General features: G+C 40.1%; 3 protein-coding genes and 1 long non-coding RNA gene across 17 annotated transcripts in view; all 4 read left to right on the forward strand.

Annotated features, from left to right (window-relative positions):
- The window catches only part of LOC110924013 (cyclin-K-like), a 798-nt gene extending 9 nt beyond the window's left edge, over positions 1-789 (forward strand). The window contains exon 1 of the mRNA XM_022168057.1: positions 1-789. This exon is cut by the window's left edge and continues 9 nt beyond it. Within this exon, the coding sequence (XP_022023749.1) occupies positions 1-789 (789 nt within the window).
- Positions 790-18,209: 17,420 nt separating this feature from the next.
- LOC110924014 lies at positions 18,210-18,686 on the forward strand. The gene has a single exon (XM_022168058.1). It carries the CDS (start codon positions 18,210-18,212, stop codon positions 18,684-18,686), a length of 477 nt encoding a protein of 158 aa, XP_022023750.1.
- Positions 18,687-29,114: 10,428 nt separating this feature from the next.
- Positions 29,115-32,577, forward strand: LOC110920797. Of its 14 annotated transcripts, none has more exons than XR_004886874.1 (8): positions 29,115-29,539; positions 29,615-29,708; positions 29,929-30,421; positions 30,803-30,901; positions 30,969-31,291; positions 31,374-31,481; positions 31,598-31,700; positions 32,152-32,577. It is a non-coding gene; the product is annotated as an uncharacterized LOC110920797 (long non-coding RNA). The 14 variants fall into 14 exon arrangements; XR_004886873.1 differs by having other exon boundaries at positions 31,118-31,291; XR_002581915.2 differs by having other exon boundaries at positions 29,929-30,901.
- Positions 32,578-35,302: 2,725 nt separating this feature from the next.
- Positions 35,303-47,082, forward strand: LOC118489244. The gene is made up of 2 exons (XM_035986960.1): positions 35,303-35,577; positions 46,424-47,082. Exon 2 carries the CDS (start codon positions 46,664-46,666, stop codon positions 47,003-47,005), a length of 342 nt encoding a protein of 113 aa, XP_035842853.1. The 5' UTR covers positions 35,303-35,577; positions 46,424-46,663; the 3' UTR covers positions 47,006-47,082.
- Positions 47,083-72,089: the final 25,007 nt, after the last annotated feature.

Here is a 72,089-nt window from a genome sequence, read left to right on the forward strand (position 1 = left end):
GACGACGACCCAGACCCGGAGATGCAGACTGGAACACCGGGCCACCCAATTAGTATCTCAAGCGGTTCCCCATTTCAGGGATCACCGTACCGTGGGCCCGATTCATTTCAAGAGAGGATGGCCACTTATGATTGGTGCTTTACTCCTTCGTACCATAGTTCTCCAGCTCAACTAACTTTGATTGAGCCCCAACTTCAAGCGGTTTCACCTCCACCACTTCCTGTTGAGGAGCCGCCTCAACAGCCACCTCAGCCACCTCACGAGCCTCCGAGGCGAAGGAGGAACGCACGTATATCCGTGCGAGGAGGACCTCGTTTTAGTTCTCCTCAAGATTCGAGTTCTTATCCTCCTATTCCCGAGGACCCCCAAGTGGGTGGACCCTCGAATGCGGTGTCAGAGAACGATCCTCCACCAGCTTCTTATGCACCACCACCACCGCCTATGGGTTTCGACAACCCGATCTTGACTTACCCAGGTTCTGCTGGTTACAATCCTTTTGAAAACCCATCGGGATATCCATCGGATTATGGAACTCATGACCCGTACCTTACAGCTGAACAATACCATCATCTTTACCCTTCTTCTTACCCTCCAGGTTATCCAACTGGATACCCAGTGCAGGGTTATCAATACCCGCCATACCATCAACCACCTCCTAACCAGCAGCAGCAAACTCAGGAAATCCTGGAAAGGTTAGATAGGGTTGAGCATGAGGCAAGCAAAACCAAGAAGCAACATAGTAGCTTTATGAAGGGCCTTGCAAACTTTATTAAAGGCAAGAAGAAGTAGGAAGTTGTTTAAAATTTTCTTGTATTGTTCCAATCAAGTCCTTGTGAGGACATTATTTTATTTCGGTACCAAGTCCCTGCGTGGACTTATTTCCTTTTTCTGTCGCCCCTGCGTGGGCAGTATGTTTTGTTAAGACCCGTTTAGGGCACTTGTACTAGTTGGATATTTTAATGAAATTTCTTTGGATTTATTTATGTACTTTATTACATCATCATGCTTACTCCTTTCAATTTATAATTGATCTGCCAAAGAAATTCTTAGAGGTATAACCTAGCCAAAATATTAACTGGCTATGATGGTACAACCTTTTTAAGACAATAAATCACTGTTAACATCTGAAAACTTGTTAACATTCCTAGCTGTGCGGTACGAGAAACCACACAAGCTTCCAAAAATGTACTTGGACGTTCCAAGTCACTTATGTATAGCCTGAATGATCAATGCGAATCATGGCTAATAAACATCAATATGATGTGTACACCAAAACATCCATTAGAGATGTATGCTTATCAGCAAAGGTGTGATAATGACAATGATGGTTTTATTTCACAAACTTCTTGTCAGAAAGGCGATGAACGTCGTTCGACCCTTAAAAGATCAATGATCCAAGAGATCGTTGGTTATGTTTTAATCGTCCTAGTGACAAGGGCTTTTGGTTCCATCTAAATGTCCTTCGAGACGAGCCTTGTGCTAAATAAAATGTCTTTTACGACATTGACAGTTGTGAATTATAATTCCCCTGTCTAATAAATATAAAGAATATTATATTCTATTGATTATTTAATTATTATTTAAAATGGTCTAAATAGTTTAATAATACCATGACCAACTAATCATCAATGCGATGATACATTATATAATTTAAATATCATCATTGTTTGATATAGAATTCAAAAATGGCTGGCTCGGATGAAGCAAACAGTCATCCTATAGAAGGCAACAATACCAGGATTAATATCACTGGTGCCGAACTGCAAGCAATGATCACCGCAGTAGTTACTCAAGCGGTAGATGCTAAGTTTAAAGAGCCGAGTGTTGTTCGGTCTCAAACTCATTCGAGATCCCATTCTCAACCTCATACTCATAAGAAAAGTGAGTCTCAGCATTCATCCAATCAGGGTAGTGAGCCCAAGAGGCAGATTGTCCTCGAGCCGACTCCGTACACCAAGGGTTGTACCTACAAGTACTTTGTCTCCTGTAAGCCGAGGGATTTTACATGAGAAAAGGGAGCGATTGATTGTATGAAATGGTTGGACGAGATGGAGACTGTGATAGACATCAGCGGATGTGCTAAGGAGGATATAGTGAAATTTGTGTCATAACCCTTTAAGGGCGATGCCCTCACTTGGTGGAAAGCATTAGTGCAAGCCACCGGGAAGGTTCCTTTGTACAATCTTTCGTGGAACAAATTTGTTGATTTGGTTAAGGACACCTATTGCCCTCAGCACGAAGTAGAGCGGATAGAGACTGATTTCCTCACCTTGGTAATGAAGGATCTGGATTGTAGATCCTATGTGACTAGCTTTAACTCGATGTCAAGGCTTGTACCATATCTAGTCACTCTTGAGCCCAAACGCATTGCGGGTTTCATTGGTGGTTTGGCCCCTGAAGTAAAAGGGAATGTTAAGGCCTCTAAGCCAGCCACTTGTAGATCTGCTGTGGATCTATCCTTATCCCTCACTTTGGATGTTGTGAGGAGTAGGGCAAAGAAGGTTACCGAGGATGGGAAGAGGAAAAGAGAGGATGACAAGTCTCCTCAGTCAAACAAAAAGGGCAAAGGGAACTCTGGTTCCAAAAAGGGGCAGTCCAATGATAGGCCTAGGTGCAAGACATGTCATAAGAGGCACTTTGGAAAGTGTAACCAGGACCCACAGGCCAAACCATGTGGGATTTGTAAAAAGAAAGGGCACAAGTCTGCTGAGTGCCGAAATATTAAGGATGCAACCTGCTATGGTTGCAATGAAAAGGGGCACATCAAAACCAATTGCCCCAAGAATGCAAAGAAGCCCGAGGAGGCGAAGAAAAACAATGCAAGAGTGTTCCAGATGAACGCAAGGGAAGCGGTGAATGACGAGAACGTCATAACAGGTACCTTCCTCATCAATAATAACTATGCTAGAGTCTTATTTGATTCCGGTGCTGATAAGTCTTTTGTAGACCATAAGTTCTGTAAGATATTGAATTTGCCTATTAAGACTCTAGACATAAAATATGAGGTAGAGCTTGCCGATGGTACCTTAGAAACAGCTTCCACTCTTCTTGATGGATGTTCTATATCCATTAAGAATCATTCTATCCTGCTATCCCTCTTGCCAATGAAATTGGATGGTTTGATATATTTTTAGGCATAGATTGGTTGTCGAATAACCAAGCCCAAATTGCCTGTGATAAAAAGCTAGTTATTATCAAATCCCCTTCTGGCGAATCAGTCACTATTCAGGGAGATACACAATATGGATTGCCCAGCAATGTGTCTATTCTCAAGGTATCGCAGTGTTTGAAGAGTGGATGTGTCATTTACATGGCACAAGTGACTGTGAATGATCCTAAGCCTAAGATCGAAGATATTCCAATTATCTCTGAATATCCTGATGTTTTTCCTGATAAATTACCTGGATTACCTCCTGAGAGGCAAGTAGAGTTCAGGATAGACATTCTACCAAGATCTGCACCTATTGCACGAGCCCCTTATCGTCTAGCGCCTACGAAAATGAAAGAGCTCAGAACTCAATTAGATGACTTACTGGAAAAAGGTTTCATCCAGCCCAGCTCTTCGCCAAAGAAGGACGGATCAATGCGCTTATGCATTGATTACCATGAATTAAATAAGGTAACGATCAAGAATCGTTATCCTTTACCCAGGATCGATGATTTATTTGATCAGCTCCAAGGGGCGAGCTATTTCTCAAAGATTGATTTAAGATCTGGGTATCATAAACTTAAAGTGAGAACTGAAGATGTGCCTAAGACAGCATTCAGGACAAGGTATGGACATTTTGAGTTTTTAGTGATGCCTGTTGGGCTCACTAATGCGCCAACAGCATTCATGGACCTCATGAATAGAGTCTGCAAGCCATACTTAGATAAGTTTATCATTGTCTTTATAGACGACATACTTATCTATTCTCGTAGCCAAGTGATCACGAGAAGCACCTTAGATGTATCTTAGGATTGCTTCAACAGGAGAAGTTGTATGCTAAGTTCTCCAAATGCGAGTTCTGGCTTCGCGAAGTCCAATTTCTTGGACATGTTGTTAGTGAACGTGGCATCCAAGTTGATCCCGCCAAGATAAAAGCCATTATGAATTGGGAAGCACCGAAGACGCCTACTGAAATTCATAGCTTTCTGGGTTTAGCTGGATATTATAGAAGATTCATTGAGAATTTCTCAAGAATAGCTGCACCGTTAACTTCTTTGACCCGTAAGAATGTGAAATTTGATTGGGGTCCAAAGCAACAAGAATCGTTTGAGATTCTTAAGCAAAATTTGAGCAATGCTCTGGTATTGGCCTTACCAGAAGGAATTGAAGAGTTCGTCGTATATTGTGATGCTTCACACACCGGCATGGGATGTGTACTTATGCAACGTGGCAAGGTGATTGCCTATGCATCATGACAACTGAAGGTGCATGAAAAGAATTACACCACCCATGATTTGGAATTGGGTGCCGTTGTATTCGCATTAAAGTTGTGGAGACATTATTTGTATGGAACTAAATGTGTGATCTATTCGGATCACAAAAGTCTCCAACACTTGTTCAATCAGAAAGAGCTCAATATGAGACAACGCCGTTGGATGGAAACTCTGAATGACTATGATTGCGAGATACGCTACCATCCAGGTAAAGCGAACGTGGTTGCTGATGCTCTATGCCGAAAGGAAAGAGTTAAACCAATCAGGATCAATGCCAAGAGCATTGAGTTGAAGAATAGTCTGAAAGAAAGACTATTAGCTGCACAGAAAGATGTTGTTTTGGAAGTTAATGTTCCAAACGAAAAGTTAGGTGTAACTGCTGAGCAGTTAGCACCTGGGAAGGATGGAACCCTCAGAATGAATGGAAGAATTTGGGTTCCTATTGATGGAGGACTTCGAGATGTAATCCTCCAGGAAGCCCACAACTCCAAGTATTCAGTTCACCCTGGAGGTGACAAAATGTATCAGGATTTGAAGACAAATTATTGGTGGATAGGTTTGAAGAAATCTATTGCCACACATGTAGCAAAGTGCCTGACATGTGCTCAGATTAAAGCTGAATATCAAAAGCCATCAGGTCTGCTTCAACAACCAGAACTCCCTACATGGAAGTGGGAGATGGTAACCATGGATTTCATAACCAAGTTACCTAAAACGAGGCATAGAAATGATACCATATGGGTTATTGTTGATAGACTGACTAAGTCAGCACACTTCTTGCCCACTGTAAAACCCGATAGGATCTCTCAATGATATCAAGAATAACTTGTGTAAGTGCGGAATCCAAACACAAGCGGATTCAAGAAAAACAATTAAGTATGTGAACAAGATAATCAAATCAAAATACTCTTGCATTCACCTTAAGTTGATGACGGATACAAGATTACAAGTTCTGAGATCTCGAGTGGCCTCCTTCACCTTCTACGCAAACATTAACCCCTAATCGTGACTAAGGTTAACTTATATACTAACCACAATGGACTGAAAACAGTCCAAGGCCCACTCGAGACCTCCCAACCCATTACAATGTTCGACCCAACTAAATTAGTTAAAACCTAACAAAATCAACCCTGTACTTTCATAATTCTCTATGAATAAACCTTAAGGTTCCAACAATCTCCCCCTAGGTTTATGCATAGAGAGTCTTGAGACATCAATCTTCACGAGCACCACCCAAACGATCTTTGAGTCCACCAAAACCTTTCGTACGAATATGAAGAGCTGAAGCAACAGCCGCAGTCCAGCCTTTAGCAATTTCTTCGTACTTCTCAGTAGCTCTAATTTGATTCTGAGCTAATACCTGCAGATCTTCATAAGCAACATTCAACAAATCAACTTGATCCACCAAGCGGAAATTCACATCATCATCACAAACGATCAACGCATGCCCCAGTCGTTCATCATATGCCCAAAAATGCAACGATTTCAAGGCGCCGTTTGGAATCTTTCTCACTAAGGGAATTACCTTCTCTTTGTCAGTAGCAGGCCATTAAACCGCCTTCATTCGCTTGTTAGTGTACGGATCTCGAACACCTTTAAGTGGTTTGACAAGAGATTCAGCAGTATGCATAGAGGGAAACCCACGAAGAACCTCCCTCTTCAACCTCTCGCAAAACAAATGACCACGACCACCAGGCTTGTCGTCCACATAAGGTGCATTAGCCAAGTTTGTCAGATCAATCTTGGTAAATGTCTGAAACTGAGCTGGAGCCTTGTACCATTCTACAGGACCAACTTTTCTCTTAATCCACCATCTCTTACGATCATGATCGAATCCCCAGCTAACAACACCAGATCTGTTTCCAACCTTGTCATGGAGAGTTTCACCAACATCCATTAAATGATGAGTTGCCTGAGCATCATCATCATCATCAGGATTAAGATTCTTGTTCTTCAGTATCATAAATTCCCTTTTCTTCTTAATTCTCTCAGCCTTTTCTTTCTCTGCAACAGGATCAATCACCCTCTCAAAATACTTCTCCATCGCAGCACTTCGCTCAGCATCATCTTTATCAAAGGCTTTTCTTCTATTCTGTACATCTGTTGGATCAGAAAATTCATTCCCAAACTTCTTTTCCAACTTTCCACATAAATCATAAACCATGTTGAACAACAACCTGACATCTCCTTGAAGCTGATCAATTTGTCGATTCTTTTGAACTAAAGTATCTTCAAGTTGGAGGATTTTCGCATCTTTATAAATTGAATCTTGCTCAACTACCATTAACCGTTTCTTCATCTCTCTCATACTAATGAACTCATCATCATCACTTGAATCATCAAGAGGCATTCTAAACGGTTCTTCAGGTTTCTTACCACTTGAACTGCTAGGTATATCAAGATCAATTCTAGGAGGACCAGCAGAATCAGAAACACCAGGTGGCATTGTATCAACAGCAGTATTAACATTTGAAACCTGAACATCTGCAGTGGCGGTCTCCAAAACATTTCCTTGAGAATCAGCGTTAAAATAAAAAATATCTTCAGTTGTAGTGGTGGTGTCAGTAACATTTTTCTCGAAATCGAAATCATACAAACCATCATCATCTTCAGCAGTACACACAGGTTGATCTTTGCTCTGCTCAACATACATACCGAGTCGAGGATCCCTCCTTTTTCGCTTTAAAGGTAACGAATCAGGATCCCTTGGGTTTTCTCTTGGCTCTTCATGAGATACTGTAAGATCGGAAGGAGGATTTCCCATCTTATCAGTCACTGGTTTCAATAACAAAGCCAGATTTTCAGCCGTAATTACCGAGGGAACAGTAGAAACAGCAACTTCAGCTTCATTTTCAGGAGGAAGTTCTTCATCATCTCCCGAATCACACATAATTTCTACGCCTTCATCGTCAGAGTTAATTGTCAAGATCTCTGTCTCAGGCTCATCAACTGCACCCTGAACATCATGCTCATCAGCTACCATTGCATTAACAGGTACAGGTTGTACTATCACTGGATCAGCAACTACATCCTCTGTCTCAGCAAATTGACCAAATTTCTCCAGAGGAATCAAAACCTCGAACTTCTTTTCAGTACCCTTTTTCGGAGTTAGAGCACCAAAGCAAGCAGGACCCATAGGTTTCAACTCCAGAGTATCTCCAGATCGCACTAAGTCCAGATAACGGGCATTAAAAATCATCTGCAAAAACCTCGGATACATCAGAAACTTGTCTTTTCGGACTCCCGTCACATTCCTCTTCATTCCTTCGAATATGTACTTCGAGTAGTTGAAAGGTGCGTTGGTTATCAAACAAGTAAAAGCAGCAGATTGAGTGATATTTAATTGATCAGTTCCCCCTCGATTTTCTGTCATACATAGAATGAACATGTGTACCAACAATCGCCAATAAGGGTGCACAAACTTCTTCACCAATGGAGGGTACTTTCCTTCATAGCTTAATCTAGGCAGAATTGCTTCCACTGTACCAGCTGGCAGCTCAATAGGATCTGTTTCCTGATCGTTGAACTGCAGTACCTCTCTGATCATCTGTTCAGTCACAGTAATTGGTTTCTTTTCAATTTCAGCAATTAGGGCTCCCTTTTCTTCAGCTTCAAGAGCGTCAAATCTAGCAGTCTTCCAAAAAGCTTGAACTAAATTCTCATAGACAACTGGATTCTCTCGTAATGCATGAATCAATCTGCAGCTATTTAATCCTTTAATCAGCGACGTATATAGTTCTCTATGCTTTGCTGGAGGAGCAGCCAGATAACCTGCTTGATTGTGTGTTGAAATAAATTTCAAGTCCATATCCTACACCAAACGGAAACATTTAGCACAAAAATATGAAAGTAAAATTTAGTCCACTTAACATAAAACAGATCACACTAAATTAGCAGTCAAAACATAGACTGTTGGCAACACACATGAGTCAACTCGAGACTTTAAGGTTTTGAGCCGAGACCATGAGGTTTCAAGTCGAGACCATGAGGTTTCGAGTCGAAACCTCAATCGAGACTAAGTTTAACTCAAATCAAGACCTCAGTCGAGACCCCCTACTTTGAGTCGAGACCCCAGTCGAGACCCTCTACTTTGAGTCGAGACCCCAGTCGAGACAAGCGAGGTTGCGACTCGCAACTATAAGTCTTGAGTCTTCACATGTGTTCAGTCGCAATCTCAGTCGAGGCCCCACAAACATCTCAAATTCACTGAGTTTTTGGATCAAACACCATAAACACCCCATGATTTTTATGAAGACCAACATATACTCAAAACTAGGGTTTAAGACAATCATCAAATCTTCATGAGATCATCAGACAATCTTCATATTTCCTGTAAAACATCAACCAAGTCATCATAATACCTTCAAATCCTTGTAAATCACGATTCAAAACACCGTTGGAGACACGAGTTATCGTCGGAAAAGAGAAAGCTCGCCGGAAACTAGAGAGTTTTGAAAGAAAAGCACAAACAGTCTCGAGTGAAATAAGATGTCTCGACTCGAGAACTATCTTATATATGACATTTCTTTCACGGACTGGGCCCTTGAATTTTGGGCCGAGACCAACACTTAGAGCCCAATCTGTCTTTTCATTAACTGTGAAAGGATCCTTTTTTAATTAACTTTGATTTAAAAACAAAAATCCTTTAGATATTAACCAGATATTCTTCAATCACCCGATTAACTTTCTGAGCATGTTTTTCGAAAGAAAAAACCTAAAACAAAAATAAAAAATAAATAATAAAGATATTATTTACAAAAAAATAAGCAGGAAATACTATAATTGCTCAGGGATCAAATCACAAGGTTTTGGGCTTGACCACACTCATCAACACTGATTTACCACTGAAAGATCTAGACGATTGCTAGTATATTTGTCCACCTAAACTCATCTCCCTATGCCTTCTCATGTAACTGTCTGTAATAAATTTATCATGTTTTGATTTGACGATTGCTAGTATATTTGTCCACCTAAACTCATCTCCCTATGCTTTCTCATGTAACTGTCTGTAATAAATTTATCATGTTTTGATTTCTTAACACTAAACACCCAGGCAAAATACTAATCAAGTCCCGGAAATATGTAAACAGCACACTCTATCATGCAAGTAGCTTCCCTACCACATATTTCACAAGTCCAATCTAGATCTCTGAAATTTTAACTGGGAATGGGTTGAGAAGAGAACAGAATAGATCTTTTGATGAGATGGTATAATATACAGATCAAATGAGTTTTTCTCAATTTGATATAGGTTTCTTGGGTTTCTTTTGGGCACTTGAGGGCCTCTTTCGGGTGTATTAGATCTAAAGCGCGACAACGTACAGCTAGGTCAGCATGTATCTGGATGCAGCAAAAGCTGTCGTTGCCTAGCACCTCCAGGTCAGCATGTATCTGGATGCAGCAGAGGAGGTACACGACTTTTTCAGAGAAAATTTCAGAGTCAGACCGAAATTGTGTGTATTGGGACAACATACAAGCATTCAAATAGAAATGAGCTAATCCCAAGTGATTTTCTTTCCTGGGGCCATGTACTAAATTAGTTCTGAACAGACCAGTCAATGTTTCCAGTCTTCAAGGATAGAGCCTACCAACACATCGTTCTAGAGTCAGACGGTTTCAATACTGGTCTTACATGGGTCAGCCCTTGACCATAATGTGAAAGTTCATTTCATCTCCCAGTCATGGCAAAGTTTCTTTTTGGATTTTCAATTTTTTATTGTTTTTGTATTTTTCAGGATTTTTTAATGTTTTTGTATTTTTCAAAATTTCTCCCCCTAAATTTGTGCATAAATAAAAACTACCTACCAGATCATTTTCAGAAAATCAACAAGCACTTTGAATTTTGAGCTGCTGACAGGTTTAGTAAACAGATCGGCAGCATTTACATCTGTGTCGATAAGACCTCTGTCAAAGCAGTCTCTAATGAAATGAACCTTTATGTCTATGTGCTTGGTTTTGGAGTGAAAAACAGGATTTCTAACAATTTGTATTGCAGCATCATTGTCGCAGTAAATTGTAGTATTAAGATAAGTCAAACCGTAATCCTGCAATTGATGTTGCATCCACACCACTTGAGAGCAAGAGGCAGAGGTGGCAACATACTCAGCTTCAGCTGTAGAAATCGCCACCGTTTGTTGTTTCTTGCATTGCCAAGAAATAAGCCTGTCACCCAGAAATTGGCATCCAGCTGATGTAGATTTCCTGTCACTATCAGTACCTCCAAAGTTGCTATCAGAAAAAGCAAACAAGTCAAAATTAGAATCCCTCGGATACCACAGACCAAACCGAGGTCGGCCTTTAAGGTACCGAAAGATTCTTTTAACAGCAATAAGATGAGAAGTTTTAGGATTAGCCTGATATCTTGCGTAGTTGCAGACAGCAAACATGATATCCGGACGGCTAGCTGTCAGATACATCAACGAACCGATCATAGACCTATACTGATGTTGATCAACAGGAGATCCTTCTTCATCTTCAGTCAATAACGGTCTCTCTGCCATTGGTGTTTCAGCTGGTTTTGCGTCCGAAAACTTGAATTTTGCTAACACATCATCCACATACTTCCCTTGATGAATAAGAATGCCTTGCGAATTCTGTTTGACTTGTAGACCCAAAAACAATGTCATCTCCCCGAGAGCACTCATTTCAAACTTCTTTTTCATAACTTTCTCAAACTCTCTGCACAGCTCCTCGCTTGTAGATCCGAAGATAATAGCATCGACATAAATTTGAACCAAGATCTGATCCTTGCCCACTCTCTTGATAAACAGAGTCTGGTCTATCGTGCCACGTGTGTACCCATGAGCCAAAAGATGTTCAGTTAGTGTGGCATACCAAGCTCGTGGTGCTTGGTGCAATCCATACAATGCCTTGTCTAGCTTGTAGGCATATTTTGGATGATCTGGATGCACAAAACCTGGTGGTTGCTCAACAAAGATTTCTTCCTTTACATCTCCATATAGAAACGCTGTCTTGACATCCATCTGATATACAGTGAACCCCATATATGACGCGTAAGCTAAGAAGATCCGGATAGCTTCAAGTCGAGCAACCAGAGCATATACTTCATCGTAATCCAGACCCTCTATTTGTCGAAAACCCTGAACCACCAGTCTTGCTTTATTTCGAACAATAACCCCTGCAGAATCTTTCTTGTTTCGAAACACCCATCTAGTTCCAAGTTTGCGCTTTCCCTTTGGCAACTTGACAAGTTTCCATACTCCAAGCTTCTCAAACTGGTTCAACTCTTCATGCATAGCATCTACCCATCCTGGTTCCTGCAAAGCTATATCAACAGTTTTAGGTTCTATTTGTGAAATGTAGCAAGAATATAAGCATGTATTGATGGTTCCTGATTGGCTCCTTGTTAAAACTCCTGCATTTACAGGACCAATCACATTCTCTATAGGGTGATTTCGTTGGACATTTGTAGGTATAGCCATGTCAGGTACGGTCTCGTCTTCAGGAGAAGCATCGTGATTATCAGAATTAGTGTTGCTAGACTCCCCCTCATTAGATGCTGCAGTATGATGAACGAATAGAGTGGTAACAGTGCAATCTTCAGGAATGGATTCAGGAAACGATGCAGATCCTGAACCATCAGAGACAGTACCACCTGATGAAGCACCTTCAGGGGATAAATGGGACGGATGCTGAGGCGTAGGATGTCGTGTAAAAACCATTCCCGGTGGGTCAATGGTATGATTTCTTGATCTTCCTTCAGCTTGTTCTTCTTCTTCAGTGTCACCGAATGACAATGGTTGTTTTGGAGTAGACACACCTGCAGCTGTAGGGACACTTGACAACATGCTAAATGATTTAAATAATGCAGCATAATCATATAACCAATCTGGTCCAACTCTAGCATCAGTAGTATTTTCTTCTAACCATTCAATGTTGCACGACTCTACGACCTTTTTAGTTACCTTGTTGTATACTCTATAGGCTGAACCTTTAGCGTATCCAACAAAGTAACAGTCGTCCCCTTTGACTTCAAACTTTCCATTGGTGTCCATGAGTAGTAACACACATGGGCAACCAAAGATACGAAAGTGTGAAACCGAAGGTTTATGTCCTTCCAGAATCTCATAAGGAGTTTTCATATGACGTTTATTAACTAAAGCGTGATTCTAGACATAGCAAGCCGTGCTAACAGCTTCAGCCCAGAAGAAACTAGGAAGCTTTGAGTCAGCCAGCATAGTACGCGCAACCTCTATAAGAGTACGATTTCGCCTTTCAGCCACTCCATTTTGTTGTGGAGTTCGTGGTGCACTGTACTGTTGATCAATTCCTTTTTCTGCACAGAATGTATCCATGGTAACATTTTTGAATTCCGTCCCATTGTCTGATCGAATAGCCTTCACTTTCGTACTAGCTTGATTTTCCACCAAAGTAATAAATTGTTTGATCAAACCCGCAGCCTCACTCTTGTGACTTAGAAAGTACACCCAGGTATAACGTGAGTAGTCATCGACTATCACGAGACATTACGCCTTCTTGCCAATACTTAACACATTCACTGGACCAAACAGATCCATATGAAGTAATTCAAGCACAGCTTTGGTTGAGGGTGTAGGCTTGGATTTATGAGGCTTTTGATGAGCTTTTCCTTTAGCACAAGCAACACATTTTTCTACCAACATAAAGTCTTTGATTGGCAGATCACGGACCAGTTGACCTTTGGCAAGACGATTCAAATTCTTCATATTCACATGTCCAAGACGACGATGCCACAATAAACCATCATGTTTCGATATCTTCGAAAAGAGACAAGTAATTTCTTCACACGGCTTCTTGTTCATATCAATGACATAAGCATTTCCCCGTCTCTCAGCTGTCATCAAAAACCAATCTTCAAGAATAACGATTCCTGGCTTCAGTACATAGCATCCCTTCTTGGTAAAATGAACTGAATTTCCTCGGTCACAAATTTGTGAAATATTCAGCAAATTGTGTTTCAGTTCTGGGACATAATTCACATTTTCGAAGCTTAAAACGCCGTTTTTCACTGTTCCCTTCAACGTGATTCTACCAAATTCTCCCCCCGCAAAAGAGGCATATCCACCGTCAAATTCTTTTACATTGACCAGTTGAGACAAGTCTCCCGTCATATGCCTGGAACAGCCACTATCCATGTACCAGAGGCGCACGGTAGTCCTCCACAGCTGTTCCTGCACGAATAGCGGGATCAGTTAGATTTAGGAACCCAGCCCATAGTGGATCTGGGTTTCCCTTGTGCATGAACGTAAGATACTCTCTGCCATACTAAATTATCTTTATTTAAAAATCTCGAAGGAGTTTTATCGACAGAATTTTGACGAAATGTATGAGGCGAATTGAAATGCATGGCCTTAGTTTTAGGTTTCCAATGCTTGCTCGACCATTTAGAGTTGTAATGACCAAACGCTTTAGATTGATTTTTTGAAAAATCCTTTTATTGATTTTGATTTCTGCATTTGGCCGCATTCCAATCTTGATCAGAAGGCCTAACCTTACGATAGTTATTCTTCATTGTCTTAGACCTTTTAGTCGTCACTGACTCTGAATAACGATATCGGTTTGGCTTAACTTTCTGATTTTGTGCACGTTTATGTTTAGACTGCACAGATGGGGGATGAACACAGGTTCTGGCGATGTGTCCAGCAATTCCACAATTGAAACAAGTTTGTCGTTTCAGAGTGGGAAAATTTTGATGCTTCACAGCAGATGCGGGTCTCTTGGGTCTGGAAGATTGAGCTTGCTTGTTCTGTTTTGTTTGACTGGCTTGTGCCTTTTCTGAGCTTTTAGATACCTGTTGATCAGAACTAGCACTGGCACAAGCATGAGATTTAGATGAATTAGATTTATTTTTGCTTATTACTTCATCAAAACCATTTTGAGAGAATGTTTCAGATTCTGTTTTAATTTTCTCTTCACAAAAGTTTTCTTGCAAATTATCATTTAAAACAACCTCTTTCTCCTTTTGAAAATCGTTATCAGTTTTAATCTCAGAAGATGTTGAGACTTCATCAACGCCTGAATCATCTGAGTTTAATAATGGTTCTTTTTCAACTTTAGCTTCTAATGGAGTCCCACTAGGTTCAACATTAGGGACATCCACTGAAATCGATTCTGAAGAAAAATCAGAACACTGTTGACTCTCTTGAAAAGTAGTTTCAGTGGCTTCACTGAATGCGTCCTGAGGGACCTCACCTGTCACACTATTTTCAACTGAAGAATTAGAAACATTAGGATTACAATTTTCAGCTACTGAAAAACATTCATCATCACACGCATTTTTAAAAGGTTCATCACAAGCATTCACAGTTTTGCCCAAAACATCAGGCCCAAAAGAAGACGAAACATAACTATGAAACGAGTTCAAAAACGCTTGTCCAAACACACAACCAGAATCAGTATTATCAGTATTATCAGAAGTAGTTTTAGAAGAATCAGAATCTAAAACTTGTTCATTCCCAAACAAGTCTCCCCATATCACTTCAGGTACTTTATCTGCACATAATGAAGAAACGTTAGGATCAAAAGTACCCTTTGATACAAAACAAGCTGTTGGTTTCACCTGTTTTTCAGCAGGTTTGACATTTACTGAAGGCTTGTTGTTTTTGGGGCCATATGTCATTTTGCTTTCATTCAACATCTCCTCCTCAGTCATAGGCAAGTAAGTATAATTGTCATTGTACGGAGGAGGAGCCTGATTGTAACCCAATCCCAACCCTTTCTTTTTATGGTATGCTAGTTGTTGATCACACAGATTTTTGACTAATTTGCTAGAGGAATCAAACCTTTTAATATTTAGCTCATTAATTTGATATTTATCCCTGATATCCTCCAGTTCTTTAGTCACTACGCATAGTTTTTCTTTAACCATAAAAAGTTGGGCTGTAGCTACACTAACATCATCCTTAAGTTGAATGATGTCCTTTCGCTGAGCTTCGATTTTCTCCTTAAAAAGTTTTTCGTTATTAGTTAAGGTGAAATTTTTCCTTTTAATTTCATTGTAATCTTCGATTAGCTCAGCGTTGTGTATTCTATAAGCTTTAACCTGTTCTCTACATTCAGGGGTACAGAAAACAGAAATTACCTCTTCTTTCGTGAGACCCTTGACAGGAGCTGAGAGAATCTGAGTCATGAAGGGAAGATTTTCAGCTGAAAGCTCCTCCTCGGGTGCTGCCGTCTCATTTGCATTTACTGGAACTTGGTCATCTGTGGCCATGAAAGCAATGTTGCTTGAATTGGCTTGATTTTCTGGAGCTGAGATGTTTAGTCGCTCAATTTCCGAACTCCAATCAAAGGGCGAATCAGGCTGAACCACCAAGGCTTGAGCTAATCCCAAAGGTTGAGGACTTCCACTGTTAGCAGCATTAGCAGACACGCTCGATGTGGTCACAAATGCTCTTTCTCGATTGGGTGTAGCTGGTGCAGCAGGTTGGACTGGAGTTTGTTCACTATTGACCTTAGGTTTGGTACAGTTTCTAGCCAAATGACCTTGTTCATGACAATTGTAGCAACGAAACTCAAATGGCATTTTTGTGGGTCCTGTAAAGGTAAGACCTTGCCATTTGTTTTTCCCGGTTTTCCTCACGAAGTTTTTGGCTCTAAATGTCGCCATAGCCATCTGCCAAGTTATATCCATTTCTTCTACATCTTCGGGATGAATTTGATCCAAGTCATCCATGGAAAACTTAGGAGGACCGAGTTTACCAGTAGCAAAAGCATTCAAGCAGTTTATGACAGAAGCGGCTATTTCAAGGTTTTCCTTTGTCTGTTGCGAGAAGAAAGCAATCATCTCGTTTGTAGCAGTGGGAGGTGACGATGCAGCAGCAGTAGGAGTAACATTAGCAGTAGCAGAAGGTGGTGTAGCAACAGCAGGAGCGGGAGTTCCAGAGTAGTACAGATTTGGTGAGGTATGAGCTGCTTTAGCAGAAGCAGAGTTGCTGAACATTTGAAACCCAGCATGAGATACAAAGGCAGTATTGTTGCTTGAATTTGGAGTTGTTGCGGTGAATCCTGCAGCCAACATGCTGTTCTTGTAATTTGTTTCTCTTTGTTTATCATCTAGCTCATAAGCCTTAATGTGAGAAATCATTTCAGATAAGCTGCATCTTGCCAGATCCTTGGTTTTCTTTATCATTGCGACGTGATGATCCCAGCTTTTTGGTAAAGCATTCAGAATCTGCCTATTTGTTGAAGCATTTGACGTCTGCATTTCCTCCATCTGCATTTGAGTAACCAACTTAACGAATCTCTGAATTTGATTATCAACAGTCTCTCCATATATATGGTTGAAGTTGTTGAAATTTTGACTCAATAGATTCCTGCGACTTTCTTTCATATCTTCATTTCCTTCGTAGACATCTATCAATGATTCCCACAGTTCCTTAGCAGACTTGCAAGTGCGAAAACCAATGGCAATGTCTGGTCCCAATGCCATGGTCAGGTACGAAAAAGCCATCTCATCTTCCTCAACAATCTTAAAATCTTCTTCAGTATACTTATCAACAGGTTTTTTCACTTTCACACCCTCATCAGTTGGACTGTCCATCATAATTTCTCTTGGGCCTCTTAAAATACTACGCCAGATTTTTGCATCTTTGACCTTAACATGTTTCTCAAAACGCCACTTCCACTCAAGGAATTCATTTCCATCCAACAACCGGGGAACACGAGTGGTAGTTCCAATGATGGAATCCAGTTCTTGATGTTTAGATATAGCTGCCAAGTCCACAGTTTGATTGTTCGAGGTCATGATTACTTAAGTCCTTAATTAAATTTCTGATTAATTAATTAATTAAGTTCAAAAGTCTAGATGTCCAAATTTAACGTTGCAAGTGACGTTGCGAGTCGAGACCGTATGTCGAAACAGCAGATGTAAGTCGAGACTGATGTCGAGACTGATGTCGAGACCACAGTTTCAATACTCGAGAACACAATCTTTTCGAGTCGAGACTGATGTCGAGAACAAACACTTCAATACTCGAGAACAAGGCTGTTGCGAGTCGAGACCGATGTCGAGAGCAAAAACTTCAATACTCGAGAACAAGGCTGTTTCGAGTCGAGACCGATGTCGAGAGCAAAAACTTCAATACTCGAGAACAAGGCTGTTGCGAGTCGAGACCGATGTCGAGAGCAAAAACTTCAATACTCGAGAACAATTCTGTTGCGAGACGAGATCTAGTTGCGAGTCGAGACCTGCAAAACAAATTGATGAGATAACAGCAACCGTGATTCCTGATTTTCAGCAGCTTCCCAAAATTCAAAGATATGATATCTTTGAATCTTTTATCCTCAACAACCTTCTGTAATTTCAGCAAACACCTTAACAATGAATCACAATCCAAAATCAGCAACTTTAAACAATATTTGCGAAGAACAATTGAGTCCGAACACAGTCACAAAGATCTAAAATCTGTAAAACACTTAGCAAACAAGATTAGTACCGATGAATGTTTTCTTGAATCCAATGATATCAAAACCGAACCAAGACTTGGTTTCTTTGCTCTGATACCAATTGTAAAACCCGATAGGATCTCTCAATGATATCAAGAATAACTTGTGTAAGTGCGGAATCCAAACACAAGCGGATTCAAGAAAAACAATTAAGTATGTGAACAAGATTAAGTCATAATAAAAGAGATACAGTCCAATGGAAGGATGGGAATCTGATGTTGGAGGTCTCTGCTTCGAATATGTGGCAAACGGTTCGATATACTGAAGCGGAAGTGGATTGGAGCAGGTTAGTTTGGTGTGCTAAATGTATTCCAAGGCATGCGTTTCTCATGTGGCTGATTATGAGGAAGAAATTGTTAACCCAAGACATTATTCTACAGTGGGATCTATCTCGCAGGAAGAATATGAATATGATGTGTTGCTTGCTTTGTTATGAAAATCATGATTCTCACAATCACTTATTTTTTGAGTGCAAGTACTCATCGAAAATATGGAGTACGGTTAGACAAAAAGTGGGTATGGAAGATGTTGATCCAAAGTGGGATGATGTGGTGGGATGGCTTATGATGCGTGTTAACTCTAAAGCGGCCGGTATGTATGTCAGCAGGATTTTAGTAGCGGCTACTGCTTATTTTATTTGGCAAGAAAGAAACACTAGATTATTCAAGAATCAGCTGAGACCTCCGGAGTACCTGTGTCAAGTAATATTGGATACGGTTCGGTATAAACTCATGGGAGTTCGGTTGAAGAGAACTGATAGAGTGGCAAGGCTGTTGCAGGAATGGGATATTCGTGATGATGGATACGAAGGTGGCTGATTAGAGACTCGAATTAGAGATTTCTAGTTCTTTAGACTAGTGGTTGTTTTTTGGTTATCTTGTATTTTGTTTGTTTTTGCTTGGTATACTTTCATGAGGCATGTCTCATGATTGAACTAGTGTAGGCTCTCTACACTACTTGTTTTATTTTGGTTGTGAATATATAAAATCACCGGGGTAACCCTTTACCCAAAAAAAAGATAATCAAATCAAAATACTCTTGCATTCACCTTAAGTTGATGACGGATACAAGATTACAAGTTCTGAGATCTCGAGTGGCCTCCTTCACCTTCTACGCAAACATTAACCCCTAGTCATGACTAAGGTTAACTTATATACTAACCACAATGGACTGAAAACAGTCCAAGGCCCACTTGAGACCTCCCAACCCATTACAATGTTCGACCCAACTAAATTAGTTAAAACCTAACAAAATCAACCCTGTACTTTCATAATTCTCTATGAATAAACCTTAAGGTTCCAACACCCACCAAGGAGACTCATAGCTCCGATAAGTTAGCCCAGCTGTACGTAGACAAGATTGTAGCTCTTCATGGAGTACCGGTGTCTATTATCTCTGATAGAGATACCAGATACACCTCTCACTTTTGGAAAAGTTTCTAACAATCCTTGGGCACGCGTTTGAATTTTAGTACTGCTTACCATCCTCAGACGGATGGACAAGGTGAACGTACCATTCAAACCTTGGAAGACATGCTTCGTGCATGTGTTATTGATTTAGGTGGTAGCTGGGATGACCACCTACCTTTGATCGAGTTCTCCTATAACAATAGCTACCATACAAGCATTCAGGTTGCGCCTTTTGAGGCATTATATGGTAGGAAATGCAGAACGTCTGTCTGTTGGGCAGAAGTAGGGGAAGCTCAATTATCAGGACCTGATATAGTCCTTGAAACAACGGACAAGATTGTTCAGATTCGCGATCGCCTGAAAGCTGCCAGGGATAGGCAGAAAAGTTATGCTGATAAGAGGCGAAAACCTCTAAAGTTTGAGGTTGGCGATAAAGTCTTACTGAAAGTATCACCCTGGAAAGGTGTGATGCGTTTTGGTAAAAAGGGCAAGTTAAGCCCTAGATATATTGGACCATTCGAGATTATTGAATGTGTCGGCAGTGTAGCTGATAAGCTAAACTTGCCTGAGGAGCTGAGTGGGATTCATAATGTGTTCCACATTTGTAATCTCAAGAAATGCCTAGCCGATGAATCGCTAGCTATGTCTAATAAAGACGTACAGATTGATGAAAGCTTGAGATTCGTTGAAAGACCTATATCGATCGAGGATCGACAGGTTAAAAAACTCCGAAGAAAACATGTGCCTATAGTAAAGGTCAAATGGGATGCTCGCAGAGGTCCCGAATATACGTGGTAAGTCGAGTCCACAATGAGACAGAAGTACCCTCACTTATTCCAATAAATCTCAGAGTCGAGATTTCTTTAAAGGGGGTGAGGATGTAATACCACGTAAAAACGTGTCCAATTATGTATAGACACGTGTCCTAAACTCTAAATATGTGAAAGATTGAGTTTGAAGGATTAAAGTTGACAAACAGTGAAACTATGTCTACAGAGGGACTAAAAGTGTCAACATGCCAAACCTAGGCCTCTGAATGACATTACGTGAAGAATATATTCTTAAATGAGAAATTGATTAGATATAAGAAGCCGTTTGTGAAAATAATCGGAAGATTATAAAACTACAAGGGTTAAACGTGTCAACATGTTAATTCTGACCTCTGAGTGACCTTTTAACGAAACTGAGGCTTCGAAATATTAAAAAATACTCTCAAGCATAAGTGAAAAATTTCACGTGGTTTCGAGATCGTTAAGCATGTTTTCAAGACTTGGGGCTATAAGTGTCAACTTGGCGAAACTTGCTTTTATAGTGATATTTAACGAACCCGAGCCTAACGAAGTTTGTTCATACATCCTTGAGCCTCAACAAACTGACTACAAGGGCCTTACATGTCAACAATAAGGTTAAAAAGGGTTTAAAACGATCAGGGACTGAATCTGCCATCTTAGAAACTTGTTTTGCCAGTTAAACAGGCCTACGCGGCCCACGTAAGCCCCCTCTATGGCTTACGCGGCCCGCCTGAGAATGCCCAACGCAGAAAAATCATGCCAGGTGCAGGTCAGCTTCTCCAAACCGACTTAACATGGATTATATCGACTCTATGGGCTATATGTTGGTTTATTTCATCAACTAGGACACCTGGGGTGATCCTAGGATGTCCCATAACAGGTGTGAATGATCTAAGTTCATGGAATTTAGTATATAAAGGAACTAGTTCTTGAGTTCATAAGCACACTTGCAACAATTTCCTATTCTACAACTTCTGGAGCTTGCTAAGGACAAGGAGAAGATTTTCAAGTGTAGAAAAGACAGCTAGGACTATTAGTAAGCCTCTAATTACTTGCTTAGTCGTTTTAATAAGCTTAATTACCTAAAAAGTCAAACTTATCGTAATTTAGATTTGACTTTCGTTTTAATTACATATGGACCAGCCACTGATCAAATTAAAAGTGGTTATGGAACCATATTAAGGTAGGTGATTAACCCCTAAAAGGCACCTCCTAATTAACTCGTTTGACTAGTCAATTGTCGGGTCAAAGTAGTTTGACAAAAAGTCAAACTGGACAGAATGTTTGAAAATGATTAAAATTAATAAAATAGAGGTTCTAAATTATATTTTAACATTCTAATGACTTGGTAATTAATATTAAAACATGTTTTATCAGTCCTAACCCGGCAATTAATAGTCTAAGGTCAGTTTATAACCGAAAGTCGCAAAAGCCTGACTTTTGCTTTGACTTTCAGTTCTGACCCGCTTAAGCTTGATTCTCCCATGTTTTAAGCTTCCTTTAGGACCACATTACTCAGTTGTATAACCCTCTGAAGTTATATTGCATGATGCCTAATGGTTTGAATTATATGCACTTGATCGTAACTATGCTTAAAAATGCCGTAAACACCCTTTTGACACACAACTGAGATTTTTAGCAATGTAAATGGACAAACACCTTTGCTACTGATATTTAGACTTGTCCCGAAAATTTGACATCAGTTTGAGGTCTAGATTAGGAGTTATGCTCAATAGCGTAATTAAGGAGCTTTTTATTATTTAAATGGCATAATTAGCATAAAGCCTATCTAAACCTGATTTTTGATAATAAACTTTTTACCTACTGATGTAAAATAATATTTTGGGATTTTTGAAGATTTTTATTTATTTTTAGGCTGAACATAACATAGGATTATAGCTTGATTTCAGTAATTGTCGATTTTACCCTTTTCATGCATAAAATGATTTTTACATAACATTTTAATGCCAAACCTTTTGCTACTGATTCTATATGATAAATAAATTATTTGAACTTTATACACTGATCAAAAACTCAGATTTCCTATTTTAACCCGAATATCCCTTAAAACCGGCTTTTTAAGCGCTTTAAGCACCTAGTATGGGTCAAAACTATTTTTGGCATATAAAACTTTTTACCTACTAATGTTTTAAGTTAATTTATATAATTAAACAGTAAGCTAAAGTTTTTAAACTCAGAAGTCTATTTTGACCTATAAAGCTTATGTGAAATTACCAAAATGCCCCTACGGGGCATAGTTTGGTTATATAAGGTAAATTCCACATATATAAAATATCTTACTATTATAACTTATAAAAAATATATATTTTTATTAATTAGATCAGACCTGAAACTCAGTTTAACATTTAAACTCTTTTATGAGCATTAAAATTACCAAAATGCCCTTATAGGATTTAATATGGTTTAAATTACTTTTTGGGCATATATGTTAACATCTTACTGATGTATTAACATACTTTGAGCATAATAACGATTAAGACCTGTATATAATTTATTTGGTTACCCGTTACGCGTTTATGCGTTCGGATTGGTTTACGTGACTAGTTTACGTAAAATAGCCGAAACGGGCTTAACCTTATCATCAAAATCTTACCCATATTATACAAGTATCCAAACTTGTCGGGTCTAAACCACATTCTATTCCGGTCTCCGCTTAGTCTAACGTTTAGAACCGTAAGGTTTCCTTATAAGCTAGCCGGTCTAAGTCCTTGACTTAATTAAAGACCCGTTAGCATCCTAATAGGTTAATAAACCTTCTATACAAATTAAATAGCTTCCGGTAGAAGGTGCCTTCAAAAAGCTTTAAGATTATACTGCTAGCATCAGGTAAATACTTTTAACTTATTTTCCCTTATATGGGTTTGGGATACGGTATTATAATAATACCACTTGGTCGGGTATGAAATCATTTAATCGGATTGTGATTAATAAATTGCATAACCCGTTTTAATCTGTCTTGTTTAATAACATAAACATTGGGGGTTAATCTGACCGTGTCCTGGATATCCTCGGCTCATTTCATTTGAAAAATGGCCACGACCTATGCACGGGGTGTAGGCATACACCTGACAGATGCAAATGCTTAATAATATATATAAACCCACCTGTTGAGGATAACTCCTTTGTGGGTTCTATAAGTGGTGAGTCGGTTAATCACGACCGGCTTCCAACCGGCCCCAATTGTATGACAAACATGTAAAGCTGTATACAAGATTATCTTTAAATAATTGTCCCAAGTTATAAATGATTTGTGCCATGTGCACTTAAATCAATTTCCATAAATGTTTTCAAAAAGAGTCAGTTAATTGTATTTACCAGTGTAAACTGACGTATTTTCTTAAAGACTGAATTGACAGGTACCTCTCGTAATAGGCTGGAGCTATAGGGTGTCTTAAGAGGATCTTGCAAATCCATAGATACCTGAAGTCTGTTGTTTTGTTTCTTTGTACAATTATGATCCGCCTGTGGATCTTATTACATTCCAGTCTGTATTATTCATATACTCGAACACTCAGACAGTATGGTTTGTAATAGTTTATTCACCAAGCCTTCTGCTGTGCTATTATATTGTGTGTATTGACAATGATGATATCAACTATGTCACGATACTCCCCGCCGAGCCCACCGGTAATATGTGGAAATATCGGGGTGTGACAGTACAAGTTGGCATGCTCATGAATGCTAAGGAAGTATGGCGTACTTTGAAGATTCGATTTCTTGGAATTGATCATGTACGAAACGAAGAGCATAAAAAAGCAGCTCAAGAAGCCGCTGAGAAAGAAACATTGAATGAGATCGTTGAGAAAGAAAGACCGGGATGTGATTGCTGAGAAAGAAAGATTGGATGCAATTGATCAAGAAGAACAAACACGTAAGAAGGAAGTTCAGGAAGCTACAAAGAAAGAAGAAACCTTGCAAGTTGTTTTGGAAAGTGAAGAAAAGGAAAGGAAAGATTGAATAAAGAAAAAAAAAGACTTGCTTTAGAAGAATAAGAAGAAGAGAATAGAGTGAATCTTCAGGTATGTTTTCTTGACTCAAACAACCATGAATATGAAGAAACTGTTAAGATTAGTTTGCAGCAGCGAAGCAAGAAACCTGCTACTGATCATGATGATACGAGAAAAGATCTTGTACCATATGAAAGAAAGGATGCAGCTAACAAATCTGCACGTTTAGAACCGTATGTGAAAGTCAACAGTCGAGCATCTGTTGAAGAAAAATTAGAACCGAATGAAAAGTTCAGAGGAATAGTCAGAAATAAAAGCACAATAGTGTTTGATAAAGAAAGAGAGGCTAACCCAACTGTGAGTTTTGGGTTAAAGTCAAATTTTCAAGAATGTTTGGATAAGCAAAGAAAGAAAAGAAAAAGAAAAGTGAGGAAAAAGAAATTGTCAATTGAACAAGTGATGCAACAAATATTTGAAGATAGAAAAGTTCAAGAAAAGAAAGTGATAAATGAATCTCAATCTAAGATGAATGTGGATGGTTTGAATGATTAACATGAAGAACCTGTAAAACAGGTGTTTTACAAACAACTGAAAAGAAAGAGTAAAGACGAACCAAGGATTGATATTAAGAGTTGAGAATGTTGTTAGGGATTCAAGACCTTGGCGGTACAAAGTCAAGAAAGTTCGAGTCGGGTTTTAGGATTAAGGGGGAATGTTGCAAGTTAATCCTAAAACCCATATGAGTTGAAAGTTGAAGGGCCAAAGCGAAAGATTGATTTAAATAGCTTTTATTAAATTTATTTTAGGTAATTGGTATTGTAATTGGTAAAGGTTCAATGTCTTGGAGAGAAAGTTTAGTAATTGGTTTTGGAAAAATTTAATATCTTGGAGAGCAACTTTAGTAGTACTATAAATAGTGGTCTAGCTAGGTTAATGTTTTTATTTGTCCCTCTTCTTTGTAAGTTCGTAAGTTTGTTTGATTGAATAGAAAGAGTCGTAGGTTTGTCCCCCAAATATCTCGTGTTCTTGTTTGTTGATACGATTGTTTGAACCGTTTGGGCCAACACTAACTTGTTACTTGCAATTTAAGCAACTGTGTTCAAGTGTGGAGGTGTAGCACTTGGTGTATGTGGTCCACACTAGATTGTTGATGCCTCCACTCTATGTACATTCCTAAGCGAATGGGCCGCTATGAACCGAGAAGAAAATGATATTGAATTTACCGGGTCGGGTTTCAACTCATCCTCATTATTTCCGGGTCATTGTTTTCCACCGGTTCCACAACAACCTATAAATGTTGATGACATGTCAAACAAGTATATCAGAAAGAAATATTTATTTAGTGAGTGTAATATCAAACATGAAAGCAAAGGCCAATGCTAGCATGTGCGATCATCATTGATGAAAGGTACAGTTGGTCTCAACCGTGATTTGGAACGCTCTCATTGGTGTTGATCGCGCGAATAATAATCCAAGAGAGTCTATACTACTCCAGCCAGTAAACCTTAGGGGTAAAACGACATCTTTAATCCCTAAACATTCTTGTGGTAATCTTTGGGGGTTTTGTGCCACCGAAGCTGGGATTGTTGAAGCAACCGAAGAATTGGCAGATCGTTTAACTGATAACGTTAAGAAAACCGTACATAACTTTTCAAAGGTATACCACAATTCTGAAGAAGGGAAATTGAAGGTTTTGAATTCTAACTCGCTAGCCAATATTCGGGAATCAATTAATGTGATCACCTCAACCAGTTGGTGTAAGTTTCGTGTTTATGAAATCGACTTTGGTTTAGGGACACCAACTTGGGTAGCCCCCGGATGTGTGCCTGTGATTAATACATCGTGTCTAACGTAGACGAGGTGCGGGGAAATCGAGTTGGTGCACATTTCCTTCTTGAAGTTAAAGACGTCCCGCATTTTGAAGAAGCTCTACGATTACAAGTTGATTCTTTTGCTACATAAATCTATGTTTTTCATTTGTTTGATTATCGCTTACGTATTGCTCAAGCTTTTGCATTTCTTGTAAGGAAATACAAATATTTTAATGCTACATAATATGTATGGCTCGTTATTCGGTTTTAGGCTATGAGTTTAGTTTGAGTTATTATCTTGGTTATAATAAAAGTTCTTATAGGCATCATCTTGAGGGTTTGAGTTAGTTAACGTCTCAAAGGTATCATCTTGTGGTTTCTCATAACAAAGAAAAGGGGATATATCATATATTATTGATTTTCAACCCCTTGCAGTTTGTTTGTACAACTTTTGTAATTGTGATTAACTGTTAATTTATTTTTTTAAGTTTTAATAAATGTGTTCTTGGTATTCTTTTAAACAAGCACCACCATAGACCACCCCTAACATCCACTAATGACCATCTATGACTAGCTTTAAAAGTTGTACAGCAGTGGTGCTGCTAGAGAACATTAATTTGATTCTAAACTATTCAAGTTGATATCAAATTATTATAATTTGACCCGAAATAGAGAAGTCGACATCATTTGATCCGAAACAAGTAAAGTTGAGACATACTTGATCCAAAACTATAGGAGTTGATATCAAATAATCAAAGTCAAAGGAAGGAGACTAAAATTCGATGAAGGCAGGAGCTAGAAATCATCGAACAAAGTTTAATCAGCAGCAGGTTTACAATAAATCGGTCAATAGGCAAGAATCGAACAACAAAAGTTGACTTTCAGAGTGAATCGAACCGCAAACTAATCAATCAGCGGTAAAATTGAATCGATAGCTTAGCTTTCGTTAAGCAGTTTGGAAAGACGAAATAGCGGGTGGCTTGTTTTCCCAGTTGGTGGCCGGTAGCAGGTGGCTCATGACCTGAGAATATATCAAAATTGGGATGTCACCGCCAGACTCAAAGAAATTTAAAGGTCACTATTAGATTGAATTTGGTTTGGGGTGGCAAAACTGATAACATACTTTCAAATGCTTCTGTCGCATGCACCTTGTAGGATTTAAATATTTCACCTCTTAATTGGATAGAAGAGACACCTTACTACTACGTCATGTCTCTTTACTAAATTTTATAAGTATTATTATTAAGTGTAATTATTGTGTCATTAGTTGCATGGTTGTTTCACAACAGGACGTATCAATTGGTCGCACCGGTTAATAAGTTAAATTATTCATTTTTTAAACCGTTTATTTATTAAAATCATTCTTTTTAAAGTTGTTTGTCTTTTAAATTTTTTTAATTGATTCATTTTATACCGTTTTTTTTTTAATTATTTTTAACTTTTCAAACAATTAGTTTTTTTAAGTCGTTAATTTTTAAAAACGTTTCTTTTTTAAATCGTTCCTTTAAAACCGTTTTTGAAATCGTTCAATTTTGAAATTTTGTATTCAGTTTACTAATGGCCATTAGGGAAAAAGAACTTGAGAAAATGAAAGATTTCAAAAATCGAATGAATTTAAAAATGATTGATTTTAAACGAATGAGTGGTTTAAAAACGAAACTTTAAAAAAAGACGTTTATAAAAAACAATACCTTAAAAAATAAGTTAACAAGTGTAAGGTACTAAAAAATACACGAATTTAATAAATGAAAGATTAAAATAATAATGATTTTTGAAAAAACAAACAGTTCAAAGAAATGGAAGATTTGAAAAGAATAAACCATTCTAAATAAGTAAAAATGAACGATCTTTTGCAAACTTTTTACTAGAATGTTTCCTTTTTTTTCAAATCTTACATTTCTTTTGTTTTTTAGACACGTCGTTTTGTAAAATTTAAAAAAATGAACGACTTAAAAAGTGAGTTGTTTAAAAATGTTTAAAAAATAAATGATTTTAAAAAGAAAGGTATAAAATGAAGTGTTTAAAAAAATATTAAAAGACAAACGACTTTAAAAAGAACGATTTAAAAAAATGGTTTAAAAATGAACAATTTTAAAAACGATAGATGGTTTAAACAAAATATTAAAAAACAAATTATTTTTTAAAACGACTTTCATAAAGACAACCGGTTAATGAAAATAAATATTTATTTGCGTATTTAAAAAGTATTTTGTTAAATAATAATTGTGAAAATAACGAAATAATAAAAAAAATTTGAGTAATTGTATTAATAATCTCTTAACTATTAAAAGAACTTTGTAATCATCAAAAACAGCCCTTAAGGTATATAATGACCTAATTACCCTTACACTTAACTGAAAAAAGTAACAAAGTTAGTGTCAGAGGCCAAAACCGTCAGAAAATGCAACCTTGAGGTTTGATATGTTAAAAGATTCCTTTTTGAGCTGAAATGGTTAAACTGGCTAAACCACAGGGCCAAAACAGGAATTTACTCTATCAAATAATCAAAGTCAAAGGAAGGAGACTAAAATTCGATGAAGGCAGGAGCCAGAAATCATCGAACAAAGTTTAATCAGCAGTAGGTTTACAATAAATCGGTCAATAGGCAAGAATCGAACAACAAAAGTTGACTTTCAGAATGAATCGAACCGCAAGCTAATCAATCAGCGGTAAAATTGAATCAGCAACTTAGCTTTCGTTAAGTAGTTTGGAAAGACGAAATAGCGGGTGGCTTGTTTTCCCAGTTGGTGGCTGGTGGATGGTAGCTAGTGGCTTATGACCTGAGAATATATCAAAATCTGGATGTCACCGCTAGACTTAAAGAAAGTTAAATGCCACTATTAGATTGAATTTGGTTTGGAGTGGTAAAACTTATAACATACTTTCAAATGCTTCTGTGGCATGCACCCTGTAGAATTTGAATATTTCACCTCTTAATTGAGTATAAGAGACACCTTACAATGTTTCTTTGGGTTAAACTAAATTTTATAAGTATTATTATTATTAAGTATATGGGTCAAACTTGTAATATTGTAATTAGTAGGGATTATACATAATTATTGTGTCATTAGTTACACGGTTTTCTACAAAATGACGTATCTATACTACTATAATAAGCATATCCAAGGGATAGGAATGATAATTTACCAATGTGTTGAAAACACACTTAATACACAATGTACAAGATTTAAAGCACAAGAAAACACAAACAATTTACCCTTCACCCGGATCATTATCAACGATCTATTTTTTTCACTTTTTCACACGGATCACGATCTGAACGGTCGATATTCAGTTCACAAGGATCAACTTCCATTCCCTTCTCTCTCACAACTCACACATCTCATAAAACTTCATCAGACCTTCTCTCTCTCTCTCTCTCTCTCTCTCTATCTTGGTGACTCAAGAATATCATGCCAGATCTCTCACTAGATGCCATTTCATGACCAGATCTGTGAGGATTTCACTAGATCGATGAAGGTCTGCAACCCTTGGGGGACGGAAGAGAGTGATGGTGGTGATGATCCGGTTACAGGCTTCTATACGGTGTGGTAGTGGTGGTCCTTAACAGCCACCATACATTGTTGACGGTTCCATGGTTAAAATGAGAAGAAAGACAATGCCAGAAAACCCTAGCCGCCACCTCCCGCAGTGGTAGCTAGGGTTCAGGCGAAGTCTCCGACGAAGCTCCGGTAAGTTCTCCTCTAATTACATGTTCCATCGGTTTTTAGTTTGGTTTGTGTAATGAAGATTGTGACCATTACCAGTTGTAATGACAATGGTTCTCACACTCGAGCTCAGGTAGAGAAGACCAGGCTTCCAGCGAAGGTAAAACCATCAGAAGCTGAACCACCAGTGCAGGTATCATTTTTCATCTTCAAGACTTATAATTTGCTTCTGATTGTTTGTAGGCCAGGTAATTTAATACAAAATACAAAATTGTATGAAGAAGATGACGGTTATTTGTTATGTTTTTCAACTCATATAGCAGGCCATTGTGCAGTTTAGGATTTATTGCAGAGTTTATCAGTTTTAGCCTTTGTTTAGAGCTGAAGGTGAGATGTGTCTTTGTTGTTTACAGGAGGTTGCATTCGTGTAGCAGGAAAGTGTGAATGCTTTAGGGGTATGCAGGTAAAATAGTTTGAATTTAGTAGAAGATTATGTATTCTTTGTTACATGTTTTAACTGATGGAGACTTAATTTTGTTGCAAAGTGCACAACACAATAGTTGAAACCTTGGTGTGCTGATATGACTGAACTCTAATTTTCATCTTATTGGTTGCAAATCGCAAGTGATGGGTTTGGTTTCAAACCAATTTAGAAGTGTTCTTTATGTCATAGACGACTTGGATAAAGACTTAATTTTGTTGCAAAGTGCACAACATAATAGTTGAAACCTTGGTGTGCTTATATGATTGAACTCTAATTTTCATCTTATTGGTTGCAAATTGCAAGTGATGGGTTTGATTTCAAACCAATTTAGAAGTGTTCTTTTTGTCATAGATGACTTGGATAATGGATTAAAGCTAGTTCAGATAAAAAAAAGCTGGTTAACGCTTCTCCACTTTAAAAAGGTAAGTCGTTGAGCGTTCAGATTATTCACAAATTTGTTACAAAATTCAGTGGGTTAGAATAAAATATTAAGAAGTTGAGTGCCAGTAAAGAAGCAAAGAACTGTATGGGTGCCTAATATAAAATTTTATTAGGTGCCTATATTGATTTTAAGCCATTTTTAGAACAAAAGTATATTGCATTTAAGAAGTTCAGGGGTTGCCTAGGACCCTCCTGGGCTTCAAGTACATCCGGCCCTGGCTGCAACGATCATGGTTTGTGGATATGCCATTTATCTGGATTGCTACATAGAGTTGATCAACCAGGATCAGTTATTTCACAATCCTTTTATTGATTGTCAATTTTTCTAAAATGGTTTATTTTCTACTGGTACAAAATTGTAGTTTATGGATGCTAATTTCTTTGTCTTGCATCTACCGGTATCCCATATGCTGAAAATCAGTGTCTAATATGTCAACTACATTGAAAGATTAGACCAACAGGTATGTTTCAGTCGATGAGGTATTCAAAACTATTTTACGATTAACTAACTGTAAAATTAATATGGAGGGACCATCACCAATCGAAACTCCGAATAGACCGTATCAGGAGTTGTGGTCCAGCAATAGGGACGTTTCAACATGTGTAGCACACAAAATATTTGTTATTTGTATTGAGTTGGTATATTGGGATTAAATAATGAACTGGTGGAATAACAGCATGTCCAGGTCATGCTTCAAGCTGTCTCCATCTCTTTGGAGGCCGATAGGTGGCTTTGGGAGGTGTGTCCTTCAAGGTCTTTTTCAATCAGCAACATTAAGAAAGCTTTGTTGTCGTTTAATAGAGTGCAACCTGCTTATGTGTTAGAGTGGAACAACCGGGTTCCTAAGAAGGTAAGTGTTTCTATGATCTATTTATCTGGTTCAACATCATATATCAAATTTATGTAGTATTATTAATTGAAATGTATGGCAGGTTGTTGATGAGATTCCCCAACAAGAAAATAGATCCAATGGTCAAAATTGAAACCCTCAAAGCAATTTCGAGAGCAAATTCTCAAATCTGGATAGCGATTTTAGTGATGTAAGTCCTTCTTTCATTTTTTGTTTATAACTTACAATGTATGTCCATATTCACATGATTAAATTGGATCAAATTTTGATCTTTTGACTATATTTAGCATTTTTCATGTTTTCTAGGAAGACAGTGTCGAATCTTTTGAAAAAGATTACCTGGTGGTGAGTCTGATGGATATTATTGGGTACTCACCTAATGAAGCTTCAGCTGCTGTTAGCAGATGTGGTATGTGCTTATTAAACTTTAACACTCACAAATATGTTGTAGGTGATTAGTTGTCTGTGAAAGTCAACTCTTTGACTTTAATCGAAATCGAAATCCCTTATGGTTATTATAGTTTTTGTAAGCCTCAAGAGGGTGTTAAAGATAGTGCTGAGAATCTTGTGAGCTTTTAATGGGCGATAGGATCGAAACATCAATCTTTCTTTGTCAAACGAAACCCTTGTCAAGCGATGAGTTTAACCTGTTAAAGACTAGGATAGATGAAATGTATCATGTCAATGTGATTCTTGTGACTCGGTTACTTGGTTACTTCACATTATTAACCGAATCGTAAGGCATTGTTGGTGCTTTATTTTTTAGTTTCACTAGTTATTGGTGCTTTAGGGTCTCTTAAACTCAAAAAACAAAAAACGATTCTCTTCTTAATTCTATTCTTTTTGTTGATGTTTTGAAGGAACAGAGTGAAGCTGGTGTTTTGGTACGACAATGAGTGGGGTTATAGGTAAAAAGTATGTCTTGCTCGGTCATTCAGGCCCGTCTGGCTGCTGGTTGTGGGGATTTGATACGACAACGAGTTTCCTCGTACAAATATGGAAAATAAAGAACATTGATTTGTGCAGCAATCAGTTGTTGGATCTAATACCATGAGTGTTTAAAATTGATTTTTGCGGGTGTTGGATCTGATAGAGTATATGGCATTGGTCGCAGCCTCTATCTGAAAGAGCATAAAGTTTTGAGTTTTTTTTTATCTTGAAATGATAGTGTAGAAACGAACTGATGGTTTGATATTTGAACCAGACTATGGCTGCTCTATTGTCATGGCTTTAAGCAAACATGGGAAATAAAGAAAAATTGGTAGGCATTTGCTATCTTATAATCATTTGACATGTTTTTCATTTGTGATTATTTGCGGGTATAGTGTGATGATTTGTGGGCACGGGGAGACATAAGGCAAGATCTAGAAGGGAGGATGCCATTATGAAAATGGGTCAAACCACATGTGGCAAATTTTATTTTAAACATTCTTATATTGAGATCTCATTATCGATTAAAAAGGAATTAGCTTTTCATGAAAACTTTAAATATATATCGAGGCAAAGTTGGGATAATTATGTGTCGCAGCCCCCGACCCCTCCCCCGGGAGCGGAAGCAGCAAGCCAGTCAAGTGGTATCGGTGTTTATTAATTTGGAAGCGGAAATGAGACATCAGGACCGTAGTTAGGAAATAGTATCAGAGTTTCAAACACCAACTTTTATAAATAATAAATAAATGGGATAAAACCCAAGTTTCGTTTACAAATACATTTATACGGATAAACCCTAATTATTGAAAGTAAAATCTCCTTTTTATTTAGGTAACTTTTATAGGCACTTCTTTAAGCCTTCAGTGCTCTCCAGCTGGCTTCTACTAGCTTCACATTAAGTTACCTGAAACGCATTTTAAAAAGATTTTATCAGTAAGAAATACTGGCGAGTGCATCCCAGTTTAATCAAAACAAGTGTTTATAACTTTACAGTATTAAGATTTATAATGTTTATATCTATCCATTTATTCAATACAGCATTGCTACTGGGCAACCTTTATCCCCCGTGCTTGCGGTCATGCTACTATTCGCAATAGTAACGAGTGCCAAGTAATGTATACAAAACCCCACAAACCGAGGATAATTGTAAAATTACAAAAACTTAATCACTGTAAGTATCTTTGTTTTGGTCAAAAGTTACCGAAGCAATTAAGTGATCAAATTAGTTAAGTAAGGTAGTGTGCTAGAAATGTGTGTTGAAAATATGCTAGTTAAGTTATTTGCAAAAAACGTTTCAGGATACGGCTCAGGATATAGAGCTGTATCTATGATCAAACAATGAGCTAAAAAGTAAAGGGTGACACAGGATGTACGAGGAAAGCCCTTAATCAATCTAGATCGCCCGCACAAAACCTCGGGAGCTGACAATCGCAACTGCCTTGTTCTTCTATTACTTCAAATATCAGGATACAGTGCAGGATATGATGCGGATCAACTAGGTGTTACAATGAAACTCGAGTACAAGTGTTTGTGTGTAGTGATTGTTTGCAACAGGAGAGAAAAGGTGTGCGAGAGAGTGTGTGCCTTAATCTGATCCGATCAATCTATTTATAGTAACAAAAACTAACTAAATATCCTATTATTCCGGGATCCAGCGGATATTCCCCATATGAACGTTGCAGTCCTGGTCTTCCGGGTTCAACGTCTGTAAACTAACTGATTTGCCCGAGTCTCGAGGAGAAGAAGTCCACTTGAACGTTGGAGACTTGCACCTTCTAATCTGCACGTGGTTAATTCAGTCACTACCAGGATATCGTATCAGGATGTTACCAATATCCTGATCCTGTATCCTGAACTCAAATAAACAATCGAAGCCAGAATATTAGTCAGGATATATGCGCAGAAAATGACCCATAACAATTATCCCCAAATATATCTGTTGGTATACCAATCCAACGGATATATTTTAAAACTTTATCTCGTGAACCGAGGCAATTAAAACGAAATGACGATTGAGGTGACATTGTGCAACTTCCGATGCGACATTTACTCTTTACCCCCTATGCTCAGCCTATATTAGCCGAGGGATTTTTCATTATGATCATCTCTATCTTCAAGCAAACTTCATGTATTTTCTCTATTTCCCTTCCCTGTTTTCCTTGTTTAAATCACTTATTCTTTGGCCGAGATTCTCCATGGCTACCCGCACTAGATCCCAGACGGCGGATTCCGTTTCCCCCTTTCACAAACAAAACCTGCTTAAAGAACCCTCAAAAGAGGTGTGTTCATTCGATAATGCCGATATCGCGGCTTTAGGAGCTTCCGGTGCCTTTCCTGCCGGGACAATCTTCCGTCCATTTGACCGAGAGGTCCGATCGGATTTTTGTTTCGACGAGTGGGTATGCTTTTTTGCTTATCCTTTCTCCATAGGGCTTCAGTATCCATTTTCACCCTTCATTTCTCGTTTCTTCGAGCTTACTGGCCTTAGCTTTGCCTAAGCCATGCCCATGGTTTGGCGTGTATTAGTTACTTTGGAGCGGATTAAGGCTCGTTACATGCCTAACTTGTGCATTGAAGATCATCCGATGGCCTATCGTTTAAGATGCCATGGTTCCAGCCGATTCCTTCTATTTTCTATCTCCAAAGATCCTCTCATTCTTAAGGCTACCAAGAACGAGGATAAATGGAGAAGAAAATTCTTTTTTGTAAAAAGGGATTCCATTGACAGGGGTTTTGACCTTCCTAAGAGATAGTTGACTTCTGGTAGGATTTAGGGTTTTAGAAATATCCTCAATCATATCCCGAGACTACATCTTGAACTAATATCCTGATATGTTTATTCTTTGCAGCAAACTTCAAGGAATTAGCTCCCCCAAGCGCCGAATCGGAAGGAAGAATATAAGAAATCTACAAGCTTCCGGAAAGTGAGAGGACTTTTACCCTGCTACTTACAAGTTCAAGTCAAAGATCAAGTTCCAACATGTCTGGTAAGCATATTTTCAGAAATTATTTTTATTTATCAAACCGATTATATTTTAAGAGTATAACAAAACCGAACGTATCTTCACTTATGCAGTGCCGGTTATCAATCTTGAAGGCTTCCAACTCGACGAGTTGGATAGTTACTCCAGCCTCGCACCCGTCAAGCAAGAATCCAATCCGAAGTCAACTGCCACACCAAAGCCTACCAGTTCGAAGACCTCTACTGCTCCCAAAGCTCCCCCAGCATCTAGGACCCGGGCCTCCAGCTCCCGGAAGAGGAAGGAAGCAGATAACCCTGCTACCCCCATGTGTTTCCATTTGAGAATTATGGGTTCACAGAATCCAGCAAATTCATGACCGGCTTCCTCAACCAGGTTAGTATCCTTGACCTATATGAGCATCATATGCTGGTTATAAATGTTTATTAAGGCTAATACCTGTTGTTTTGGTCAAAAATCACACAAGGATAATGCAACCAAACTCTAAGTAAACGGGGTATGATGCTTGGTTTGTAGAAAAAGTAAAGGATCACTTCAATGTGAAATATACAAAGACACAATGATTTATACGAGGAAAAAGCCCTTGATCAATGTATGATCTCCGGCATAAAAAACCTCGGGTGATGGCAACTACCGATCACCAACTTCAATATAATGAAAATGTAGTTACAACTTTGGATGATAATGAGCTGAGTACAAGGATCACTGAGTGTCTAAGTGTTTGAGAGTTGTGTCGTATGTCGTGTGTGTTCTTCCGAATGAAGAAGAGTGGTACTTATACATGTGTAGGTGACCTATTTTAGGTAAAATGACTAAATATCAGCTCATTACCCCTTTAGAAATAAAGATAATCTAGCCTAAATTGCTGCTCTTGGATCAAGCCTAGTTTCTATATCCGGTACAACGTCCGTCTTCAATTTAGCTCTTGCCATAATTGTGAAAACGCGTTCCTTGATCATGATGCCTAGAGCATATCCTGCTAGATGTTCCTGCAAAATAATATTGTAGTAAGCGAAGGTGACCGTTAGTATAAGGATCACTGTAACGTCCCATGATCCTGATCTTGAAGTCCGGCTGAGGATCACTGCCTGCCAAAGAAACAAGGATCACTGGTTAGGATCACGTATAAGGATCACTTATAGTAAAAATCCAGCCCTAACAATTGCCCCCAAAATATAAGGAGTTAATTGTAAATAGACGAGTTATATTTTGTTTCGATCTTATCTCTAACGGGCGATTCCGAATAACTAGCCGTTACACATGGACTAGCCGTTGTGATCATTACGTCATAGATGTGATAATCCCTGCAAATCATCATTATAAATAGGAGATAGGGTTAGGATCATTTTGCATTTAAATTCGAGATATCTTCCCTTTATAACCGCTACCGAAGACTGATCAGGTATCCTCTGCTTCTCTCTTTCCCTTCTTCCTTCTCTTTGCTCTGTTTTTTCTACTCCGTCTCTGTTTCTGTTCCGTCACAAACATGTTGCTCCGGAATTCTCCACATAAGGATTCCAAGAAGGATAGTCCCCTGAAAAGCCAAGGGATCATTAAGGATTCTCCTACGGAGAGATGTTGCTTTACCGATGCTCATGTAGATAGGATTCGACATTGCTTTCCGGCGGATGCCGTTTTCAAATCCTTCACACCCACTGCCTTGAGTGATTTTACTTCAGATACCTGGGTGATCTTTCCTGCAACTCCATTTATCATAGGATATTCGTATCCTTTTCCGGCCTTCACCCAATCTTTCTTTTCTTTAACCGGCATCTCTTACATCCAAGCTATGCCGATGATCTGGAGGGTTCTTTATACCTTCGAGAGGATCATTGAGCAGGAAGGAATTGACCTGGGGATGGCGGAGCTAGCTGAGCTCTATGATCTTACTACGTTTGGATCACATCGGTATCTGCTGAAACGGAAAGCTGGGGAGGATCACCCTATCTTCAAAGTTACCAAGAATGATACAAATTGGAAACGTCGGTTTTTCTTTGTTAAGAGGGATTCCATCCCGGATGGGAAGGATCTGCCCAAGGAATGGGCCACTCATGGTAGGGTAGAGGATCCTCGAAGGATCACTATCAGTCCTGTTCTCATATGATGAGGATCACTGATGTCTTTTTTCTTTTGTCTTTTTTATGCAGCTATCTCCGTTGCTCACTTAAAGTTGACCCCTGCTGCCAGAGAAAGAGTGTTAGCTTTTAAAAAGCTTGATCCTGAAGTCAGAAGCTTCCAAGTCACCATCCAAGATTCTCAAGAAGTATCCTCTGCATCTGCCACTATGTCAAGTAAGTATCCTTACAGAAAATAAATTATATGTAGGATTGTTTGATTAATAAAGCAACTTATCTTGTTTTTTTGATTGTGTAGGTGCTGGAAAATCTGCCAGGTCCGTTAAATCAGCCTCCAAATTTGGGATCAGTGATCTTGCCAATGTCACGTCTTCAAAGAAGAAGGCTCCTGCTGCCAGTCCTTCAGTCTCAGCTCCCAAGGCGTCTATCCGGGGCAAGGGGAAGAAGAGGAAGACTACTGAAGATCTACAAGGATTTCCCCTCCTCCGTCAGCAATTCCTTGACTATGTGAATGAGGTAAGGATCACTGCCCCTGTAGGTTATCCGCCTATCATATCCTGTTTGTGTATCCTGCTTTTCTTGAGGATCACCTGAGTCTGAGCTTGTCCTTATTCTCTTGTTTGCAGAAACTTGCTGAGATTGAAACTTATCTTGGCAATGTTGAGGACCAGGAGAGCCAGATTGCTGACCTTCAACAAATGGGCGTGCTTAAGGATCTCAAGATAGGAGATCTTGAGAAGGAACTCCGGGTCATGAAGGCTGAGGCTGCTCAGAGGTTGATTGATATGGATAACGAGAAGCAGGAGATCACCCAAGATGCTAAGGTCTCCGCGGCAATTGCTATGTATAAGATTCAACTTCAGATGGCCGAGGAGGCTCAGGATCCTACCTTTGACAAAGGCTCGTGGGATGTTGAAGGTTGGAAGGCAAGGCTGGCAGACCTGGAGGACGAGGATGAGGCTGAGGAGATCCCCATGCTGGAAGGTGGTGATGCTGAGAAGGATCAAGGTGGAGATGCTGGTGGTGATGAAGCAGCGAAGGTGTAGGCTGCATGATTGGGCGATGATGGATATTTCGAGACTAGGCCGGAGCCCAATTTTTTAGGATTGGTAGTGGTTTTTTGTGGTAGTGGTGTTTGTGAACAATTATGGTTTGTAATTTCTGAACAATAGTTTCTTAGGGTTAAGGATCCTGGATCCTTTGAACAATGGGCAGGATTGCTAAAGGTGGAGGGATCCTCTGTTTGGGGGATGAAGCCTTTGTGATCCTGCCGCTTTTACTTTCCTGCAAAAATGCTAAGACCGCATAGACAATGGACACCCTTTGCCAACCCATGTGGACGGGCCACGTTTTGCTGGTAGAAATGTGGGTTGGCAATTTTGACAATCTTTTGAAAGGGTTAATGATCCTTTTGTTTAATAATATAACTTAACTTTTTTGGCTTATCTTGCGTTGTCATCCTTCAATAATCCTCTTATTTCTCAATTGATATGTTTGTTAAAATAACAAGAGTTGACAAAGTGTTTAATGAACTTAGGATATGATCCTGGATCAAATATCCTCATATTGAAAATTCTCAAAGCGTTTTAGTTCAAGGATCATAGGTTTGGTTGTCAAAGTATAAGGGTTGGTTAGGATAAAGAGTATAATCAAAAATAGTCAAGGATCATACCTGAGGATCCACGTTAGGATCCTATCCTTTAATCGGAACAACCATAGGTAAGACTTTAATGGATAATAAGGATTAAGGATCCTTAATTGTTTAACTTCGAAAACCTGAGAAAATGGAACATAACCTGGGACTAAGCCAATATAAAAGATAAGTTAGTAACTGGGGACAAGCCCAAAGGATAACTGAGAATGATCCCAGAGGATCACTGGGGACAAGCCCAAAGGATAACTGGGGACAAGCCCAAAGGATAACTGGGGACAAGCCCAAAGGATCGTATGTAAACTGGAGTATGGCCCTTTCTGGCAACTATCCAAACTTAGTGACATGAAAATGTCAAAACCTTAGCTAACGTGAAAACGTTAGAAACCTTAGGAACGGATGTATGGTGCGTCCACCATTATACGTAGGATCCCAAATATAGCCAGTACGATGAGGTTGTCAGCCCCGAAAGTGGGTACTGGTCCCAAAGACGTGAACTATACCAGGATCATCGTGCGCTGCTGGCGGAAACTGGGGACAATCCCAAGGATAACTGGGGTTGTACCCGAGGATCTTTGGTGCTTTTGGAGATCTTTGATGATTTGCTGAGGATACCTGAACTATCATAACTCAAATGGTTTGTGAGTAGAGGATGAAGGATACATGATCCTTATCCTTAGGCAAAAAGTAAGAAAATGCAATAGTTTTAGGATAAGCATATTACCAGAGTAAGGATCACCGATATCTCCAGGATCCTTCAAGGATACTTCAATGTAAGGATCACATGCAGGAAGGATCATGCTCACATGAAATATTTCTTTAAGTGAACAGCATTCCAGGCTCTTGGTAACAAGTTCCCTTCCATGGTTAGCAACCTGTATGCCCCCTTTCCTGCTTCAGCTTCAATCAAGTAGGGACCTTCCCATTTTGGTGCTAGCTTCCCGTCAGCAGGGTTGATAGTATTTTGAAATGCTTTTCTCAACACCATATCTCCGACTTGGAACTTCCTTATCCTGACATTCTTGTTGTAGGCACCAGCCATCTTTTGTTGGTAGCTTGCCATCCTTATCCTGGCTAGATCCCTGTTTTCCTCAATAGTATCTAAATCCTGAGCCAGGATTGTAGCATTTTCTTCAGGATCACGAGCACTTGTTCTAGCAGTTGGGATCACCATCTCTGTTGGGATCACTGCTTCTGCCCCAAATACTAAAGAGAAGGGTGTCTGACCGGTGGCATTCTTGGGAGTTGTCCTATCAGCCCATAGCGCATAAGGTAACTCTTCTGCCCATTTCCCTTTCTTGGATCCTAGCTTCTTCTTCAGATTGTTGATGATGATCTTGTTGGATGATTCTGCTTGACCATTGGCTTGTGGGTGAACTGGTGTTGATGTGATCATCTTGATTCCCCAACTGTCACAAAAGTTAGTGGTTCTGCTTCCAATGAATTGGGAGCCATTATCACATACAATTTCAGAGGGAATGCCAAATCTAGTTATAATGTTTCTTTTAATGAAGGATATGACTTCCTTTTCTCTGACTTGAGCGAAGGCTTCAGCTTCTATCCACTTGGAAAAATAGTCAGTCATGGCAAGCATAAATACTTTTCCACCAGGTGCTTTAGGGAGCTTGCCAACTATATCCATTCCCCATCTCATGAATGGCCATGAGGATGGTATGGGGTGTAGTAATTCAGCTGGTTGGTGAAGGATATTGCTATGTCTTTGGCAAGGATCACATCTCTTAGCATACTCTATGGCATCCCTTTTCATGGTTGGCCAGTAGTATCCTGTTCTAAGGATCCTTGAGAATAATGCCCTGCCCCCAGTGTGGTTTCCACAATCTCCTTCGTGGAAGTCTCTCAACACTTCTTCAATTTCAGGATCTTCAATACATCTTAAATATGGTCCTGCAAGGGATCGTTTATATAGCACATTATTTAAGATTGCAAATTGAGATACCTTAATCCTGAAAGCTCTAGGATTTTCTCCCGTTGGAATCTCCCCATGTTGCAAGTATCTCATGATTGGTGAGATCCATGATCCTGAATAAGATTGGGCTTCTTCACTAGGGATCATTGCAGTATCCTCTTCTATTTCCATGGCCACCTGATTTTCAATAGCAGGAGCCAGGATATGGATGATAGGGATACTTATATCTTCTGGAATCTTCAAGGATGATCCTAGGTTGGCCAATGCATCAGCTTCCGTGTTATCCTCCCTTGGTACCTGTGTTAAGCTAAAAGAAACAAAAGAGAGTGCCAATTCTTTGACTATCTCTAAATATTTGGTTAGTTTTTCACCTTTAACAGCATAGGATCCATTAAAGTGATTGGTGATCAATAATGAATCTACATATACTTCGAGATATCTTACCCCCATATCCTTAGCAATCTGTAAGCCAGCAATTAAGGCTTCATATTCAGCCTCATTGTTAGTTGCTTGGAATTCACAGGCTATGGAGTGGGGTATTATGTCCCCCTGTGGCGATTTTAGTAGGATCCCTAGCCCTGTGCCTTTGATATTTGAGGATCCGTCAGTGTGCAGGATCCAAGGATCCTTAGTCTCATCCAACTGCTGAACCTCCAATTCTGCTTCTTTTTGTAGATCACTACTGAAATCAGCCACAAAGTCAGCTAGTGCTTGAGATTTAATGGCTGTTCTTGGTTCGTATCTTATATCATGGGCACTAAGCTTCACTGCCCACTTAGCCATTCTCCCTGACATATCCGGTTTCCTGAGGACATTCTTAATTGGAAAATTAGTTTTAACAACAATAGTATGGGTTTCAAAATAATGCCTTAACTTAGTGGATGCCATGATTAATGCAAGGATGAGTTTTTCGAGGTGTGAGTACCTGGATTCGGCGTCAAGTAGACTTTTACTTACATAGTAGATAGGATATTGTGTACCTTCGTGATCCTTAACAAGTACAGCACTTACAGCGGTTGAGGATACCGCCAGATATAAGGATAACACATCTCCTTTTTCCGGTTTTGCTAATGCTGGTGCTGAGGACATATACTCTTTTAGGGCTTGTAAAGCATTCTCATGCTTCTCAGTCCATTCGAACTTCTTATTCTTCCTTAGGATATCGTAGAATTCTTTGCACTTTTCTGAGGATTTCGATATGAATCTGTTCAAAGCTGCTATCCTGCCTGTTAGTCTTTGAACATCCTTGGCATTGGCAGGAGATTTGATATTTATTAATGCTTTGATTTGTTCCGGGCTTGCTTCAATGCCCCTCTGGGTCACCATGTATCCTAAGAACTTTCCTGCCTTAACACCAAAATGGCATTTTAAAGGATTAAGTTTCATGTTATAATTATCAAGGATATCGAATGCTTCTTCCAAGTCCCTTAGGTGATCCTCAGCTTTCTTTGACTTGACCACCATATCATCTATGTACACCTCCATAGTTTTTCCAATTTGATCTTTGAACATCATATTTACCAGCCTTTGATATGTTGCACCTGCATTTCTTAGTCCAAAAGGCATGGCGATATAACAATATAAACCGGTTGGGGTCATAAAGGCTGTATCCTCTTGGTCAGATGGTTCCATCTGGATTTGTTGGAATCCAGATGATGCATCCATAAAGGTTAACAGTTCATGCCCCGCTGTTGCATCCACCATGGAGTCAATGTGGGGTAATGGGAAAGGATCCTTGGGACATGCCTTATTCAAATCAGTGAAATCGACACATACCCTCCACTTTCCGTTTTTCTTTTGGACAACAACCACATTGGCTAACCATTTTGGATACTTTACCTCTCTGATCATACCTGCTCGAAGTAGTCTCTCTACTTCTTCTTGGATAATGGCATTCCTTTCTGGTGCAAACTTCCTCCTTTTTTGGTGGATTGGCTTGATAGACCTGTCAATGCCAAGTTTGTGGGTAATAATATCCTTGGATATACCTGTCATATCTTCATGTTTCCATGCAAAGGTAGATTTTCTTCTTTTGAGGAAGGATATCATGTCTTCTTTCATCTTGCCAAGGATCCCTGATCCGATATAGATTTTTGATTCAGGATCACTAGGATCCAAGAGGATTTCATCTACATCTTGTTCCCTTGCCTCCAAGACATTCCTCGGAGGATACTGTAATTGCTATTGCTCCCTTGGCTTCGAGGTTGGCTTCATGGATGAGGTATAGCAATCCTTAGCCTCTTGCTGATCACTGTCGATCTTGATTATCCCCCATGGGCTAGGGAGCTTCACACATTGATGGTAGGTAGATGGAACTGCTTTCATGTCATGTATCCAAGGCCTGCCAAGGATAACGTTGCAACAAGATAAACAGTCAATAACACAAAATTTTTGGTAATTATGTAATCCTTCCACGTAGATTGGGAGTTTGATGTCCCCCAGAGTTTTCTTCGTTTCCCCACTGAATCCTACAAGCACGGAGGATCTTGGTGTGATGTCTGATTCTGGGATTCCCATCTTCTTCAAGACATCAAGCTGGATAATGTTCACTGAGCTCCCTCCGTCAATAAGGATCCTGCGGACAAAATGGTTAGAGATAAAGAGAGTGATAACTAAGCTATCATGGTGAGGATCCTGAACATTGACGCGATCATCCTCATCAAATGTTATCATCTTCCCTTCTGAGACACTCGAGGTTCTAATAGGCCTTTCTCCATTATCCATTTTTGATTCTTTTGCATGTCTTTTGGCCGCTGAGAAGGATGTACCACAAATGTCTGATCCTCCGGATATGAAGTTAATCACTTGTGCGTTTGCCGGAGGTGCTGGAGCCTTTTCAGGGATCCTTTCAGGATCCTGGGTCCTTTGCTTTTTTCTCCCCAACAATTCTTTTAGATGCCCCTTGCTTAGCACGTATCCGATTTCTTTTCGTAAGGCTATGCAATCTTCAGTTAGGTGCCCGAAATCCTCATGGTATGCACACCATTTGGACTTGTCTTTAGTCCCGGATGGTTTATCATTCTTCCTGGGCCACCTAGCCTTTTCACCTAGATTCTGCATTGCAAGGATTAGTTCATGATTATCAACGGAAAAACAATATTCTGAGATGGGAGGATATTCTTCATCATCCTCTTCTTGGTCGACAGCGTGCACATTCTTGTTCTCGTTTCTATGGTAGGATTTGAACTTGTTGTTTTTGAAGGAGGATCCTTGCTTCTCCTGTTTTGAGGATCCTACTTGTCTTTCCTGGATCCTCTTGTCATCCTCTAGCCGGATAAACCTGAGTGCTCGAGTTCTTACTTCATCTAAATTCCTGCATGGTGTCATAACAAGATCATCATAGAATAATGAATCCTTAAGCAGTCCCATTTTGAAGGCCTCAACAGCCGTAGCCATGTCCAAGTTGGGAATGTCCAAGGATTCTTTACTAAATTTAGTTATATAATCCCTTAATGATTCGTTATGATTTTGAGTTATCCTGTATAAATCGCTAGTTAATTTTTCAAATTTTCTACTACAAGAGAATTGGTTATTGAATAAATTAACTAAATTAGCAAATGAAGTAATAGAGTAGGGGGGAAGACTTAGCAGCCACTTAAGAGCTGATCCAGTTAGAGTGGATCCAAATCCTTTACATAGGCATGCTTCCTTCAACTTTTCTAGGATAGGATTGATTTCCATCCTTTCCCTGTATTGTGCTATATGCTCCTCTGGATCCGTTGTGCCATCATACAGCTTCATGGTAGGGATATGGAACCTTTTGGGTACCTCTGCATCACAGATTGGTGGTGCAAAGCGAGATACCTTGTGGCTCCCATCTGCAATCTCTGGGATAGGCTTGACTACCCCTGGAACACTTGAGATCATGTCCTTTAGTTTCTGTAGTTCCCTGGCCATAACATGATTGGTACCTGTATCCTGCACGAGTCCAAGGTTAGTAGTAGGATAATTATTTAAAGTGTTACCTCCCATTGAGTTCAAGTTAGGGAATCCATATTGCTGGGATTCTGGAACAACGGAGGGACCAGTGGAAGCAATGGTCTGCATTGGAATGAAGTCCCCTTGATGGACATCTAGACTTCCTGTTTGCAAACTTTTTAGGGGTCCTGGCATCTGTAAGGATCCTGGTATCTGGGATGATCCTGGAACGAAGGAGGATCCGTGAATCTGGGATGATCCTGGAACAAAGGAGGATCCTTGGCCCTGGAATGATCCTGGAACAAAGTAGGATCCTTGAAACTGCTGTGCCCCCGGATAGGCTCCCGGATTCATGAAGGATCCCGTGTATTGAGGATAGGATCCTATTGGCTGAAAATGTGAATCTGATGTCTGAGTCATTGCTGCCGAGTTGAGACGTGATCCTCTTGACTCCCCTGTGATTTGCACGTCCGGGATCCCTGATGACTGGGAAGTGATTATTGGAGTATCAAAGCTCAAGGATTTGGGCATTAGTGGAGAATGATCCTCTGCCGCTTTCTTTTGTCTTTTGAGATCTCCAATTTCCCTGAGGATCCTTTCGTTAGTTTCATCTTGCCGCTGCATACGATCCTTCATCTGCAAAATCAAAGCAAATACATCACTAGTACTGGGAATAGAAGGATTCATAGCAGAAGAAGATAGAGGTTTAGAGAAAGTGGGAGTTGATCTCTTCTCAGTATTTTTCTGAGATCCTGTCGGTGGAGGAGGCAAGGTGATCTGTGATGAAGTGACCGTAGACATCGCCGTGGACGTGTTCTTCAATGATGAAGCCATGTAACTCTTTGAAATGATTTCGAACAAAAGATTTTCTTATGAATGAAGCACCAATGGCCCCACGGTGGGCGCCAAACTGTTTTGGTCAAAAATCACACAAGGATAATGCAACCAAACTCTAAGTAAACGGGGTATGATGCTTGGTTTGTAGAAAAAGTAAAGGATCACTTCAATGTGAAATATACAAAGACACAATGATTTATACGAGGAAAAAGCCCTTGATCAATGTATGATCTCCGGCATAAAAAACCTCGGGTGATGGCAACTACCGATCACCAACTTCAATATAATGAAAATGTAGTTACAACTTTGGATGATAATGAGCTGAGTACAAGGATCACTGAGTGTCTAAGTGTTTGAGAGTTGTGTCGTATGTCGTGTGTGTTCTTCCGAATGAAGAAGAGTGGTACTTATACATGTGTAGGTGACCTATTTTAGGTAAAATGACTAAATATCAGCTCATTACCCCTTTAGAAATAAAGATAATCTAGCCTAAATTGCTGCTCTTGGATCAAGCCTAGTTTCTATATCCGGTACAACGTCCGTCTTCAATTTAGCTCTTGCCATAATTGTGAAAACGCGTTCCTTGATCATGATGCCTAGAGCATATCCTGCTAGATGTTCCTGCAAAATAATATTGTAGTAAGCGAAGGTGACCGTTAGTATAAGGATCACTGTAACGTCCCATGATCCTGATCTTGAAGTCCGGCTGAGGATCACTGCCTGCCAAAGAAACAAGGATCACTGGTTAGGATCACGTATAAGGATCACTTATAGTAAAAATCCAGCCCTAACACCTGTTCTCTTATTTTACAGGGTCTCGAACGTCTGGTATTCCTTTATGAAGACGCATGTGGCACAAACGTCATCCTAGAGAGTAAGCTAAAAAAGGCCGAAGCCACCATTGCGGACCAAGCAGCGGTCGCCACCGCTAAATCGGAGCATTACGAAGCTAAATACAAGGCAATGGTCCAAGAGCACCAGTCTGCCATCTAGAAGGTCACTCACGAGGCTCAAGCCAAGTCCGATGTTGCCCAAGTTCAACATGAGCAGGACATGGCTTCATACCGGGAAAGCCTCAAGAACTCTATTATCGTCTCCCTCCTCCAGGCTAGACTGAAGATGGCTTACGAAGCTATGGCTACGGGATTTGAATGTCCTTCATGGAATATTAAGGCTTGGGAGATGAAACTGAAAGATCTTGGTGGTAACCCTGTGGAGCCCCCTTCAAAGCCTGCTGCAGAAGAACCTGCTAAGGTGACCGAGAAGGTAGATGATGCTGGTGCTTCAAAGGATGCTGGTGGCGATGCTGGGACGAATGCTGGAGAGGATGCTGGACGGGATGCCGGGGAAGATTTTGCTGATGAAGTCATGATGGAAGAGGGTGCTGCCCCTTAAAAACAGTGAAGTGGGCGATGATGGATGTATGTGCCTAGGTCGGAGCCCACTTTTTTAGGTCTGATGGTCGTGGTTTGTTTGAACAATTTACTTTTCATGTCTTTGAACAATTTACATTTCCTGCATTCAAACAATATGATGACCAAAGGTGGATGGGTCTTGGGTTTCAGGATGAAGCCCTTGGTCATCAATTAGTATAACCTGTTTTGAACAATTCAACGGTTGGAGGCGGATGGGTCTCGGTTTGAGATGAAACCTTCAAACGTTGCGTAAATATGGTTAGAAACCAATAGCGCTTTTGGTGGATGGGCCTCGGTTTGAGGTGAAACCAAAAGCACAACTTTTGACATGTTAATAACATAACCACCTTTTGACTTACTTGTTGTTTTTCAATCTTTTGTTACACATCGCTTAGTTTAGATTTCAATTTTGCAAACATAGTGCAATTATTTTTTGAAAATATCCTGATCAACATTTTCAGCGATATCCTGCAAAGACTTTCGTCTAACAGAGTTTTCAAACTTCAAACAATTCAGATAAAGTCTTTAAGGAAAAAGGATAGTTTATTTTTTCAAAATTCGCTTTGATAATACTTGTTTGACCAGAGTATTAGTTTTTAACCCAAGTATTATATCCCAAATATTCCAACCAAATATCCTGAAACATATTCCGAAAATACATTTCGAGAATATATCCTTAACCAGAGTATTTAAACCTTTTCCAAACATAGTTTCAAAAGTTCAAATGACTTAAGTAAGGTTCACAAAGGAAAGATCATACCGGGAATTGAGTATACCCCTAGTATCGAACTTCAATCCTTTTGCAACTTCTTCCACTATGATGTCCCCAATCCGATATACTTAGTACACTAGGTCCAAATTTGATCTTTTGAGCTCTACACAATCGCCTCAGAAGGAATGTCCCCTGTGCATGAAGTCTCTAAACACTTAGAAAATTTTTGAATATCAGTTCCAACTGTTCGAACAGTTCTTGTGTCATAGGGGTAAAACCCAAATATATACTGGAGATAAATCCTTAGTATTCTGGGGAAAATCCCATAAGTATCCTGGGGAAAATTCCATATTTTCATGCGCAATAGGCGGGAGTGTATAAACTCCAAAACTTAGAAAGGTAATAACTGTTTTGGTCAAAAATCACACAAGGATAATGTAACCAAACTTTATGTAAACGGGGTATGATGCTTGGTTAATTATAAAAGTAAAGGATCACTTTTGTGAGAAATATGCAAAGACACAATGATTTATACGAGGAAAAAGCCCTTGATCAATGTATGATCTCCGGCATAAAAAACCTCGGGTGATGGCAACTACCGATCACCAACTTCAATATAAGAAAAATATAGTTACAACTTCGGATGATAATGAGCTGAGTACAAGGATCACTATAGTTTCGAGTGTCTAAGCGTGTGAGAATTGTGTTGTGTGTCGTCGTGTGTCTTTTTCCGAATGAGGAAGGGTGATTTATATACAAGTGTAGGTGACCTATTTTAGGTAAAAGGACTAATAATCAGCTCATTACCCCTTTAGAAATAAAAGACAATCTAGCCTAAATTGCCGCCCTTAAATCAAGCTAAGTTTCCATATCCTTTGCAACGTCTATCTTTGATTAAGCTCGTGCTATAATTGTGAAGACGCGTCCCTTGATTATGATGCTAAGAGCGTATCCTGCTAGATGTTCCTGCAAAATAATGTTGTATTACACGAAGGTAACTGTTAGCATGAGGATCCTTTAACAGTCCATGATCCTGATCCTGAAGTCCTGCTGAGGATCACTGTCTGCCAAAGAAACAAGGATCACTGGTTAGGATCACGTATAAGGATCACGTATGATAAAAATCCAGCCCTAACAATTGCCCCCAAAATATAAGGAGTTTATTGTAAATAAATGAGTTATATTTTGCTTTGATCTTATCTTCAACGAATGACTCGGATAACTAGCCGTTAATATCGAACTAGCCGTTGCAACCCTTACGTCATAGATGTGACAATCCCTGCAAATCATGATTATAAATAGGAGATAGGGTTAGGATCACTCTGCATTTAAATTCGAGATATCTTCCCTTTATAATCGCTACCGAAGATCGATCAGGTATTCTCTTCCTTTCTTTCTTCCTTTTTCTGCTTTGTTTTTTCTGTTCTTGCTTTGTTTTGCCGCAAATATGTTGCTCCGAAATTCTCCTCATAAGGATCCCAAGAAGAGTAGTCCGTTGAAAAGCCAAGGGATCATCAAGGATTCTCCTACCGAGAGATGCTGTTATACCGATGCTCTCATTGATAGGATCCGTCACTGTTTTCTGGCGGATACCGTTTTTAAATCTTTTTCTTCTACCGCTTTAAGTGATTTTATCTCCGACACCTGGGTGGCTTTCCCTGCAACTCCGTTCACCATAGGATGTTCGTATCCTTTTCCAGCCTTCACCCAATCATTCTTTTCTTTAACCGGCATCTCTTTTATCCAAGCTATGCCGATGATCTGGAGAGTTCTGTATACCCTGGAAAGGATCATTGAGCAAGAAGGGATTGATTTAGGAATGACGGAGCTGGCTGAGATGTATGATCTCACAACGTTTGGATCCTGTCGATATCTGTTCAAACGGAAAGCCGGAGAGGATCACCCTGTTCTTAAGGTCACCAAGAATGACACGAATTGGAAGCGACGATTCTTCTTTGTTAGGAGGGATACCATCCCTAATGGGAAGGATCTGCCCAAGGAGTGGGCTACTCATGGTAGGATAGAGGATCCTGAAGGATCACCATCAGACTTGTTCCTTAGACTGAGGATCACTAACACTTTCTTTGTTTTTTGTGTGCAGCTATATCCGTTGCTCATCTCAAGTTGACCCCTGCTGCAAGAGAGAGAGTTCTAGCCTTCAGAAAGCTTGATCCTGAAACCAGAAGTTTTCAAGTTGCCACCCAAGATTCACAGGAAGTATCCTCTGCATCTGCCACAATGTCAAGTAAGTATCCTTATTCAAAAAGTAGTTTTATGTAAGATTTTTAATTTAGTCAGAATACTTATCTTATTTTGGTTGTGTAGGCGCTGGGAAATCTGCTAAGTCTGCTAAGTCTGCCTCCAAGTTTGGTATCGATGATCTTGCTAACGTCAAATCTGTGAGGAAGAAGAATCCGGCCAGCCCGAGTACCTCTGTCCCCAAGGCACCTGTGAGAGGGAAAGGAGGGAAGAAGAGAAAGACTTCTGATGCTGAGGGTCTCCAAGGATTTCCCCTGATTCGCCAGCAGTTTCTTGATTCTGTCAACGAGGTTAGGATCACTGCCCCTGTTGGTTATCCTGATGGTTTTTGAGGATCACCTATGTCTGACGTCATATCTTGTTGTTTTTGCAGAAACTTACTGAAATAGAAACTTATGTTAGCCACGTTGAAGATCAGGATCGCCAAATTGCCGACCTCCAACAGATGGGTGTGCTGAAGGATCTCAAGTTAGCCGATCTTGAGAAGGAGCTCCGTGCTACCAGGGATGAAGCTGTCAAATCATTGATCAAGTTTGACTACGAGAAGCATGATATCACCCAGGATGCTAAAGTCTCTGCTGCGATAACCATGTATAAGATCCAGCTGCAAATGGCTGCAGAGGCTCAGGATCCTTCCTTTGACAAAGGCACATGGGACGTGGAAGGTTGGAGGGCAAGGCTGGCAGAGTTGGAGGATGATGATGATGCTGAGGATATCCCTATGCTTGAAGGTGGAGATGCTGGTAAGGATCAGGGTGAAGCAAGTGGAGCTGGTGGTGATGGTGCAGCGAAGGTTTGAGCTGCAAGATTGGGCAATGATGGAAACTTCTAGACATAGCCGGAGCCCAATTTTTAAATTTTGGTAGTAGTTTTTGTGGTTGTTGGTGTTTTCAAACAATGATGGTTTGTACTTAAACAATAGTTTTAGGATTGAGGATCCAGGATCCTTCAGACAATAGGTAGGATTGCAAAAGGTGGAGGGATCCTCTGTTTGGGGGATGAAGCCTTTATGATCCTGCCGTTTTTAATTTCCTGCACATGCTAAGACCGCATAGACAATGGACACCCTTTGCCAACCCATGTGGACGGGCCACGTTTTGCTGGTAGAAATGTGGGTTGGCAATTTTGACAACTTTTGAAGGGTTAATCCTTTCGTTAATAAATAAAATCTTAAACTTTTGTCGCTTATCTTGTGTTATTATCCTTTTTATTTTCAATTGTTTTGACACATGTTTGTTTGAGTAAGAAAAGTTAAGCAAATTATGTTTAAGAAATTTAGGATATGATCCTGGATCAAATATCCTATAATCGAAAATTTTCAAGGTAGTTTATTTTAAGGATCATAGGTTCAGTTGTCAAGGTCTAAAGGTTATTCAAATGAATAATGAAATTGAAAATAGTTAAGGATCATACCTGAGGATCCAAGTTAGGATCCTAACCTTTAATCGGAATAACCATAAGTAAAACTTTAATGGATAATAAGGATTAAGGGTCCTTAATTGTTTAACTTCGAAAACCTGAAAAAATGGAGTATAACTTGGGACTAAGCCAACATAAAAGATAAGTTAGTGACTGGGGACAAGCCCAAAGGACAACTGGGGATGATCCCAAAGGATCACTGGGGACAAGCCCAAAGGATAACTGGGGACGAGCCCAAAGGATAACTGGGGACAAGCCCAAAGGATCGTATGTAAACTGGAGTATGGCCCTTACTGGCGACTATCCAAACTTAGTGACATGAAAATGTCAAAACCTTAGCTAACGTGAAAACGTTAGAAACCTTATGAATGGATGTATGGTACGTCTACCATTATACGTAGGATCCTGGGTATAGCCAGTACGATGAGGTTGTCAGCCCCGGAAGTGGGTACTGGTCCCAAAGACGTGAACTATATCAGGATCATCGTGCGCTGCTGGCGGAAACTGGGGATAATCCCAAGGATAACTGGGGTTAGACCCAAGGATCTGCGTTGCTTCTGAAGATCTTTGACGATATGCTGTGGATACCTGAACTATCATAACTCAAATGGTTCGTGAGAAGAGGATGAAGGATACAGGATCCTTATCCTTTGGTAAAAAGTAAGAAAATGTAATAGTTTTAAGATAAGGACATTACCAGAGTAAGGATCACTGACATCACCGGGATCCTTCGAGGATACTTCAATATAAGGATCACATGCTTGAAGGATCATGTTCACATAAAGTATCTCTTTAAGTGAACAACATTCCAGGCTCTTGGTAACAAGTTTCCTTCCATGGTTAGCAATCTGTATGCCCCCTTTACTGCTTTAGCTTCAATCAAGTAAGGGCCTTCCCACTTTGGTGCTAACTTCCCGTCAGCAGGATTAATAGTGTTTTGGAATGTTTTTCTCAACACCATATCTCCGACTTGGAACTTCCTTATCCTAACATTTTTGTTGTAAGCACCAGCCATTCTTTGTTGGTAGCTTGCCATCCTTATCCTAGCCAGGTCCCTGATTTCCTCAATAGTATCCAAATCCTGAGCCAGGATTGTAGCATTCTCTTCAGGATCACGAGTACTTGTTCTAGCGGTTGGGATCACCATCTCTGTTGGGATCACTGCTTCTGCCCCAAATACTAAAGAAAAAGGTGTTTGACCAGTGGCATTCTTGGGAGTTGTCCTGTCAGCCCATAGCACATAAGGTAACTCCTCTGCCCATTTTCCCTTCTTGGATCCTAGCTTCTTCTTCAGATTGTTGATGATGATCTTGTTGGATGATTCTGCTTGGCCATTGGCTTGTGGATGAACTGGTGTTGAAGTTATCATCTTAATTCCCCAACTGTCACAAAAGCTAGTGGTTCTGCTTCCAATGAATTGGGAACCATTATCACATACAATTTCAGAGGGAATGCCAAATCTAGTTATAATGTTTCTTTTGATAAAGGATATAACTTCTTTTTCTCTGACTTGAGCAAAGGCTTCAGCTTCTATCCACTTAGAGAAGTAATCAGTCATGGCAAGCATAAATACTTTTCCACCAGGTGCTTTAGGGAGCTTGCCAACTATATCCATCCCCCATCTCATGAATGGCCAAGAGGATGGTATAGGGTGTAGCAATTCAGCTGGTTGATGAAGGATATTGCTGTGTCTTTGACAAGGATCACATTTCCTAGCATATTCTACAGCATCCCTTTTCATGGTTGGCCAGTAGTATCCTGTTCTAAGGATCCTTGAGAACAATGCCCTGCCCCCAGTGTGGTTTCCACAATCTCCTTCATGGAAGTCTCTCAACACTTCTTCAATTTCAGGATCCTCGATACATCTTAAATATGGTCCTGCAAGAGATCGTTTATACAATGCATTATTTAAGATTGTGAATTGAGATACCTTAATCCTGAAAGCTTTAGGATTTTCTCCCATCGGAATCTCTCCGTATTGCAAGTATCTCATAATTGGCGAGATCCATGATCCTGAATAAGATTGAGTTTCTTCACTAGGGACCACTGCAGTATCCTCTTCTATTTCCATGGCCACCTGATTTTCAATGGCAGGAGCCAGGATATGGATGATAGGGATACTTATATCTTCTGGAATCTTTAAGGATGATCCTAAGTTGGCCAATGCATCAGCTTCCGTGTTATCCTCCCTTGGTACCTGTGTTAAGCTGAAAGAGACAAAAGAGAGTGCCAATTCCTTGACTATCTCTAAATATTTGGTTAGTTTTTCACCTTTAACAGCATAGGATCCATTAAAGTGATTGGTGATCAATAATGAGTCTACATATACTTTAAGATACTTTACCCCCATATCCTTAGCAATTTGCAAGCCAGCAATTAAGGCTTCATATTCAGCCTCATTGTTAGTTGCTTGGAACTCACAGGCTATGGAGTGGGGTATTATGTCCCCCTGTGGCGATTTTAGTAGTATCCCGAGCCCTGTGCCCTTGACATTTGAGGATCCATCAGTGTGTAGTATCCAAGGATCCTTGGTCTCATCCAGCTGTTGGACCTCCAATTCTGCTTCTTTTTGTAGATCACTACTGAAATCAGCCACAAAGTCAGCTAGTGCTTGGGATTTAATGGCTGTTCTTGGCTCATATCTTATATCATGGGCACTAAGCTTTACTGCCCACTTAGCCATTCTTCCTGACATCTCTGGTTTCCTGAGGACATTCTTAATTGGAAAGTTAGTTCTAACAACAATAGTATGGGTTTCAAAATAATGCCTTAACTTAGTTGATGCCATGATTAATGCAAGAATAAGTTTTTCGAGGTGTGAGTACCTGGATTCGGCATCAAGTAAACTCTTACTTACATAGTAGATAGGATATTGTGTACCTTCGTGATCCTTAACAAGGACAGCACTTACATCGGTTGAGGATACCGCCAAATATAAGGATAACACATCTCCTTTTTCGGGCTTTGATAATGCTGGTGCTGAGGACATATATTCTTTAAGGGCTTGTAAAGCATTCTCATGTTTCTCAGTCCATTCAAACTTCTTGTTCTTCCTTAGGATATCGTAAAATTATTTACATTTTTATGAGGATTTTGATATGAACCTGTTCAGAGCTGCTATCCTGCCTGTTAGCCTTTGCACATCCTTAGCATTGGCAGGGGACTTGATGTTTACCATATATCCTAGGAATTTACCTGCCTTAACACCAAAGTGGCACTTTGAAGGATTAAGCTTCATGTTATAATTATCAAGGATATCAAATGCTTCTTCCAAATCCCTTAGGTGATCCTCAGCTTTCTTTGATTTGACTACCATATCATCTATGTATACTTCCATAGTTTGTCCAATTTGATCTTTGAACATCATATTCACCAGCCTTTGATATGTTGCACCTGCATTTCTCAATCCAAAAGGCATGGCAATATAACAATACAAACCTGTTGGGGTCATAAAGGCTGTATCCTCTTGGTCAGATGGTTCCATCTGAATTTGTTGGAATCCAGATGATGCATCCATAAAGGTCAACAGTTCATGCCCCGCTGTTGCATCCACCATGGAGTCAATGTGGGGTAATGGGAAAGGATCCTTGGGACATGCCTTATTTAAATCAGTGAAATCGACACATACCCTCCACTTTCCGTTTTTCTTTTGGACAACGACCACATTGGCTAACCATTTTGGATACTTTACCTCTCTGATCATACCTGTTTTGGTCAAAAATCACACAAGGATAATGTAACCAAACTTTATGTAAACGGGGTATGATGCTTGGTTAATTATGAAAGTAAAGGATCACTTCTGTGATAAAGATGCGAAGACACAACGATTTATACGAGGAAAAAGCCCTTGATCAATATATGATCTCCGGCATAAAAAACCTCGGGTGATGGCAACTACCGATCACCAAACTTCAATATAAGAACAAAATGATTACAACTTCGGATGATAATGAGCTGAGTACAAGGATCACTATTGTTTCGAGTGTCTAAGTGTGTGAGAGTTGCGTTGTATGTCGTGTGTGTTCTTCCGAATGAGGAAGAGTGGTATTTATATATGTGTAGGTGACCTATTTTAGGTAGCTAAACTAATATTCAGCTCATTACCCCTTTAGAAATGAGATACAATCTAGCCTAAATAGCCGCCCATAAATCAAGCCAAGTTTCCATATCCTGTGCAACGTCTATCTTCAATTAAGCTCTTGCCATAATTGTGAAGACGCGTCCCTTGATCATGATGCCTAGAGCGTATCCTGCTAGATGTTCCTTCAAAACAATATTGTATTGAGAGGAAGTGGCCGTTAGTATGAGGATCACTATAATGTCCCATGATCCTGATCCTGAAGTCCTGCTGAGGATCACTATCTGCCAAAGAAACAAGGATCACTGGTTAGGATCACGTATAAGGATCACCTATAATAAAAAATCCAGCCCTAACAATTGCCCCCAAAATATAAAGAGTTTATTCTAAATAAACGAATTATATTTTGCTCTGATCTTTATCTCCAACGGATTATTCGGATAACTAGCCGTTATAAGCGGACTAGCCGTTGTGATCATTACGTCACAGATGTGACAATCCCTGCAAATCATGATTATAAATAGGAGATAGGGTTAGGATCATTTTGCATTTAAATTGAAGATACACTCCCTTTATATTCTGCACCGAAGATTGATCAGGTATTCTTCTCTTTCTCTCTTTCTTATCTCTTTGCTCTGTTTTCTGCTTCTACTCTGTTTCCGTCTCGTCACAAACATGTTGCTCCGGAATTCTCCACACAAGGATTCCAAGAAGGATAGTCCCTTAAAAAGCCAGGGGATTATCAAGGATTCTCCTGCGGAGAGGTGTTGCTTCACTGATGTTCACATAGACAGAATTTGTCATTGCTTTCCGGCGAATGCTATTTTCAAGTCCTTCACACCTACCGCTCTGAGTGACTCTGTTTCGAATACCTGGGTGGCTTTTCCTGCTACTCCATTCACCATAGGGTATTCATATCCTTTTCCATCGTTCACCCAATCTTTCTTTTCCTTAACCGGCATCTCATATATCCAAGCTATGCCGATGATCTGGAGGGTTCTGTATACCTTTGAGAGGATCATCGAGCAGGAAGGGATTGATCTAGGGATGGCGGAGTTGGCTGAGTTTTACGATCTTACCACCTTTGGTTCTCACCGGTATTTGTTGAAACGGAAGGCCGGGGAGGATCACCCTGTTTTGAAAGTTACCAAAAATGACACAAACTGGAAGCGTCGTTTCTTCTTTGTGAGAAGAGATTCCATCCCAGATGGGAAGGATCTGCCCAAGGAATGGGCCACTCATGGTAGGATAGAGGATCCTCAAAGGATCACTATCAGCCCTGTCTCATATAATGAGGGTCACTAATATCTCTTTTTATCTCTTGTGCAGCTATATCCATTGCTCATCTGAAATTAAGCCCTGCTGCAAAAGAGAGAGTCCTAGCTTTTAAAAAGCTTAATCCTGAAATCAGAAGTTTTCAAGTCACCGTCCAAGATTCTCAAGAAGTATCCTCTGCATCTGCCACTATGTCAAGTAAGTATCCTTATAGAAAATAAATTAAATGTAGGATTGTTTGATTAATAAAGCAACTTATCTTGTTTTTGATTGTGTAGGTGCTGGAAAGTCCGCCAAGTCTGTCAAATCTGCCTCCAAATTTGGGATAAGTGATCTTGCCAATGTCACATCTTCAAAGAAGAAGGCTCCTGCTGCCAGTCCTTCAGTATCAGCTCCCAAAGCACCTATTCGAGGCAAGGGGAAGAAGAGGAAGACTACTGAAGATCTACAAGGATTTCCCCTCCTCCGTCAGCAATTCCTTGATTCTGTCAACGAGGTTAGGATCACTGCCCCTGTGGGTTATCCTGATGGTTTTTGAGGATCACCTGTGTCTGATGTCATATCTTGTTGTTTTTGCAGAAACTTACTGAAATAGAGACTTATGTTAACCACGTTGAAGATCAGGATCGCCAAATTGCCGACCTCCACCAGATGGGTGCACTGAAGGATCTCAAGATAGCCGATCTTGAGAAGGAGCTCCGGGCTACCAGGGATGAAGCTGTCAAAGCATTGATCAAGTTTGACTACGAGAAGCATGATATCACCCAGGATGCTAAGATTTCTGCTGCGATAACCATGTACAAGATCCAGCTGCAGATGGCTGCAGAGGCTCAAGATCCTTCCTTTGACAAAGGTACATGGGACGTGGAAGGTTGGAAGGCAAGGCTGGCAGAGTTGGAGGATGATGATGATGCTGAGGATATCCCTATGCTTGAAGGTGGAGATGCTGGTAAGGATCAGGGTGAAGCTAGTGGAGCTGGTGGTGATGGAGCAGCGAAGGAGTAGGCTGCATGATTGGGCGATGATGGATATTTCGAGACTAGGCCGGAGCCCAATTTTTTTAGGATTGGTAGTGGTTTTTGTGGTTGTTGATGGTTTGAGACAATTATGGTTTGTAATCTTCGAACAATAGTTTTTAGGGTTAAGGATCCTGGATCCTTAGAACAATAGATAGGATTGCAAAAGGTGGAGGGATCCTCTGTTTGGGGGATGAAGCCTTTGTGATCCTGCCGCTTTTAATTTCCTGCACAATGCTAAGACCGCATAGACAATGGACACCCTTTGCCAACCCATGTGGACGGGCCACGTTTTGCTGGTAGAAATGTGGGTTGGCAATTTTGACAACTTTCTTGAAAGGGTTAATGATCCTTTTGTTTAATAATATAACTTTAACTTTTCTGGCTTATCTCACGTTGTTATCCTTTAATTATCTTCTTTTTTGTAGTGTATTTGTTTAAAGTGGCAAGAGTTGAAAATATGTTATCCAAATTTAGGATATGATCCCAGATCAAATATCCTGATATTGAAAATTTTCAAAGTACTTTAGTTCAAGGATCATAGGTTTGGTTGTCAAAGTATATGGGTCGGTTAGGATAATGAGTATAATCAAAATAGTCAAGGATCATACCTGAGGACCCAAGTTAGGATCCTAACCTTCAATCGGGATAACCATAAGTAAAACTTTTAATGGATATTAAGGATTAAGGATCCTTAATTGTTTAACTTCGAAAACCTGAAAAAACGGAACATAACTTGGGACTAAGCCAATGTAAGAGATAAATTAGCAACTGGGGATATGCCCAAAGGATAACCGAGAATGATCCCGGAGGATCACTGGGGACAAGCCCAAAGGATAACTGGGGATGATCCCGGAGGATCACTGGGGACAAGCCCAAAGGATCGTATGTAAACTGGAGTATGGCCCTTACTGGCGACTATCCAAACTTAGTGACATGAAAATGTCAAAACCTTAGCTAAAGTGAAAATGTTAGAAACCTTAGGAACGGATGTATGGTACGTCTACCATTATACGGAGGATCCTGGGTATAGCCAGTACGATGAGGTTGTCAGCCCCGGAAGTGGGTACTGGTCCCAAAGACGTGAACTATATCAGGATCATCGTGCGCTGCTGGCGGAAACTGGGGATAATCCCAAGGATAACTGGGGACAAGCCCAAGGATCTGCGTTGCTCTTGAAGATCTTTTGACGATATGCTGAAGATACCTGAACTATCATAACTCAAATGGTTCGTGAGAAGAGGATGAAGGATACATGATCCTTATCCTTTGGTAAAAAGTAAGGAAATGTAAATGTTTTAAGATAAGCATATTACCAGAATAAGGATCACTGACATCATCGGGATCCTTCGAGGATACTTCAGTGTGAGGATCACATGCTTGAGGGATCATATTCACATAAAGTATCTCTTTAAGTGAACAGCATTCCAGGCTCTTGGTAACAAGTTTCCTTCCATAGTTAGCAATCTGTATGCCCCCTTTCCTGCTTCAGCTTCAATTAAGTAAGGGCCTTCCCATTTTGGTGCTAACTTCCCGTCAGCAGGATTGATAGTATTTTGAAATGCTTTTCTCAACACCATGTCTCCGACTTGGAACTTCCTTATTCTGACATTTTTGTTGTAGGCACCAGCCATTCTTTGTTGGTAGCTTGCCATCCTTATCCTAGCTAGATCCCTGATTTCCTCAATAGTATCCAAATCCTGAGCTAGGATTGTAGCATTTTCTTCAGGATCACGAGCACTTGTTCTAGCAGTTGGGATCACCATTTCTGTTGGGATCACTGCTTCTGCCCCAAATACTAAAGAGAAAGGTGTTTGACCAGTGGCATTCTTGGGAGTTGTCCTATCAGCCCATAGCACATAAGGTAACTCTTCTGCCCATTTCCCCTTCTTGGATCCTAGCTTCTTCTTCAGATTGTTGATGATGATCTTGTTGGATGATTCTGCTTGACCATTGGCTTGCGGGTGAACTGGTGTTGATGTGATCATCTTGATTCCCCAACTGTCACAAAAGTTAGTAGTTCTGCTTCCAATGAATTGGGAGCCATTATCACATACAATTTCAGAGGGAATGCCAAATCTAGTTATAATGTTTCTTTTGATGAAGGATATGACTTCCTTTTCTCTGACTTGGGCGAAGGCTTCAGCTTCTATCCACTTAGAAAAATAGTCAGTCATGGCAAGCATAAATACTTTTCCACCAGGTGCTTTAGGGAGCTTGCCAACTATATCCATTCCCCATCTCATGAATGGCCAAGAGGATGGTATGGGGTGTAGTAATTCAGCTGGTTGATGAAGGATATTGCTGTGTCTTTGACAAGGATCACATTTCCTAGCATATTCTACAGCATCCCTTTTCATGGTTGGCCAGTAGTATCCTGTTCTAAGGATCCTTGAGAATAATGCCCTGCCCCCAGTGTGGTTTCCACAATCTCCTTCATGGAAGTCTCTCAACACTTCTTCAATTTCAGGATCCTCAATACATCTTAAGTATGGTCCTGCAAGGGATCGTTTATATAGCACATTATTTAAGATTGTAAATTGAGATACCTTGATCCGGAAAGCTCTAGGATTTCTCCCATTGGAATCTCTCCGTTTTGCAAGTATTTCATGATTGGTGAGACCCATGATCCTGAATAAGATTGAGCTTCTTCACTAGGGATTATTGCAGTATCCTCTTCTATTTCCATGGCCACTTGATTTTCAATAGCAGGAGCCAGGATATGGATGATAGGGATACTTATGTCTTCTGGAATTTTCAAGGATGATCCTAAGTTGGCCAATGCATCAGCTTCCGTGTTATCCTCCCTTGGTACCTGTGTTAAGCTGAAAGAAACAAAAGAGAGTGCCAATTCTTTGACTATCTCTAAATATTTGGTTAGTTTTTCACCTTTAACAGCATAGGATCCGTTAAAGTGATTGGTGATCAATAATGAGTCTACATATACTTTAAGATATTTTACCCCCATATCCTTAGCAATTTGAAAGCCAGCAATCAAGGCTTCATACTCAGCCTCATTGTTAGTTGCTTGGAACTCACAGGCTATGGAGTGGGGTATTATGTCCCCCTGTGGCGATTTTAGTAGGATCCCGAGCCCTGTGCCCTTGACATTTGAGGATCCGTCAGTGTGTAGTATCCAAGGATCCTTGGTTTCATCCAGCTGCTGGACCTCCAATTCTGCTTCTTTTTGTAGATCACTACTGAAATCAGCCACAAAGTCGGCTAAGGCTTGTGATTTAATGGCTGTTCTTGGTTCATATCTTATATCATGGGCACTAAGCTTCACTGCCCACTTAGCCATTCTCCCTGACATTTCCGGTTTCCTGAGGACATTCTTAATTGGAAAATTAGTTTTAACAACAATAGTATGGGTTTCAAAATAATGCCTTAACTTAGTGGATGCCATGATTAATGCAAGAATAAGTTTTTCGAGGTGTGAGTACCTGGATTCGGCATCAAGTAGACTTTTACTTACATAGTAGATAGGATATTGTGTACCTTCATGATCCTTGACAAGGACAGCACTTACAGCGGTTGAGGATACCGCCAGGTATAAGGATAACACGTCTCCTTTTTCCGGTTTTGCTAATGCTGGTGCTGAGGACATATATTCTTTAAGGGCTTGTAAAGCGTTCTCATGCTTCTCAGTCCATTCAAACTTCTTGTTCTTCCTTAGGATATCGTAGAATTCTTTGCATTTTTCTGAGGATTTCGATATGAACCTGTTCAAAGCTGCTATCCTGCCTGTCAGCCTTTGCACATCCTTAGCATTGGCAGGGGACTTGATGTTTACTAGTGCTTTAATTTGCTCCGGACTTGCTTCAATGCCTCTCTGAGTTACCATATATCCTAGGAATTTACCTGCCTTAACACCAAAGTGGCACTTTGAAGGATTAAGCTTCATGTTATATTTATCAAGGATATCAAATGCTTCTTCCAAATCCCTTAGATGATCCTCAGCTTTCTTTGATTTGATTACCATATCATCTATGTATACTTCCATAGTTTGTCCAATTTGATCTTTGAACATCATATTCACTAGCCTTTGATATGTTGCACCTGCATTTCTTAATCCAAAAGGCATGGCAATATAACAATACAAACCTGTTGGGGTCATAAAGGCTGTATGCTCTTGGTCAGATGGTTCCATCTGAATTTGTTGGAATCCAGATGATGCATCCATAAAGGTCAACAGTTCATGCCCCGCTGTTGCATCCACCATGGAGTCAATGTGGGGTAATGGGAAAGGATCCTTGGGACATGCCTTGTTCAGATCAGTGAAATCGACACATACCCTCCACTTTCCATTTTTCTTTTGGACAACAACCACATTGGCTAACCATTTTGGATACTTTACTTCTCTGATCATACCTGCTCGAAGTAGTCTCTCTACTTCTTCTTGGATAATGGCATTCCTTTCTGGTGCAAACTTCCTCCTTTTTTGATGGATTGGTTTGATAGACCTGTCAATGCCAAGTTTGTGAGTAATAATATCCTTAGATATACCTGTCATATCTTCATGTTTCCAAGCAAAGGTAGATTTTCTTCTTTTGAGGAAGGATATCATGTCTTCTTTCATCTTGCCAAGGATCCCTGATCCGATATAGATTTTTGATTCAGGATCACTAGGATCCAAGAGGATTTCATCCACATCTTGTTCCCTTGCCTCCAAGACATTCCTCGGAGGATACTGTAATTGCTATTGCTCCCTTGGCTTCGAGGTTGGCTTCATAGATGAGGTATAACAATCCTTAGCCTCCTGTTGATCACTGTCGATCTTGATTATCCCCCATGGGCTAGGGAGCTTCACACATTGATGGTAGGTAGATGGGACTTCTTTCATATCATGTATCCAGGGCCTGCCAAGGATAACGTTGCAACAGGATAAACAGTCAATAACACAAAATTTCTGATAATTATGTAATCCTTCCACGTAGATTGGGAGTTTGATGTCCCCCAGAGTTTTCTTCGTTTCTCCACTGAATCCTACAAGTACGGAGGATCTCGGTGTGATGTCTGATTCTGGGATACCCATTTTCTTCAGAACATCAAACTGGATAATATTCACTGAGCTCCCTCCATCAATAAGGATCCTGCGGACGAAATGGTTAGAAATAAAGAGAGTGATAACTAAACTATCATGGTGAGGATCCTGAATGTTAATGCGATCATCCTCATCAAATGTTATCATCTTCCCTTCTGAGACACTTGATGTTCTAATAGGCCTTTCACCATTATCCATTTTTGATTCCTTTGCATGTCTTTTGGCCGCCGAGAAGGATGTACCACAGATGTCTGATCCTCCGGATATAAAGTTGATCACTTGTGCGTTTGCCGGAGGTGCTGGAGCTTTTTCGGGGATCCTTTCAGGATCCTGAGTCCTTTGCTTTTTTCTTCCCAATAATTCTTTTAGATGCCCCTTGCTTAGCAGGTATCCAATTTCTTTTCTTAAGGCTATGCAATCTTCAGTTAGATGCCCGAAATCCTCATGGTATGCACACCATTTTGACTTGTCTTTAGTCCCGGATGGTTTATCATTCTTCCTGGGCCACCTAGCTTTTTCACCTAGATTCTGCATTGCAAGGATTAGTTCATGATTATCAACGGAAAAACAATATTCTGAGATTGGAGGATATTCTTCCTCATCCTCTTCTTAGTCAACAGCATGCACATTCTTGTTCTCATTTTTATGGTAGGATTTGAATTTGTTGTTCTTGAAGGAGGATCCTTGCTTCTCCTGTTTTGAGGATCCTACTTGTCTCTCCTGGATCCTCTTGTCATCCTCTAGCCGGATGAACCTGAGTGCTCGAGTTCTTACTTCATCTAGATTCCTGCATGGTGTCATAACAAGATCATCATAGAATAATGAATCCTTAAGCAGTCCCATTTTGAAGGCTTCAACAGCCGTAGCCATATCCAAGTTGGGAATGTCTAAGGATTCTTTACTAAATTTAGTTATATAATCCCTTAATGATTCATTATGATTTTGAGTTATCCTGTACAAATCACTAGTTAATTTTTCGAATTTTCTGCTACAAGAGAATTGGTTATTGAATAAATTAACTAAATTAGCAAATGAAGTAATAGAATAAGGGGGAAGACTTAGCAGCCATTTAAGAGCTGATCCCGTAAGAGTGGATCCAAATCCTTTACATAGGCATGCTTCCTTCAACTTTTCTGGGATAGGATTGATCTCCATCCTCTCCCTGTATTGTGCTATGTGCTCCTCTGGATCCGTTGTTCCATCATATAGCTTCATGGTAGGGATATGGAACCTTTTGGGTACCTCTGCATCACAAATTGGTGGTGCAAAGCGAGATACCTTGTGGCTTCCATCTGCAATCTCTGGGATAGGCTTGACTACCCCTGGAACACTTGAGATCATATCTTTTAGCTTCTGCAACTCCCTGGCCATAGCATGATTGGTACCTGTATCCTGCATGAATCCATGGTTAGTGGTAGGATAATTATTTAAAGTGTTACCTCCCATTGGGTTCAAGTTAGGGAACCCATATTGCTGGGATTCTGGAACAACGGAGGGACCAGTGGTAGCGATGGTCTGCATTGGAATGAAGTCCCCTTGATGGACATCTAGACTTCCTGTTTGCAAACTTTTTAGGGATCCTGGTATCTGGAAGGATCCTGGTGTCTGGGATGATCCTGGAATGAAGGAGGATCCTTGAACCTGGGATGATCCTGGAACAAAGGAGGATCCTTGGCCCTAGAACGATCCTGGAACAAGGTAGGATCCTTGAAACTGCTGTGCCCCCGGATAGGCTCCTGAATTCATGAAGGATCCCATGTACTGAGGAAAGGATCCTACTGGCTGAAAATGTGAGCCTGATGTCTGAGTCATTGCTGCCGACTTGAGATGTGATCCTCTTGACTCCCCTATGATTTGCACGTCCGGGATCCCTGATGGCTGGGAAGTGATCATTGGAGTATCGAAGCTCAAGGATTTGGGCATCAGTGGGGAATGATCCTCTGCCGCTTTCTTTTGTCTTTTGAGGTCTCCAATTTCCCTGAGGATCCTGTCATTTGTCTCATCCTGCCGCTACATACGATCCTTCATCTGCAAAATTAAAGCAAATACATCACTAGTACTGGGAATAGAAGAATTCATAGCAGAAGAAGATAGAGGTTTAGAGAAAGTGGGAGTTGATCTTTTCTCAGTATTTTTCTGAGATCCTGCCGGTGGAGGAGGCAAAGTGATCTGTGATGAGGTGACTGCAGACATCGCCGTGGACGTGTTCTTCAATGATGAAGCCATGTAATTCTTTGAAATGATTTCGAACAAAAGATTTTCTTATGAATGAAGCACCAATTGCCCCACGGTGGGCGCCAAACTGTTTTGGTCAAAAATCACACAAGGATAATGTAACCAAACTTTATGTAAACGGGGTATGATGCTTGGTTAATTATGAAAGTAAAGGATCACTTCTGTGATAAAGATGCGAAGACACAACGATTTATACGAGGAAAAAGCCCTTGATCAATATATGATCTCCGGCATAAAAAACCTCGGGTGATGGCAACTACCGATCACCAAACTTCAATATAAGAACAAAATGATTACAACTTCGGATGATAATGAGCTGAGTACAAGGATCACTATTGTTTCGAGTGTCTAAGTGTGTGAGAATTGCGTTGTATGTCGTGTGTGTTCTTCCGAATGAGGAAGAGTGGTATTTATATATGTGTAGGTGACCTATTTTAGGTAGCTAAACTAATATTCAGCTCATTACCCCTTTAGAAATGAGATACAATCTAGCCTAAATAGCCGCCCATAAATCAAGCTAAGTTTCCATATCCTGTGCAACGTCTATCTTCAATTAAGCTCTTGCCATAATTGTGAAGACGCGTCCCTTGATCATGATGCCTAGAGCGTATCCTGCTAGATGTTCCTTCAAAACAATATTGTATTGAGCGGAAGTGGCCGTTAGTATGAGGATCACTATAATGTCCCATGATCCTGATCCTGAAGTCCTGCTGAGGATCACTATCTGCCAAAGAAACAAGGATCACTGGTTAGGATCACGTATAAGGATCACCTATAATAAAAAATCCAGCCCTAACAATACCTGCTCGAAGTAGTCTCTCTACTTCTTCTTGGATAAAGGCATTCCTTTCTGGTGCAAACTTCCTCCTTTTTTGATGGATTGGTTTGATAGACCTGTCAATGCCAAGTTTGTGAGTAATAATATCCTTAGATATACCTGTCATATCTTCATGTTTCCAAGCAAAGGTAGATTTTCTTCTTTTGAGGAAGGATATTAAGTCTTCTTTCATCTTGCCAAGGATCCCTGATCCGATATAGATTTTTGATTCAGGATCACTAGGATCCAAGAGGATTTCGTCCACATCTTGTTCCCTTGCCTCCAAGACATTCCTCGGAGGATACTGTAATTGCTATTGCTCCCTTGACTTCGAGGTTGGCTTCACGGATGAGGTATAACAATCCTTAGCCTCCTGCTGATCACTGTCGATCTTGATTATCCCCCATGGGCTAGGGAGCTTCACACATTGATGGTAGGTGGATGGGACTGCTTTCATATCATGTATCCAAGGCCTGCCAAGGATAACATTGCAACAAGACAAACAGTCAATAACACAAAATTTCTGATAATTATGTAATCCTTCCACGTAGATTGGGAGTTTGATGTCCCCCAGAGTTTTCTTCGTTTCTCCACTGAATCCTACAAGCACGGAGGATCTTGGTGTGATGTCTGATTCTGGGATTCCCATTTTCTTCAGAACATCAAGCTGGATAATGTTCACTGAGCTTCCTCCATCGATAAGGATCCTGCGGACAAAATGGTTAGAGATAAAGAGAGTGATAACTAAACTATCATGATGAGGATCCTGAATGTTAATGCGATCATCCTCATCAAACGTTATCATCTTCCCTTCTGAGACACTTGATGTTCTAATAGGCCTTTCTCCATTATCCATTTTTGACTCCTTTGCATGTCTTTTGGCCGCCGAGAAGGATGTACCACAGATGTCTGATCCTCCGGAAATAAAGTTGATCACTTGTGCGTTTGCCGGAGGTGCTGGAGCCTTTTCAGAGATCCTTTCAGGATCCTGAGTCCTTTGCTTTTTTCTTCCCAATAATTCTTTTAGGTGCCCCTTGCTTAACAGATATCCAATCTCTTTTCTTAAAGCTATGCATTCTTCAGTTAGATGCCCGAAATCCTCATGGTATGCACACCATTTTGACTTGTCTTTAGTCCCGGATGGTTTATCATTCTTCCTGGGCCACCTAGCTTTTTCACCTAGATTCTGCATTGCAAGGATTAGTTCATGATTATCAACGGAAAAACAATATTCTGAGATTGGAGGATAATCTTCATCATCCTCTTCTTGGTCAACAGCATGCACATTCTGGTTCTCATTTCTATGGTAGGATTTGAATTTGTTATTCTTGAAGGAGGATCCTTGCTTCTCCTGTTTTGAGGATCCTACTTGTCTTTCCTGGATCCTCTTGTCATCCTCTAGCCGGATGAACCTGAGTGCCCGAGTTCTTACTTCATCTAAATTCCTGCATGGTGTCATAACAAGATCATCATAGAATAATGAATCCTTAAGCAGTCCCATTTTGAAGGCTTCAACAGCCGTAGCCATATCCAGGTTGGGAATGTCCAAGGATTCTTTACTAAATTTAGTTATGTAATCCCTTAATGATTCATTATGACCTTGGGTTACCCTATATAAATCACTGGTTAATCTTTCAAATTTTCTACTACAAGAGAATTGCTTATTGAATAAATTAACTAAATTAGCAAATGAAGTAATAGAGTAAGGGGGAAGACTTAGCAGCCACTTAAGAGCTGATCCAGTAAGAGTGGATCCAAATCCTTTACATAGGCATGCTTCCTTCAGCTTTTCTGGGATAGGATTGATCTCCATCCTCTCCCTGTATTGTGCTATGTGCTCCTCTGGATCCGTTGTACCATCATACAGCTTCATAGTAGGGATATGGAACCTTTTGGGTACCTCTGCATCACAAATTGGTGGTGCAAAGCGAGATACCTTGTGGCTTCCATCTGCAATCTCCGGGATAGGCTTGACTACCCCCGGAACACTTGAGATCATATCTTTTAGTTTCTGTAATTCCCTGGCCATAGCATGATTGACACCTGTATCCTGCATGAACCCATGGTTAGTGGTAAGATAATTATTTAAAGTGTTACCTCCCATTGAGTTTAAGTTAGTGAATCCATGTTGCTGGGATTCGGGGATAACGGAGGGACCAGTGGAAGCAATGGTCTGCATTGGAATGAAGTCCCCTTGATGGACATCTGGACTTCCTGTTTGCAAACTTTTTAGGGATCCTGGCATCTGGAAGGATCCTGGTATTTAGAAGGATCCTGGTATCTGGGATGATCCTGGAACGAAGGAGGATCCTTGAACCTGGGATGATCCTGGAACAAAGGAGGATCCTTGAACCTGGGATGATCCTGGAACGAAGGAGGATCCTTGACCCTGGGATGATCCTGGAATAAAGTAGGATCCTTGAAACTGCTGTGCTCCCGGATAGGCTCCCGAATTCATGAAGGATCCCATATGCTGGGGATAGGATCCTGCCGGCTGAAAGTGTGAGCCAGATGCCTGAGTCATTGCTGTCGATCCGAGGTGCAATCCTCTTGATTCTCCCATAATTTGCACGTCTGGAATTCCTGATGGCTGAGAAGTAATCATTGGAGTATCAAAGCTCAAGGATTTGGGCATCAGTGGGGAATGATCCTCTGCCGTTTTCTTTTGTCTTTTGAGATCTCCAATTTCCCTGAGGATCCTTTCATTAGTTTCATCCTGCCGCTGCATACGATCCTTCATCTGCAAAATCAAAGTAAATACATCACTAGTACTGGGAATATAAGAATTCATAGCAGAAGGAGATGGAGTTTTAGAATTGGTAGGAGTTTGTCTCTTCTCAGCATTCTTCTGGGATCCTGCCGGTGGAGGTGGCAGAATGTTCTGGGACGAGGTGACTGCAGACATTGCCGTGGACATGTTTTTCAATGATGAAGCCATGTAATTCTTTGAAACGATTTCGAACAAAAAGTTTTCTTATGAATGAAGCACCAATTGCCCCACGGTGGGCGCCAAACTGTTTTGGTCAAAAATCACACAAGGATAATGTAACCAAACTTTATGTAAACGGGGTATGATGCTTGGTTAATTATAAAAGTAAATATGCAAAGACACAATGATTTATACGAGGAAAAAGCCCTTGATCAATGTATGATCTCCGGCATAAAAAACCTCGGGTGATGGCAACTACCGATCACCAACTTCAATATAAGAAAAATATAGTTACAACTTCGGATGATAATGAGCTGAGTACAAGGATCACTATAGTTTCGAGTGTCTAAGCGTGTGAGAATTGTGTTGTGTGTCGTCGTGTGTCTTTTTCCGAATGAGGAAGGGTGATTTATATACAAGTGTAGGTGACCTATTTTAGGTAAAAGGACTAATAATCAGCTCATTACCCCTTTAGAAATAAAAGACAATCTAGCCTAAATTGCCGCCCTTAAATCAAGCTAAGTTTCCATATCCTTTGCAACGTCTATCTTTGATTAAGCTCGTGCTATAATTGTGAAGACGCGTCCCTTGATTATGATGCTAAGAGCGTATCCTGCTAGATGTTCCTGCAAAATAATGTTGTATTACACGAAGGTAACTGTTAGCATGAGGATCCTTTAACAGTCCATGATCCTGATCCTGAAGTCCTGCTGAGGATCACTGTCTGCCAAAGAAACAAGGATCACTGGTTAGGATCACGTATAAGGATCACGTATGATAAAAATCCAGCCCTAACAATAACCTTTAAACCTTAGAGAGTATGAAAATACCATTCCGTGAGAGAGGGTGATCAATCCTCATATACCTTTAGGATCCAGGATATAGCCAACAATAACGAAATTGTCAGCCACTTTTACATGGACTGGTCCCGCTATCTTGAACTATCCCTGGATAACTTGTGCTCTAGGCGAGGTGTTTAAACCCAATTCCAGAGCAAGGTGAATACCTTTAAACCTGTGAAGGGATCAGGATCCCTTAAACGCGAGAGAGGGGGCCAATCCTCTAATCTTTCGTAGTATCCTGAATGTGTATCCTGGAGCTATATCCCGAAGCATATACTGCAAAACAATTGTAAGCTAAGGTGGGTGTTAGCCCGGCTAACACCCCTCCGATGCTTAAGTCAGTAATGGGTTCAAAACAATAAATTATATTAAAACATATTAAAAGAGATAGAATCCATACCATCCTGAGTTAGAATTTAAATTCTAAACTCACTTGAAATAGAGTTTTAAATGTATAGCATTCCAGGATCTTGGTAGCATATCCCCCTCCATATTCTTGAGTCGGTATGCTCCTTTTCCTGATTCTGATTCAATCTTATAGGGTCCTTCCTATTTTGGAGTCAACTTTCCATCAGCAGGATTAGTAGTATTCTGAAAAGCCTTTCTCAATACCCAATCTCCAACCTAGAACCTTCTAGTCCTTATATTCTTGTTATATGCTTTAGATATCCTCTGTTGATATGCTGCCATCCTTAGCCTTGCCGCGTCTCTTGTCTCATCAATAGTATCCAATTCCTGGCATAGGACTTCAGGATTCTGCTCAGGATCCCGGAGGTTGGATCTTGTTGTACGTATTACCATTTCTGTCGGGATCACCGGTTCTGCTCCAAATACCAAGGAAAACGGGTTTGGCCAGTTGCACTTTTCACCGTTGTTCAATCAGCCCATAAAACAAAGGGTAGTTCTTCTGCCCATCTTCCTTTTTTGGCTCCTAGTCTCTTTTTCAGGTTGTTGAAAATTATCTTGTTTGAGGATTCCGCTTGTCCATTTTCTTGAGGATGTACCGGTGTGGATGTGATCATTTTGATTCCCCAACTCTTGCAAAAGTCAGTAGTCCTCTTGCTTATAAACTGAGAACCATTGTAGCAGATTATCTCGGCTGGTACTCCAAACCTGGTCAGGATATTCCTTTTTATGAAGGATACTACTTCTTGGTCTCTAACTTGGACAAATGCTTCAGCTTCAACCCATTTGGAGAAATAATCGGTCATTGCCAGCATGAAGACTTTCCCTCCTGGAGCCTTTGGCAATTTTCCCACTATATCCATTCTCCACTTCATGAATGGCCAAGGGGAAACAATAGGATACAGTGGTTCAGCAGGCTGATGTAATATATTACTATGTCTTTGACATGCGTCACACCTTCGAGCATATTCTGTAGCATCTTTTCTCATTGTCGGCCAATAATATCCTGTTCTTAATACCTTTGAGAATAACGACCTGCCCCCAGTGTGGTTACCACAATCCCCTTCGTGTATAGCCTGAAGCACTTCTTTGGTTTCAGGATCCTCCAAGCACCTCAGATATGGTCCTGCAAGAGATTTCTTATACAAAACATTATTTATAATAGTGAATCGTGATACCTTCATTCTAAAGGCCTTAGGATTCTCATCCTTTGGGATGTGTCCTTCCTTGAGATATCTTAGGATTGGAGTCATCCAAGACTTAGGATCCTTCTCAGGATATTCATCACCAGGATCCTGAACACTTACTACTTCCTTATCCTGAGGATCCGTCGCAGGATATAGGATATGTAATATCGGTATTCGGGTTTGTTGGGATTGAACTCTACCAGAGGAACAGATAATGAAAGCCAAAACCGGATCACTACAGTGGATTAGTCATAAGCAGCTGTTTACATTAAGCTTTCCCCTTGACAGTGACAACAACATCTGATATGCTCCAAAGTACTACTCAATAGAACAACTGCTACTAAAGAACTGATGAAGTTTAAAGGCTGAAGCTCAATCTACTGACGGAATCCAAGCACTGCTGAAGAATTAAAGCACTGCCCATTCAAGGTCTAATCACCCTTTGAAGAAAGCACTGATGCTCAAACAACAGTGGTTGACTACATCAGTGGAATGAAGAATCAGTGTTTATACATCAGTGTCTGTATGGTCAGTAGTTATAGAACAGTGGATAGAGTTTGTTAGTTTAGATGTCGCTTTCATGGTGACGTCAGCTGAGATGCCTCAGTGGTTTGGTTTGCCTATAAATGGAGAAGTACCCTGTACTGTTACATTTGATTAACTGAGTGAGTTCTTCTCCTCATGTCTAATCCTCTCATCTTGTGCAATCAACCTTGGAGCATCAGGCTGAGGGGGAGTTTAGTTTTGTAAGCATGCTTTGTAATCTTTTGCTTTGATTTGTAATCTTTCGACTAATGCAAATCATGTGTTTATCAAAACTATATTCTTCTTTGATTGTGTTTACCA

This window comes from Helianthus annuus, chromosome 17 (genome assembly GCF_002127325.2).
Source record: "Helianthus annuus cultivar XRQ/B chromosome 17, HanXRQr2.0-SUNRISE, whole genome shotgun sequence".
NCBI classification, from domain to species: domain Eukaryota; kingdom Viridiplantae; phylum Streptophyta; class Magnoliopsida; order Asterales; family Asteraceae; genus Helianthus; species Helianthus annuus.

Excerpts from the sequence above, each read along its gene's own strand:
- LOC110924014 (XM_022168058.1), top strand. The coding sequence starts at position 18,210 with ATGAGGAAGAAATTGTTAACCCAAGACATTATTCTACAGTGGGATCTA.
- LOC118489244 (XM_035986960.1), top strand. The coding sequence starts at position 46,664 with ATGGCTTCATACCGGGAAAGCCTCAAGAACTCTATTATCGTCTCCCTC.